This window comes from Peromyscus maniculatus, chromosome 11 (assembly GCF_049852395.1).
Source record: "Peromyscus maniculatus bairdii isolate BWxNUB_F1_BW_parent chromosome 11, HU_Pman_BW_mat_3.1, whole genome shotgun sequence".
NCBI lineage: Eukaryota > Metazoa > Chordata > Mammalia > Rodentia > Cricetidae > Peromyscus > Peromyscus maniculatus.
The window spans coordinates 102,249,269-102,320,705 of NC_134862.1; the positions used below are offsets into that span (position 1 = coordinate 102,249,269).

Sequence of the window (71,437 nt, forward strand, 5' to 3'; positions counted from 1 at the left end):
GCTGTCAGACTTTTGTAAATTTTATGTAAACTTTACCTTATATTTTACCTAAACATTTATGTCAATAATCTATGTGATGTTCACTGTAAAGTAATTGTCACCCACTTAAACTTTTATTAAAAGCAGATCAACATTTAAAAAACATTTTATTCTTATAGAGAATTATAGTCTTATATCACTGTAGTAATATTCAATTTTTAGAGTTTTTTTTATAATTTGCTCTAATTGTAGCAAAATTTATACATATTTCTTTCCCAAGACTCATCCTTTGTCAACTTCTGTGACTTGCTCAGAAGACACTTTGAAAAATGTCTCCAAAGTTAAAAGATCAGTGATTGTGTGTGTGTGTGTGTGTGTGCGCAAGGGATGCCTGGATGGGGCACAGGGATTTATGAATGAGTCTGCCCCCCCCCCCCCCCCCCGTGGTGATGGACACACATCACACATTTGTTGAGACCTACAGACTATACCACAGAAGAGTGAGTCCAAGTGTGAGTTCTGGCCCCTGGACCTGCTGCTGTAAGGTGACAGTTGCAGCAGGTGGACCACTCCGAGGGAGAACCTTCCTAGGGAAGGCTTGGGGGTTGGGGCATGTGGGGATGTGGGAGTTGTGCTATGAACCCCAAGCCTGAGCTAAAAACAAAGTTCATTCACAAAGGCACAGACTTCCTGGTGCTCTCTCATGTCCTTACAGGTTTCCCTCAACATTACTGTTTCAGGACCAACAGTTCCACAACCTGGAGCTCCCCTCACCTCTCCTAAGAACTGGGACTGCAGGAATGAGCACCACCATGCCGAACTCGAGGCAGGTTTAACAGTTGGGCTTGGGGAATACGCTCAAAGTGTGGCAGCTGTGCTCCGGGGGTCTAAGACAATGGTGGCCCGAAAGCTCTCGGGAGACGTCACTGTCCTGAGGAGTAGCTGCTTGTGAGAAGCAGGTGGGGAGCTGCAAGTTTCCTCCTCAGGACTCCCCTTCTACCCATGTGTAGGGCCTGTGATGAGCCAGTTTCCTGAAGGCAGTCTGAGACCTAGCATAGCCCCCAGCATGTGCTGACAGCTGGTGTGTGTCTAACATGTTAGGATCCTAAGCACTGTGTCCTGCTCTGGCTGTCTCTCTGTGTCTGTGGTTATTATGAAATCAGCCCAGGCTTGTTATGAGTTGAGTATGAATGTCCCCATAGGCTCTTGCTGACAGCCTGTTCTTCAGCTGCTGGTGCTTTTCTGGGAAGTGTTGGAATCTTGAGTAGGTGGGGCCTGGTTGGAGGAAGTAGGTCATTGTGGGTACACGAGACAGGGTCTCATGTAGCCCAAGCTGATTTGAACTTGCCATGTAGCCAAGCACGGCCTTGGATTCTTGATCTTCCAGCCTCACCTGCCCAAGTGTTGCAATGACAGGTGTGCCTGTCTCGAAGGGCACCTCCTGTCGCTGGTCTCTTCCTCTGTGTGTGCTTTCACAGAGAGTGGGCAGCTCTCCTTCCAATACTTGCCCCATGATGCTCCACTTCACCACAGCCCTACATGGAGGGCCAGATGCTATGGATATGAATCTCTGAAGCTGTGAGTCAGAAGAGCTCCTCCCACTCTGAGGGCCTCCTCGGTTTCCTTTCTCTTCCTCCCTCTGCTCCTCTTCCCTCTGCTCCTCCTCCCCCCCTCCTCCCTCCTTCCCCCCTTTTTTTTGAGACAAGGTCTCACATAGCCTGGGGTTGGGCTTGAACTCCCTATGTAGCTGAAGATTACCTAGGACTTCTGATCCTCTTCTCTCCCCCAAGTGCTAGGATTACAAACATGTGCTACTGTACCCGGTTTCTGGGGCTGTTTCTGTCATGTGTTGTATCACAGCGATGAAAGCTCACACCCAGGAAGGCTTGCAGCTGGCCAGCTGATCCTGGGAGCTAAGAGCAGATGAGAAGGAAGCGGGATCATTCAAAGGCCAGCGTGTGAAGAGGCCTCTAAGGGCCTGTTAACTTCTTAGCTCCTTCTCAAACTCAAGAGCACAAAGGTCTCCTTTTCAAAGAAAATGTTATCTTTGGTGAAACTGTTACTTTCTTAATAGTTAACACAATAATTCCTTTGTGCAAAGAAGCTATTTCTGTTAAAAGATATGGCTGGTAACCTCAAGGTATAATCAGTACTGGGTAATAACTGAGGGAGAAGGAGGGAGGCTGTACTCCGAGAGGTGGGACCAGAAGGGAGCCCTGTGGCCCTTGAGACGTCTTCCTATGTTTCTCACAGGCAGCGAATGAGGGCAGTCTCACCTTCCCCTTTCTCTGACATACTAGGAAGATGCTGCATTGCTCACTGATAGGTTCAGTGAGAACCAAATTACTTTCCGAACCCACAAAGTGAGGTTGAGTTTTTACGCCAGTGTAGGCGAGAGGTGAGTGATAAATGTGCCATGTGAGGTACACACATCCTCATACACTGGTCCCCGTGGTGACAAGGACTAGGAAGGACAGGTCTTTCGGGCTGGACCTGACTAATGGCGAGGGCTTTTGTGAGCTGGTACTGATGGAACTGTCACAGCCAGCCCCAAGAGATGGGGCTGATAGTTACAGGGCTGGGAAATGTATTAGGAACTGAGTGAGGACCCTTACATGTACAAGGGCATGAGTTTGATCCCAGCACCACACACACTGGCCATGGTGGAGGCAGGAGGATCAGAAGTTCAGTGTCATCTTCAGTTATATAGCTGGTTTGAGGCCATCATGGTCTAGAGAACCTGTCACAAGAAGGAGGAGGAGTAAGAGGAGACCAGCACTGATCCATGGGTGTAAATATAAATATTCAGAAGGAGGTCTGACGATGTGTCCATTTAACAAAACAACAGGAGTATATAGTGGTATTTGCTCTGCCCATGACCTTGGACTGTATGGCCCAAAGGAGGCTGTGCTTCCTGCCGTTGTACATGACCTCTTATAAGGAGTTGGAGAAGGGTCACATGCCCCTTTTCCCTGCTCCTGCCTGCAAGGTGGATTTGCTCCTGGTCAGATCAGAGGATGACTTCAGCTGTTCACTCCATTCTGTATTCGTGAATGTATTTCCTCAATTTATATCTTAATAAATTCTGTTATCCATTTAATAGACTGACTTGGATTGATCATAGTAGTAGTAGATTCCTCAATAGGGCCTATGATCTCCCCAGCCATAGGCTTTTGACCAGCATTACAGCACCAGGCATGAATTCCCACCTGTGGACCAGGCCTTAAATCCAACCAGAAAGTGGTTGGTTCCCTTCACAACAGTCAAGTCTCTATTGCAACAGTGAGCACATATTGCCTGGTGGGTTGGTGTTGTAACCTCCAGGGTCTGTACCTGGATGGGACCATTGATGATCCCCCTGTTCCTCACAGCTGTGTGCATTGCACTTCCTGGCACTATGAGAGCTAGCCAGCAGGGAAGAAGCCTCCAGATCAGTTGCAGCTTGATTTTTCTGTGTCCTGCTCACAAAAGTGTCTTATCTTCAGGGTAGAGTCTTCCCATGTAGTTCCAGTGGGCAGCATAAGCAACGGGGACCTCCTGTGCTGTTTGGGGAGTGTCTGGAGTTTCCCTGACCAACAGGTCGTAGGGGAGGATCCCACACCTACACTGAGGGTTCCAGCATCTTAGGGAGTGATAGTCATTCGGTGCTTCCCACTGAAAAGTTGAGCATTTACAAATGGGCTTACAACATTTAAAAATGGGCTTGCAACATTGATCTTTCTGGACAAGAGTGTCCTGGCATGAGAAAGTGTGCCAATAAAGATGGTGGGATTTTAATGGCATGCTAATGAATACATCAAGCCATGGGGTGTGGATGGTTTTGTTCTGGGATCTACTCTTTGAGCCCTTCCTTCTGGATTCTGGGGAAAAGCCTCATTAAGAAAGAGATTTCTTCTGTCAGGTGTGGCGAGCCCATCTGTCAGGGCTCAGGAGGCGAAGGTGGGAGGATGGACCATCTAGGTGACAGACAATCGTAAGACTGTATCCCAAACAAACATATAAACACAACAACAAAGTAAAACAAGGGGCTGAAGAGATGGCTCAGTGGTTAAGAGCATGTGTTACTCTCTCAGAGGGTCTGAGTTCGATTCCTAGCACCCATAGTGTCTTAAAACCATCTGTAACTCCAGTTCCAGGGCATCCAAGTACTTCTGACCTCTGCAGGCACCAGGCATGCATATGACACACTTACATACATCAGGAAAAATACTCATACACATACAATAAAAAATAAAATCTAAATAAAAAATTTTTAAATTAAGAAAGGTTTCAAGGGGCTGAAGAGCATGTGTTGCTCTTGCAGAGAATCTGGGTTTGATTCCCAACGCACACATGATGGATCACAACCATTCATTACTCTGATTTCAGGGGATCCACATGCACATGGTGCACACACATACAGGCAAAATACCCATATACATAAAATAAATACATCTAAAAATTAAAAGATAAAGAGTTTTTATCTGTCTCCAAGCAGATCCTCTCTCAGCGATCGTCTCTATCCTTCAGAGGAGTCTCCGTGCCTTGCCTCCTCACCGTGAATGGGAATCCTCATCTCTCCAGGAGGATCAGTAGGTTGGTCTGATTGATGTAAAGTGGCAGTGCTGTTATTGGAGTAAGCAATCACTTTCCGATTGGATCTGGAGCCCACACCACAGGGGGAATTCACCCCTGGTTCTGTAAACTTGGTCAAAAGCCCATGGCTGAGGAGGTCACAGGCCCTGGTGGGGAAGTGACAGCTGCTGTTTTGCTAAGTGGATGTGATGCACCTATCATTGCCTTCTAAATAATTATATTTACCCTCGTAGACCCGTACTGTTGCCTGCTTTGATCAAAGAACTTCTTTTGGTAATGGGCAGTGGTAACTGAAGAGACTTGAAACTGGTCAAAATACTGAGAACAAGAGACTCTGTCACCTGCTCCAGTGCTCAGAGAGCATCAGTGAAGAGAGGCCAGAAAGACACAAAAGCCAGAGGACTCTGCGGTGGTGTAGAGTGCTGTCTTTCATCCGTGAGATGGCCATGGTGTTCTTGAATTCATAGCAACTGTGATTTCCTGCACAAGACATGCATGAGACTGTGTCTGACAACATCAGACATGGAGGGGGGAAGGGCTCATGAGATCACCATTCCTTAGGATTTATACAAGAGAGGGAGAGACATTTTCTTCACTGGGATAGCTGAAATGGGGGTAACTGGTGAGATGTACATGATCCTGTAAATAACCTCTCACCCACAATTCTGTAGGCAAGTCTGATGAAACTAATTGGAGGGGGGGCGGGGGGAGAGAGAGAGAGAGAGAGAGAGAGAGAGAGAGAGAGAGAGAGAGAGAGAGAGAGAAGTATAAAGGAACAGTTAGGAAGAAGGGGTCTGTGTGGTGTGAGTGGGAGAGGGACAAGAGGGAATAATGGGGGTGAATATGATTAAAATCCACTATGCGCATGTACGGATGTCATAACCAACTGTATTACTGTGTTTGAAACGTGCTAATGCGGAACCATATGTGAGACCACAATGTGCTGGTGTGGGTGGTTTGTGCTTGTGGATTGGTATGTGATCTATCTATCTAGTCAGGTCCCAGACCTCACATTGGTCTAGTTATTCACACACAGGTGCAGTTGGAGCCCTCCTGCTGACTTACATAGGAAGGGCATCTCTGTATGAAGAGGGTAGCCATATACACATTCTCATCTCTCTGTCATTAGGGCTGGCAGCCACAGTTGACTGTGGGTTTTTCTTCTTTTCCTTTTTAAAAAAATCGAAACAAGTTCTTACTGTGTAGCTGAAGCTGGCTTCTAACTCACCATCCTCCGGTTTCCAACTCCTGGAGCTTAGATGACAGCCACACCTGGCTTCTTATATGTTCTGACATATCATTCTGCTTAGACATTGGGACTGAGGCAGGAGAATGAAATTTCCCCCAAGCTTTCAGGTTCCAGCATCGTTTGCCAGGGAAGCCCCACGCTTGGGAGAGCTGCGATTTTTCTGTTTTCTGATTCTATACGCCCGCTCACGCCCGCTCACTCCCTCAACACCTTCCATCTTGTCTTTCACCCCCCCCCCCCCCCCCCCCCCCCCCCCCCCCGCTCAGCCCCCAGGTCAGGAAGGCTGACCTGCACGTCCTACAGTGGTCTGCTCCTTTGTCTCCTCTGCAAATGGTCAGCACCAGCCAGGATGACAGGGAGAGGAAGGAGTGAAGTCATGCATTTGTGGCCCCCCCCCCCCCCCCCCCCCCCCCCCCCGCTGCTTCATGGACCTAAGGAGGGTGACTGCTTCCTCCAGGGACCGTCATAGATCCTGTCCTGTGACCTTCTCCAAATGGTCTTTCTGTCTCTGGGTCACAATTTTGTTCTCTGGGTGGAAGGAGCTGGAACTGACTGCAGATACTGCTCAGTTGTTTGTACTTCCACACTACTTGCTTTTGTTTTTCTAAGTCTCTAAGTCACCCCACCCCCACCCTTTAAAACTATTTATTTTTAAAACTCTTCTGTATGTGTATGTGTGTGTGTGTGTGTGTGTGTGTGTGTGTGTGTGTGTGTGTGTGTGTGTATGCATGTGCACACCATAGCATGTGTGTGGAGCTCTGAGAACAACTGTTTTTGATTTGTTTGTTTGTTTTGTGACAGGGTTTCTCTGTGTATCCCTGGCTGTCCTGGAACTCACTCTGTAGACTAGGCTGGCCTGGAACTCGGAGCTCCACCTGCCTCTGCCTCCTGAGACATGGGATTAAAGGCATGGGCCACCATCACCTGGCCTGAGAACCATTTTTGAGAGTCTTCCTTTTTCTGTTGTGCACTTAGGGTATTAGGCTAAGGGTGTAATGCTTGTGCGGTGAACACTTGTACCCACTGAGCCATCCCACGGGCCCAGTGGCCCCTGTTATTAGATGCCACTGAAATTATCCTCCATGAGGGGCCATCTCTTACCTGTTGTAGCCTGACCAGTTGAGGGCTTTGTGGAATCATTAATATGGCTGGTGTTTTGTCTCCCACTTCACTGTAGTCCCACAATGCTTGGCAAGTATTTGGTGAGTTTTTATTGAACGAATGACAGGACCCCTCCTCTCCACACTTCTGATACTCACCTGAGCATCCTCATGCTATGCATAGATGCCCAGTAAACTCTAGGAGCTGTTGGGTTAAGCAGCATAGAGCAGGCTAAGCTGAGACTCATATTTCCCATGAGCTCCAGCCCCGAGTCACCTCAGTGGTTCACGCCCAAATGAGCAATGTGTGAATGTATGAGAAACATCTGAAATACACAGAGACAGTAAAGATAGGATGCTTGCCAAACAAAGGATGATGTGATTTCTCTAACTCAGATTGAAAAGTCCAGACCACAAACCAGGAAATGAACATGGGAAAATTTCATTTGTTTAGATGTTGGTTTTAAAGGAAGCATGTTGAGCCGGGCGGTGGTGGTGCACACCTTTAATCCCAGCACTTGGGAGGCAGAGCCAGGTGGATCTCTGTGAGTTTGAGGCCAGCCTGGCCTACAGAGTGAGATCCAGGACTGGCACCAAAACTACACAGAGAAACCCTGTCTCAAAAACAAAACAAAACAACAAAAAAAAAAGGAAGCATGCTGAGAAAACTCAATTTATAGTTACCAGTTTTGCATTTATAAAGTTGACATTACCTTTATTATATCTAATGTTTTATTAGGCACCATTGTATTGTTCTATGTGAGGTAAAGTTGATATAACTACTTTGTATTTATATCCATGCTTACTATCAAGTTCACAACTTCAGGCTCCAGAGTGGTTCGTGACATTTATTATAATTATGTTTCCACTGTGCAAGTGTCAGAGGAACTTTTTCTCATGATGAGGGGTACCCCAAGATTTGTATATCTCTGGGAATGTGCTTTCATGGGTGGGGCTCACAGAAATATCAGGTAGAACTGTTCCAAGACTTCTGCTAGGCCTTAGAAGTTCCTAGTTGCTTACAAATCTAAGTTATAGTTCTTTATTGAAAAAAATTCCAGGATCTTCCTTCCTGGGTTACTAAGTAGGACAGAGCTCCATCTCCAGTTGCCATAGTACACCTCATCTTTCCGCAGAGCTGCGCCTTTGATGATCTCCAGGGCGCATTCCTCCTTGGGAGCAGCTTGGACAGTGAATATACCAGAGGTTGCCTTCATGGCCGTTTCTGTAGGACCACAGGAAAGACTCGAGTTATCCAGGGTTAGGAGAGCTTGTGTGGTGGAAAATCCCAGACCCCTAGCTCTCAGGTACACTGTGCCTATGTCTGAGCCCCACAGGCCCTCTGGGGACCCTTGGACAACAGGATATGTCCAGTGTGGACAAAGGAAAACTGGCTAGCAGACGTCTGACTCCCTGGATTGGGGATCTGTGTGGCAGTGGAGGTGACAGTTTGGGGGTCCAAATGATCTTCTCTGGGTACTTTGGTTGGGGTGACACATTACCATAGGGTGATGCAGAATGAGGACTAAGTAGCTGATGTAAAATGTAGAAGGCAAAGGAGAACATGATGAGGCTGTGATCCGCTGCTTTACAGACGGGAAGAGTAGAACCAGGCTTTGGCTCCCTCCCAGCACTGACCACTGCCACAGAGAAGGAGCTGGCAGGAATTATGGTCTGTCTTCCTCCATGGTCACGTCCTTCAGTCATGCCTTCCCTCTCTTCATCTCCATGCTGTTTGACTTCCAGTTTTGTTCTGTAATCACTACTTAATTACCTTTTTTTTGACAAGATTTCATGTAGCCCAGGCTGGCCTGTAACTCAATATATAGTTGAGAATGACACTGAACTTCTGATCTTCCTGTATCTACCTCTTGAGTGCTGGGATTACAAGTGTGTCCCACCATACACAGTTTAGGTGGGGCTAGGAATCAAACCCAGGGCCATATGAGTACCAGGCAAGTACTCTAGCGACTGAGCTACAGCCCCAGAGCATCAATCACTCCTTAAACAAGATTTTCTCACAGTCCTAGATGTATGCTTTAGATAAACGTGTAAACACTGTACTCACTGTTCCCACACACCCCTCACCTTTCCTGATTGTCACATCATGCATAACCCTGTGTAATGGCCAGACATGATGCATCACAATGTTGCTGGCTTTTTTTTTTTTAAACTAGTGTCCCCTTTATAGTTGGATTATGTCCAGGAGCACACTCGATACTAATTTCTCCTATTTTTTCTTAGTCTGTGAAGGTTCTTTTCTTTTTCTTTTCTAGTCTTTCATGGCCTTGATTCTTTGAAGAGTACTAGTCATTGTTTCTAAGGACAGTTTCTCAGTTGGATGCTGGATCCTCTTAGTGTGCCACATTGAGGGGCTCATGAAACCACCGTCTCCTTACTGTTCAGTCTAGTGAGAAAAGTACATAGGTGTTTAGTATCTTTTACTGAATAACAGTGGTCATGGGGAGTTCATGTGGACATAAGGAGCTCAGAGTAGAATCTACTGAGTGTGGTATTCAGAACAGAAAGGAGGGTCAAAGCTGACTAGGCTCCACCAGTGACAGAAGTGCCTTGCTAAATGACAGGGCTGATGCTTCCAGCTGCAGTCTCTAGTGTATTGCCCCTGAGGAGGAGAGAGCCTCCGGGAGACAGAGCCCCTCTTTTTCTACACCGTAAAGCTGACAGACCAACTTAAGGCCATTCATTCCAGGGTCTTTTCCTTACCTGTATTTATGAGGCCAAGAACACAGAGAGTGATGGACACGTTGACTTTAGTCATTATGTGTTCTTTTCTAACGGTAGAAAAGAACCCGTCTAGAGCAAACTTGCTTGCAGAGTAGGGAGCCAACATCGGCTGGGCCATTTTCCCTAAATGACAGGTGGAAGAAGTTTGTTAATGAGGACCCAGTTTGGCCTCAGACAGAGCAGGGCTTGACTTGGAGGGGGCTGGCAACCCCTGGGGGGTCTCCTTACCCACTGAGTCTCAGTTTCTCACTATTCCCTGAATTACCCTATGGCATTATGTTTCTGAAGGAATATAAATTAAGTTTGTGGAAGTGTGGTGGTTTGGATGAGAATGCCCCCACCTCACCATAGCTCAGACCCCAGTTGGTGAAATGCTCGAAAGTGTTAGGAGGTGTGGCCTTGTTGGAGTAGATGCTACAGGGGGTGGGCTTTGAGGTTTCAAAAGCCCATACCAGGCCCATTGTTTTCCCCTCCCCCCCCTCTCTCCCTCTTGCTCTCACTCTGCCTCAGGACCAAGATGTAAAGCTTCAACTACTTCTCCAGCACCACACCTGCCTGCTCCCACCATGATGATAATGGACTAACCATCTGAAACTGTAAGCAAAGCTCCCAATTAAATGCTTTCTTTTAGAAGAGTTGCATTAGTCATGGTGTCTCTTCACAGCAATACAGCAGTGACTAAGACAGGGGCAATAGTGTACGGGGTGAGCTGCAAGACAGGTTTCATTGGAGAGAGATGCCAAGCAGTAGTTAAGAAGTGAGCTGGGCTTCAGTACAGCCGTGTGTTCTCACAGCTGCTCTCTCCAGCTCTGATCCTGGAGGGCCAGCTCAGTGACCTGTCTTCTCTCTGCACGAAGGGGATAAAACACTTGTGTTTGAGTTTTACACAAAACTGGAACTTGCATCACATCAGTCAAGACAGGTTCCAGTCTGCCGAGGGGTATGTGGACACAGACATAATGGGATGAGCTCTTCACACGCTCTATGGATAGATAGAACAGAAGTGAACTGAGACCGTATGTGCTTCTAAACACTGATAGAAAGACTATACTATCTTGGTCTGCTAGCTCTGGAAGCTGAGCCAGTTTAGGGTCCATTTCTGAGGACAGCTTCCCTCTTAAATGTATAACACTTTTCTTTCCCTTCTATCCTGAAAACTGTGATCAGTGCATTATAGACTCTCTAGATTTTGTCTCATTCCTCCAAAGAGGGTTAACTGTTCTGTTAAAGTAAGCAGTTAACTTGGTTGAAATATATCTGGCCACTTGGTATCTGCACCACTGTCAACAATCAAAAATCCAGAGAAAGTAATATACTACAGAGACCTAGGATTTTGTGATGTTTCTCCAAAGAATACTCATTTTTTTTTCTTCAAAAATGTTAACAATTACAGACTTCTGACAAAATGTAAAATGCAGCCATTGAGAGCACTAGCAGAGACTAACAGCAGACAGACAGTTTGCTGATCTTCCTGTCTCATAGACCTTCTAATAAACGCACGTTTCTCCTGGTCATGGTGTGGCTGCTGTTCTCTCAGTATGCCTCTGCCTTTTCTAAGGCAGTGGAACCCCAATTCCTATCTGGGCACACATTATCCAGAGTGAGGTGGATGCCTCACACTCCTCTCAGCCAGTTATTGAGTGGCTAAGCTCTGTACAGTGGTAGGTAAGCAGAGGCAGAAGGAAGTCTCTCAATCTTCCACTCTTTCTTCTTAGGTGTCTGAAGGTGGCTGTGATAGCCACGGTTCCTTGAACCCTGAGGTAGAAAGGTGCACACTGAAGATGACAGTGTGGAGACTCAGAGGAGACGCGGTGGCCTGGAGCAGCCTCGCCAGCTCTGCTCCACCGTCAGACAGCCCTGACTTACTTCTCATCTGCTTAGCCCACCATCAGACAGCCCTGACTTACTTCTCATCTGCTTAGCCCACTGTTGTTTTTAACTTTCAACACCTGAGAGCTGGGCCCAAACCTTGTTATAGATAGACCATGTGAGAGAAGAAACCTGGCATCCCTGTGGCTCCATCCCTTGGCTCAGGTCTGCTACAGGAATGGGCATGTGACCCAGTTTGGACCTATGAGACAAGGAAATTTTTGTTGAGTGTCTCAGAAAGTTCTTTTCCCTCCTGGGGGTTTCCTGAGAGTAGCAGTCCTTTTTCTCTCCTGGTGGGCACTTGGTGCATTTATACGGGGCTAGAACTACTGCAGCTAGCTCATTGTCAGCTGAGTGGGAAACCACTCGGGGAGGGTGGGGACAGCTTGAACTGGATCAGCTGTGAAGCCTGCCCTACATCAGAACTCCAATTCTGTCAATAATTTCCATTAATGTTTAAGCCAAAAAGAGATCCAAAATATTTATAGGAATAGTATATGATTAAAATATGAGCTTTAGAGACAGGCGGCATGGGTATAAACCCCAAGCATGGCACTTCTTAGCTAAAATTTGTGGATAATGCCATTATCAAGCTGGAATAACCACATAATATGCTTAGCACAGACTGACTCCGAGAAGGCATTCAGAGAATGCTGTTGTTGTCAACAGAATTAGTATTCAAATCAGCAAGAAATGTATGAGCTATTCAAAAAGTCATGTTGGGACAAATAGCTAATTACTCAGGGGAGTGGAAAAATGCCACTCTAATAAATTAATTCAATCCACACTAGAAAATATGTGGAAAGTAAGATAAGACAGTAAGAGGAGGATGAGTTTACCATTTCAAGAAACACTTAATCCAGGAAAACAGGTGCACTTGGGGAAAGGAAGGGTGGGTGGATGGAATGCAAAACTTGAAAAGCTGCTTGGTGCTGGAGACACTCATCTTGCCCTTTTGTACATCTTTCAAAGACACCCCTCTTCTAGCCTTAGAGGGCTGTCCAGTCACAGATGTGTGCACACCAGCTTGAACACATGCCATGGCCTCTTTCAAGAAACTGCCACTCGGGAGGCAGAGGCAGGCGGATCTCTGTGAGTTCGAGGCCAGCCTGGGCTACCAAGTGAGCTCCAGGAGAGGCGCAAAGCTACACAGAGAAACCCTGTCTCGAAAAACCAAAAAAAAAAAAAAAAAAAAAAAAAAAAAAAGAAACTGCAATATACGACAGAAGGATTCTAGTTACTGCCATTTGGTTTTGAGCTAGAAGGTTATATAAGGCTAGGACTGAGAGATCCACTTCTAGGCATCATAAAGGGTAAGTCAGCAAAGATCACTCTTTCAGAGGGCAGAGATGTGGAGCAGAGGAACACAGAAGCTGAGCTTACATAGGTGCTAACTTTCTTTAAAGCTTGTATATCTCACTCTAAAGTTCAAAGGCTGAATAATTGTTCAAAGTTGAAGGATTGGTGAAAAAACCAAGATTCAGATCTGTTTCTAGTGGCTCACTCGTACACTTGTTTCCTCTCCAGTTGCCTCTATTTTCCTCCTTCTCCTCCTTCCCCTTCCCCTCCTCCTCCTCCTCCTCCTCCTCCTCATTATTATTATTATTGGTCATTGCTGGGCCCCCTGTTCTTTATATTCACATTCTCCAGGAATCATGTGTCAATCCAGTTCCAACCCCCCTGTGTAGGTGAAGTTTTCTTTGGTCTGATGTTCAAGCCCCAAATAGACAAGCTTCTTGACTACCAGTATTCTTTTTACTTTCAGACTGACAGGTGAAGGTGTCCACAGACAGGTTTATCACTCTTAGCCCTTTAGATTTGTATCCCAGGGCACCATAACAAATCAGTTACCACAATCATGATATGATCACAGTATAATCCAGTGGTTCTCAACCTTCCTAATGCTTTGACCTTTTAATACAGTTCCTCATGTTTTGGCGATTCCCTCCCAATCATAAAATTATTTTGTTGCTACTTCATAACTGTAATTTTGCTACTGTTATAAATCGTAACAGAAATATCTGATATGCTATCTCTATGAAAGGGTCACTCAACACCCTCAAGGGGGCGTGACCCACAACAGGTTGAGAACTGCTGGTATCATCCCTCCTCCTACAGCTCAGTGGGCCAAAGTCTAGGTGTGGTCCAGCCCCTCACATAGATGCTGTTGTTGGTGCTCCCGACTTGTAGATACCCTGATCCCATTCTGCTGTCTTCACATGCTTCCCTGTGTACCTCCTCTTGCTCTGCCTCTTTTACATTTCTACAAGTACTCTTGTTATTGGAGTTTGGCTCACTGAGAGAATCTGAGATGATTTCATCTGGATATCTGAGTTATGTCTTTGAGAGTCCTTGCTCAGGTAAGGTCCTGCTCATGGGTTTCAGGGGGACATTTCTTCTGGGGACATACTCTTGTCACCCACTACACCTTCCTTAGTGTAATGAGGATACACACTGTGGCATCTGATGTTTATTCTTGGATGGTAACAACTGAGCTATAGAAACAAGAAGCCATGTAGAGCTGTTTTTGTTTTGTTCATGATACTCCATCTCATGCACCATCTTTTAACAAGCTGTAGGTTATACTCACAGTACAAAGTTGCATCCCACATGAGGAGAAAAGGAGGGAGGTGAGAAAAAGAGGGGGAAGGGAGAAAGGATAATGGAGGGAAGGAGTCAGAAGAGGCCTGAGTTTTCCTGAAGGAGTCACAGCACCACATATGGTATCTTATTTTCTTTTTCTGTTGCTGAGATGAAACTGACAAAAGCTACCTGAGGAGAAGGGGCGTGTTCTGGCTCACAACACACTAGGAAGCGACGGGAACTCGAGGGAGCTGGTCACATTGCATCCGTAGTCAAGAACCACACACACACACACACACACACACACACACACACACACACACACACACACACACGCTGGTGCTCAGCTGGGTTTTCATTCTGAGCAGTTCAGAGCACACTGCTAGGGAGTCTTCCTACCCACAATTCATATCAGTATGATCATTCCCACACAGACTTGCTCATCTCCCGGGTAATTCTAGATTCCATCAAGATAACAATTAACATTGACCATCATGTGCGGTTTATAGCGTGCCTTTAAATGTTAAAAAAAAATACAAAATTATTAAGCAAGGGTCAAGATGAGGTGAAAACTGCGGAACATTTATTAGCCATTATGACAAAATGAGGTTCCCCTGTGCTGTGGCCACTGTGGCTGCACCTGTCACTGACATCTACTATCACCACATTTTGCCTTTTGGGTTTCACAGCTCACCTTTGATCTGTTAAAATAAACAATTCTCAAACTCAGTGTATGCTCACATGGATCAGGTTGGAGGCAGTTAACCCCAGGATTCTGGCCTGCAGCCTGGAGGGAGGGTGGTGTTGGACAGTTCTGTAGGAAGTGATGTGTGTTTATGAAAGTTGTGGTGGGTTTTGAGGGTGGAGATGGGAGCAGGAAAGCCACGTGGCACAAGTTTGTGGAACCTGGTCTAGGGACCATGAAAGAAATCGTGAGGGGAGGCCAGGGTGGGGGTGGGGTTGCAGTGCCAGCTGAGAGAGTTCCCAGTCATTAAGTTGCTCTCAAGCTCAGACAGGTTTGTCAGGAGCCAGTGTGCTCTAAATCTAAAGGACTCTTCAGGGCTAGACTGCCGGGAAACTCAACCTGGAGGAGGCAACTTCCAAGTCTTTGGTGAAATGAAGAGAACAAAATACACAGGAGGAGGGAGCAGGGCAGCTGTGAGCACAAGAAACAGCAGCAAACCTTAGGCATCCTCCACACCAAAGACCAAGTACGCACCGAAAATGCTCAGAGAGACCAAGCACACACCTAGAATGTTAGGACAATCGAAAAAAGTGTCTGGATTTGAGAAGGTGACGTGGGTGCATACTGAGTGCTATTACCCCCCCCCCCCACACACACACTGTTCCTGCCCTGGAGGAGCTGGAGATACCTGGGAAACCAGTGTTATTATTGCTGCACTTAGACACAGATACAGAGGTCTCACTTCAGGTCAGCTTAATTACAGAGAGGAAACCCTTGATTTCCAGAGTTTCAATTCTTTTCCCCAAGAGGCTCATAAAAGAAAAGCTGGGGCAGAGCACAAAAGCAGGAAAAAGAGAAGACAACCGCCCCACCCCCAGCACATCCATCACAACCTTGGGCATTTAATTAAAGTTCGTTTCTTATCCCAGGAACTATCTGACATATTTTCCCATGTAATTCACCACATAAACCATATATGGTGGTATACATGCAACCCCAGCACTCAGGAGGCCAGGGGTTCAAGGTGCTCCTTAGCTACATAGCAAGTGTGAGGCTACCCTTGGTTACACAGGACTCTGTCTCAAAAGAAAATGAAAGAATCTACATTTTTCAAAGGAATTTTGCCCTTTCTAGCTTTTGGAAATGTCTTAATGTATCTTACTACATGGAAATGTGGACGTTTCCTCACACAAACTGATTAGCATCCTGTGGGAAAGGCATTTGCTAAAGTTAAGTTACACATGTCTTGACATTTTAACTAGCCAAGTGAGACCATTCTTGAGACACGAAGCAGCCAGAGAAAGGGCTTTATCATGTCAGAGTCATCAGGTCATGCGTGTTCTGGGAAGGACAGGTTCCCACTGAACAGGGTTGGGTGGGTAGTAGAGCGAAGGGTCACATTGTTCCCAATGGCACCCTGTAGGAGCTTCTTGTCTAACTTCCAGTCAATTAGAACCTCATTAGAAGAGGTAATATGTGAAGAGTTCATTCTAAGAAGCTCAGAGCATTTTAACAGTGAGGATCTGAGGAGCCTGTGAGTGCTCTGCTCAAGGTCAAGTTTTAGTTGACACAACAGCAGTATAAGCCAGGCAGTGGTGGCGCAGGCCTTTGATCTCAGCACTCAGGAAGCAGAGGCAGGCAGATCTCTGTGAGTTTGAGGCCAGCCTGGTCTACAGAGCGAGTTCTAGGACAGCCAGAGCTGTTATGTAGAGGAACCCTGTCTTGAAAAACACAACACAACAAAACAAAAATGACATAAAAACCCAGACAAAAACAGAACCCCCCCCCAAAACCTCAGCAGAATGTGCGTGCACGCACACACGCACGCACCAACACACCCACATACCCACGCACGCATGCACACATAGTTGATTCTCTTCCAGGAAGGTCTAGGCACAAAGAGAGCTATGGTGACCATATTGTCTGAAGCAAACTATGGGACAAGGAGTCTGATGTCTGAGTGCAATGGGTAAATGGGACAGAATGTCTGTGATTAGATCTATCCTCCAAACACTGGGATTCAGCCACTGCAGAGCAGCTAGAGTGGGCGAGCTGGCAGACAGGCTGTGCACACGGGCTTTTTAGTTGAAACCAGAAGTCAAAGGGAGGCTTGGAGCGCAGGGTCTAGGAGGATTCCTAGCTCGGGCCATGGAAATGCTGTAGACTCCAAGAAGGAACTTGCTCAATTGGCGACTGAGCAAAGATTCTGGATCATTTGCCTGGACCCCTCTAAAAGTCTGAAGAAGGGCAGGAATGAAGCTTTTTGATGTATTTATTTTTCTTTCTGAGCATTCAATTACAGCAGTAAAAAATTTGCCCTTGAAATGGAAATCATTTGAAAATCCAGCCAGGCAGTTGGTGATGGAAGACTAGAGAGGTCAGACCAAGCACACCTGGGAACCACTGGGACTGATGGAGTGTTTCCCACAGGGATCACCAAACAGCCCAAAAGAAAACTCCCAAAGAATTCACCCCTCCACTTCCTCCACTTCAGTAGGTTTCTAGGATGGAGAATACTTTTGTCTTTTGAAATAATTTCAAACTTTAAGAAATTGTTTTTTCCCTGAGCCTCCCTTTAGACAGGGTCTCATATAGTTCAGACTGACCTCAAACTATTGTGCATTGAGGGTAACCTCTTGAACTCCTGATCCCCCTTCCTTACACCCAAGTGCTGGGATGACAAGTGTGCACCACCACATAAGGCTTCCACAAGCCTTTTAAAGAAATTCCTACAACTGAGGTCAGGGCTGACCCCATGTCCCACCACCTTGAACACTCCAGTGTCCATTTCTCCCACAGAGGGACACTGCCCTACTTGGTCACAATACGAGCATGACAGCAAAGGAAGTCATCCTCCAGTTCTTAGGGCTTCTGTAACAACTAGTGACAAAATGGGTAGCTTAAGATAGCAGAGATTTATTGTCACATTTGTGGATTGGAGATGTGTGAAATCAACAAGTTGAGAGGACCATGTTCCTGGATGTCAGCATTGCTGATGGAACCTCTGCTCAAGTCTCTGACAGAAGATATTCACTCGGCCTCTTACCTCCATCTTTGTTCTCTGTCTCTTATAGGGTGCTTATTGTTGGATTAAGTGCTCATGTGGGTGTGGTGATGTTTTATTTGTGCTGAAATGTGGTGATATTTTATTTGTGTGTTAATAAAATAAAGCTTGCTTGGAGATCAAAGGAAAGCCAGCCACTATAGTAAATACAAAAGTCAGGCGGCACATGCCCTTAATCCCTTAGCGGCAGGTCTCTGTGTGTTCAAGGCCACACTAGGGAACAGAGCCAAGCATGGTGACACACGCCTTTAATCCCAGTACCAACCATAGAGACCTGGCAGTCTGTACAGACAGACAGAAAGTGACAGAGCTATGTAGGGAGAGGAAGTGAAGTAGCTGGGCTAAGAGAGCCAATGAGAGGGCAGAACAGCAAGGCAATAAAGGTGTGGGTAGACAGGAAGTAACTTGCACTTGGAAGCTGCAGAGTTGGTGAGGTGAGGTTAGCTTGTGGCTTTCCCCATTTCCCTAAGGCTTTCACCTCTATATTTGGCTCCGTGTTTTTTTTATTTAATAAGACCATTTAGAAATTCATCTACATTTGGGTAATCCAGGGTGATTCTAGCTTAGAGCCTTTATTCAGTCAAACCTGCAAAGACCCTTCTAAATGAGGTCATATCCATAGGTTCATAGGGTTGAGATGTGGATGTCTTTCTGGGAGCCACCATCCAGCCCATGTCAGGAATGCTAATGGATTCTTGCTATATCATTCACAGACCCCCACGGAGAGCCAATGCTTGTCTCTACCATACCTTTTATAGCAAAAGCATCCCAAAGACCACAAGTTGCATTGCATGTTGGGACTTGTCAGTCCATTTGTATTTGAGACAATTCCTCAGTGTCACTGGAGTCCATGGCTTTGACACTGTTGGGAGATCAAGTACTTATCCTGTACAATATGCTGTGGCTGGCTTTTGCCAGATACCAAGAACTGATGGCTCAATGCTTACAAATTTTACAAGCAGGTTGATGTCAGGCTGTGGCAATCATGGGACTATTTACAGTATAGAAATGCTACCAATCAGATTTTAAAATTTTTTCCCTTCTGGGAAACTGGCCACTGAATATACACTAGCACACTTCTGACACCTGTCCTGCCATTTGGATTTGTCTGATATTCTGGCATGATTTTATTTGAACTATGCAGTTCTGGTAGTCTCAGGAGTAAATCTATGCTCTTCACATCCAATCCCACCAGACTGATATGTGGTTCCAGTTCGTTCTGTGGCTGGTGATGTGAATCAGGAGTCAATGGGCTCAAGAGGAACACTGAGGTTTCTCTGGCATAGAACTGTTCTTTCTCCTTGTGTCAGTAATTATGTTAAGTGGATTTTTTTCAAATGTGTACTAACCATCCTTAAACACACTGTTCGGTGGCATCAGGCACATTTCTGTTGTGCAATAGCTTCTACTCACGTCTTCAGAACTGTTTATGTTGCAAACTGAACTCTACACTATTGAACAATAACTCCCATTTTCTCCCTCCCCTAGACCCAGCTGCCACGAGTCTACTTTCAGTCCGCGGCTTCTCATTTAGTTGCTGCCTGTGTATGTCAGGATTTCCTCCAGGTTAGGACCACACACCATCCTACTGTTTTGTCATGCTCTCATCTCTCTGTGGAGGCTTGGGATGCTCTTGCATTTTAGCTGTTTTCAAATCTCTAAGACTGATTCTAACCCTGAGTATCTACCCACAAGGAGAGCTGCGGGTTATGTGCCAATGGTATTTTTAAATGTTTTGGGGAGTGATTGTGTCCCCCCCCCCCCACGTAGCTGTACCATTTTACATTCCCACTATTATACAGGGCCTCCAAGTTTTCTGTATTTCTCCCCCTCCATCTTTCTCTCCTCCTTTCCCTCCTCCTTTTTCTTTCTGTCTTCCTTCCTTTCTCCTTGCCTGTCATGGTAGCAACATGCCAATGTGTATGAGTTGATGCCTCCTTACACTTGGGGTTTCCCTAGTGATTAGAGATGTTGGACATCTTTGCATGTTTCTGTTGGGTGTTTGAATATCTTCTTTAGGGAAGTATCTTTTCAAGTTCTTTGGCCAATTGAATTCATTGTTTGCTTTTTTGTTGTTGAGTAGGTAGCACTTTGAGATTAATGCATATTTTCTGTTTGTTATTTAAACCTTCATCCTCTGGTTTTTAACTTTAATTAATGTGTCCTGGATAAATGATTACCATGATGGTTGCTAACTGGTGATTCTTCAGTGTCCTTGTTCCCTTTGTGTTTATCATTTGGCCTTCCACTATGTGGGGGAAATGCCTCCTCTCTCTATTTGTTTAGTCATGTGATTATGTAATAGTGAACTCATTGTTTTCTGTGGCTTGTAATAGATTATAATTCATTTTTGTTATTGTTCGTAGTTAGGCTTTATTTTTTTCTATTTTAAATGTCCAGTCTTCTGTCATTCTAAAGCAGTTTGATAATGCATATAAATGACCTTAAAATGTTCCCATTGTTCCACTCATCCCATATTCCACTCAGATGAGTGCTACAAATCTATTAAAAACTATCAGTTTAGGCTCAGGTTCAGGAAACTTTATTCTTCTCTCTCTCTCTCTCTCTCTCTCTCTCTCTCTCTCTCTCTCTCTCTCTCTCTCTCTCTCTGGGTCTCTAGTCTAGTCTAGGTGGGTGTGATACTCCCTGTGTAGCAGAGAGTAGCTTTAAACTTCTCATCCTCCAGTTAAGATTACAGGCATGCAGCCCACACCTACTTTGTACAGATCTGGGGATCAAACCTAGGGCTTCTTGACTAGAAGACAAGTACTCTGCTGAGTTACAAGTACTCTAGACATATTTTTTGGTTTTCTGATTTTTTTTTTTCTGAGACAAGGTCAACTTGACACACAAATACATCTCTATTAAACCATAACCTTTCCTTTCTTGTTCATTCCCAAGATCCCATGTTAACAGCAGTATGAAACACTTAAAAGTCCCATAGTCTTTTCCAAAGTCTCAAACTCACAGTCCTCCTGTGTCAGCCTTCTATTTTTAATCTTTATGAGGAATTCATTTCAGAATTCCCTTGTTTCTCTCTCTGCTCCCTTTTTGAGGACAGTCTTATTTCACAGCATACGTTTTGTTGAAAAATTCAGGTTTTAAGCCTAAATATGCATCTGTGTTGAGTTTACTTTGGGCACATGCATCTTCTATTTGTGTACCTCCAATAAGATGTATTTGCTGGTAGCATTCTCACACTCCTCACCCCTGAGGAGGAGGTTGATGTCACCTAGAAGTGACTTTGAATAAAGCCTTGGCCAGCAGTGAGGCAGCTTGGAGGGTTTCAGCTCCACCATACTTTTGTTTGTTTTGACTTTGAAACTTGCAATGTTTCAGACCAGAGTCCACACCCTGCCTCTACCTCCTAAGGTCTGAGATTGCAGGAATGTGTCACCATGCCAGGCCACCCAGCCTTGTAAAGAGAAAACTTGAAGCAGTCATGATGGATAACATGTTGTCCTTAACCTACAAAAATTGTTACTATTTTCACCAGAGAGACTTTCTGATTTCAAATCTCCCTGTCTCATTTTAGGGGCAGATAGGACATGATTCATAATTCAGTGGGTACTGCCTTAATCCTTCAGGTCTCACCCAAGTGCAGCACCTTAAAGTCTATCTACAGTGACTCTTGGAGGTGTTAGGTCCTCAGTGAGTCTCACTCTGACCTCCTTGGCATTCTTTCAAGCCCTGTAGATGACCCAGCTACTAATACACATGCTTTTTCACCTTATATTTCTAGCTCCCACAATACTCCAATTCCAGAATACACCATAAGAGCTTCCACTCACCTTGACAATTATTTCTGGGTTAATTGGATTGAAAAGTAAATGGGAACATTTTCTTAGAGCAATCAGAACAGGTTGGGTGAGGGGGGGACATGACTTCCTACTCTGGTACCCACACCCTTTTACATCCTCCCTTGGATCCCTGCTACCTTCCCAAGCTAGAGCTACAGCAGCACATTGAGGAGCTGGCTTACTTTCTGGAAGCCATAGTAACAGGACTGTATGAGATTCACATCTGTACATTCTCGTCTTTATGCAAAACATTATGGAGATGCTGAATCCTGCTAGGTGATCTGTGCAGTTGAGAAACCTGTTTTTTCCTTCCCTCCCTATAATGTTAAATTCTTGAGCTTGCTTTAGACCACACAGGCAGCCCTCAGCTGACACAAATGTTACAGTCCAACAAGTGACCTCATTCTTACTAATGTACTGACCTGGGGAATATTTAACCTTGACAGTGTGCCTGAAGTACTTCACAACTGCAGTTAAACATTGCTAAAATCTCTGTAGATAGTTGAATAAGCCAGAGAACAAATGTATTTGGATAGGATGGAAGAGTAGATTTGTCTCTCCACCCATCCATCAATCCATCCACCCATAGGTATATTAAAAGTTGATTTTTTTAAAAAAAATTAACAGTTAGGAAGCTTTGAAGAAGGATCTGAGTGTTTAGAGGCCATTGACAAGGTCAAGTGTTCTTTCAGTGCATTTTCATTTTGATCTAAGAAATCCAGTCCTTTATTATCATGTCTGGTTTCAGTTTAAGCTCTTCTTTTGTTTTCCTTGATATGAAGAACTCATATCTGTTTGCTTATATCTACTCAGGTGCTTATTTGTTTTATGGTTAGTGGTAATGGGACATTGGGGAGGGAGAAAGATGGACACACACACACACACACACACACACACACACACACACACACACACACACACGGGGGGGGGGGAGAGAGAGAGAGAGAGAGAGAGAGAGAGAGAGAGAGAGAGAGAGAGAGAGAGAGAGAGAGAGAGAGAGAGAGAATTTCTGAAGGTAACCTTTCAGAATGCAATGAAGACAGGATTTGTTTAAATTTCTCTGGTGCTGCCTGAAAAGACTCCCTGAGACACAGGTGTAGACAGACTTAGGGAGGAGAGGGAGAGTTGGAGGGAGGAATGATAGGCCTGTCCCTGACTCCTCCTCCGAGGGACCACACATTGAGGAGGGGTAGGAAAGCCACCCAGTTCCCGTGCCATGCAAGTGACTGGCACAATGGGTCATGGTTATGGAGCCCATTGAACCAGGGCACTCAAAAGTGGAATCAGCTTTAACTTCTAGAGCAAAACAAAGAAAGGACAATTTAACCAAGGGCAGATAGGCTTTTCCCAACTATCTTCTAGTGTTTTCTTCAAACCCAGTGATTTTTTTTTTTTTTGTTTTTCGAGACAGGGTTTCTCTGTGTAGCTTTGCGCCTTTCCTGGAGCTCACTTGGTAGCCCAGGCTGGCCTCGAACTCACAGAGATCCGCCTGGCTCTGCCTCCCGAGTGCTGGGATTAAAGGCGTGCGCCACCAACGCCCGGCTGATTTTTTTTTTAAAGTAAAATTCAGGCACTAGTATCTCAGTTTCAGAAATACCAGCTGGGCATGCTTTTTCTCCTGTGTGCCTGTCCTCTGCACTGTGTTTTGTGGCAAGGATTTATTCATGTGGAAGTCTTGAATACAATAGAGTGGGTGTGGGAGACATTTTTTTTGTAGGCTAATTTTTTTCTTTTCTTTTTCTTCTTTCTTTCTTTCTCCCTCCCTCCCCCCTCTTTCTTTCTTTCTTTCTTTCTTTCTTTCTTTCTTTCTTTCTTTCTTTCTTTCTTTCTTTCTTTCTTTCTTTCTTTCTTTCTTTCTTTCTTTCCTTTCTTTTTTCTTTTCTCTTTTCTTTCTTTCTTTCTTTCTTTCTTTCTTTCTTTCTTTCTTTCTTTCTTTCTTTCTTTCTTTCTTTCTTTCTTTCTTTTTTTGAGACCAAGTGTCAGTTTGTAACCCAGAATGGCCTGGAACTCATGTCAATCCTCTTGCCTCAGTGTCCTGAGTGCTGGGATTTACAGGCATGCTTGGATCGTTTTCTTCTCCTCTTATGTGTTTCTTGGCATGGATGGTGTGGGAGGGAGTGATTCAGCAATGTTTCTGCTCTTTTGTAGAAGGAGAAGCCCTGATTTTTAGTTAAATATTATTCAAATCCCATCTGCAGCCTGCTGTGGTTGACAGTTACAGGTTTCAGAATGTGTCCTTCATTTTCTATAGCTAGAATTCAGACATAACAGCAAGCCTTCTTAGACATGCTGATGATTGTAACACCACAGGCCTGGTAGTTTTGACCCAGTTGGTTCTTGGACAGCTTCATGGGGTAGGGACTATCCTATCAGCCTTGGCTTCTTACCCTGGGCTAATCACAGGAGAAAATGAATTTAGATTTGCTTAAGGCATGATAAATATGGGCCTTAGTTATAGGAGCTGAAATTATGTTCTAGGAGCCCATGGTGGGAGGAGGGAAGACTGATAATGTAACAGCATGTGATAAAGACAAGAACTTGTTCAGTGGGGCCAGAAAAGGTGCTGGGCTGTGCGTGCAAACATCAGCACCATCTCAGAGGACTAAGGAGGTAGCCAAGCTTGAAGAAAGAATACAAGCCCTCTGTGAAGTATGATACCCAGAAATGCATCAGGAAAAAGACAATTGCTCTGCGTTGTAACTCAGCAAAACATCAAAGGCAGTGGAAGTGAGAACAGTTCTGACTCAGTGTATTTTTTCTGACCTCAGGATCAGTTTGATATTTAGTGAGATGTTTGTGAGATTCGGATTTTTAGAAGTAAAGATTACTGAACATACTTCCTGATTGCTTTAAAGAAGACACCAGGGTTAGGGAGACAGTTCCATCAGTTCTCATGCTTGTCACTCAAGCATGAGACCCTGAGTGCAGGCCCCCAACACTACATTAAAGGGGAAAAAAAGCTGGGCATACATTTGTAACCCTGATACTGTGGAGGGGAAGGCTTGCTGGCCAGCTAGCCAGTCAGTGAGCTCCAGGTTCTGGTGAGAGACCCACCTCCAAAAAGAAGGTGCAGAGTGATTAGAGAAGGTGCCTAGTGTCAGCCTCTGGCATGCATACACTTGTTCATGTACTTAAACATTACACACATGTGCAAAATGGAAACATATATAAAACAATACACCATGGAACATAATACTCTTCTTAGGATGAAAAATTAATTTGTAAATTCAGAGATATGTTTTAAAGCAAGAAGGCTGAACTCTAGGCTACACAAATGACAGACACAGGAAGAGTTACATACACAACTCTATTTCTACCTCCCGGACCCCATGGAAATTACTAAGTGTCATTCTGTAGATGTCCATGATGTACAGAAACATAAGTTTTCAGAATTCCATCAGACCCTTAGGGTCTGTAGTAATCCTTGCTCCTTCCAAGCACATCTGGATTATATATATTATATAAATTAAATTCTTTAGGCAAAGGTGAAAAAGCTTTTGCTTGGACCGCATATTTCCATTCATCAACAGAATCAGGAATCGTTAGAGCCACCCACACCATAACCAGTGTGTGTGTGTGTGTGTGGGGGGGGCTGGCCAGTGCAGAGGATTCACTGGGTATGTGCCCAGCACCCTCCCACTCAGTATGCATCTGGAAACTCTCCTTTGCTTTCAGCCCAGCATGTCTGTGGGCGAGGAGGGGCCAGAGTCTGTGCTGGCTGGAAGCACAGGGGTGCATATCAATCACCGTGCTCCAGGGTAGCACAGACACACTGTCCCTTTATCCAGTCACCATGCAGGCCTTTCCTGGGCCAGAAAGGAGAGAGCTTTACTACATCGATGGCCTTATTCATCCCAAGGAGAACTGGCATCTCTGAAGTATTTAACAGTCCATGGTCTCCTAGGTCACTTGTTTTGTTTTGAGACAGGGTTTCTCTGTGTAGTTTTGGTGCCTTTCCTGGATCTCACTCTGTAGACCAGGCTGGCCTCAAACTCACTGAGATCCACCTGGCTCTGCCTCCTGAGTGCTGGGATTAAAGGCCTGCAGCACTACCACTCGGCTTCTATCCTAAGAACTACACTTATAAGGCTGGTTTATATCTCTGTTCTGACCTTTCAACCACATCTTTTACTAATCAGCAAACACGTGTAGGACTTCTGCCCTAAATCCAGGAGGAATCATCACCTCTGGAGACTCTCAGTGATGTTGTTGGATGCTGCCACCATGCAAAACATTGGGGACCCCCTCCATGGCATAGAGCTATATCTATGAGATTGTTTCTTTGCATATATTTCCTACCTGTTTAAATATCACCTTTTTTTTGAGACAGGATCTTTCTTACTATATAGACTAGTGTGGCCTGGAATTTGTTTTGTAGACCAGGCTATCCTTGAGTTCATAGAGACCCACCTGTCTTTGCCTCACAAATGGTGGGATTAAAGGCATATGTTACCACACCCAGCCTAAATTTCATTTTTTAATGCTACAAATTGAGGTTAGGAAAACATCCTCAGTATACATTGATATCCCTGCCCCTCCCCACAGTACTGGGGATTGACACCAGGGGATTGACAGAACTCCAAGTGCTGTGCCAACCCTAGAGCGGCAGTTCTCAGCCTGTGGGTCACCACAACTTTGGGAGCATGGGGTCACATATCAGACATCCTGCATGTCAGATATTTACATTGCTATTCATAACAGTAGCAAAATTACAGTTATGGTGTAGCAAAGAAATACTTTTATGGTTGGGGTCACCACAACACGAGGAACTGTATTAAAGGGTCATAGCGTTAGGAAGGTTGAGAACCATGGTCTGGAGCAGTCTTCCTCTATTATTCTTCAGTTCATTTTCCCTAGCTAACCATCTTACTGTGTGTCCTTAAGGTGTTCTATTCTTACTCCTGTTTTTTACCCACTGACCTCACCACCCTGTGGCTTTTGGTTATGATGGAAGCAAAGTCTTTTCTATCCAATAGGACCAGGTTTCTTTTATGAAGAGACTAGACTAGCAGTGCCCCAGCAGCTCTTCCTGTCCCTGTCCTCTCCCAGGTGTGGCTCACACATCAAGTTTCCCATGGGCATCCTGGACTGTTGCGTTTGTCTGTTCCTTTCTAGGATTTTGTAGTCCTACTTTGACTGATCCTTACTTTGGGGGCCACTAGTTCCTCAGTGTATCTTTTCTTCAATATATATGTCCCTACGTTGATACCCCAAGTCCCTCATGAGTGAATCTGTCTGTGTATAATATTACTGTAAACTTTCAAGTTCATGCAGTGTGACTTCCCTGCATGGAAATGGACACCAACCTGTGCCCACCACAGAGCCTAGCATAATCCCAGCATTACTTTGTCCTGGACTTCCACCCTGGCCCCTGGCCAACTCACCGGCTACGGAGGAGATGACGACAATGCTGCCATTGCTCTGCTTCAGCATGGGCAAGGCAGCGACGCTCAGGACCACGTAGCTGATGAAGTTGACCTCCATGATTTTTCGCAAAGAGTGGATATCATTGTGGAAGAAAGTCATAGGGGTGTAAGTGATGTGGTTGAGAATGAGCATGTCCAGTCCACCTGCAAAGAGAAGGCTGGTTTGAGAGAGACCACTTGGAGGCAATCCTGTTCCCTCCCTGCTCCCGAACTCTCTAAGACCAGAGGAGGAAAAGGGAGGGGAGCCTTACCCATGAGCTTTCCTGCTTTGAGAACAAATTGCTCTGCAAACATCATGTCTTCCATGGTGCCAGCAATGTAGTGAGCAGAGGCTGCTCCAAGTTCAAGGCAGCGAGACACCACCTAGAGAGACACAGCAGAAATGGTGGCCATCTTGGCTGTGGGCTTTCATGTGTAGTTTTGGAGTAACTGGGGCTTAAATGAGAGTTTGTTCACAGAGCTGCTTAGAAGAAATTGTGTGTGTGTGTGTGTGTGTGTGTGTGTGCGCGCGCGCGCACAAGCATGCATTTGGAGGGGTGCTTAAATATTCTTAGATGATCATTGTTCTCTGACATATCTTAAATGGATAAATCATTGTTGTGTTAGAGTTTAAGTCCATGATTCATCTCTGCATTATGGGCGCGGTTGCAGGTTTCTATGGGATAGATTAGGGTTTGTGAGTGTTGGTATGACCTAGAACTTTCGAGTTTGTGAGTCTATGGAGCATGACAACATAAATGCATGAGCAGGTACAGGAATTCTAGTTCCCAGATATGTGCATCTATACAGGTCCGTGTGTGTGAACAGGTATGACTATGAACATATACAACCAAAGATCTCTGTGGCTAACATAGTGCACATGTGAGTGTGTGTGTGTGTGTGTGTGTGTGTGTGTGTGTGTGTGTGTATGCTTAAAAGCAGCAGTTTTATACTCCTGGGAATATTTGTACCTATATATGGGCATGCAGGCCATAGGGGAGGGGGGCAAGCCTTTGTGTATATGTGTGAGGCCATAAGCTGGGCACAGGAAGGCACACTTATTTGTGGGACAGACAGAATGCTCACCTTCTGGAGACCTTCCTCAGACCTCGCAGTCAATACCACATGGGCTCCCATCGTTGACAGATGATATGCCATTTCTCTCCCGATCCCTTTGCTGGCCCCCGTGACAATCACTTTCTTCCCTTGGAGCATTTCTGGGAACCACAAAGGCTGTGAGTACCCCAAAGCCTTGTTTCACTGTCCAGATCAGTTTGCCTCATGTTGTAAATCACTGAAGCAACACTCAGGGTTGTTCATAGACCGGCTCTTAAGATGGCTTTGGCCTGGATGTCCAGAGCCGAGCCTTCCTGCTATTATTCTTAAAAACCTCCATGTGCAAGAATGTAGAGGCAAGGCCAGAAAGATCAGAGTTTGGCTAAACTGCCAGAGTTCGACACTTTTGACATGATCTCATTTTGCTATATTGAAAGGAAATTTTAAAAGCATCACAAAATGTGTTCAGAGAGATTTCAACTGTTCTACTTAGTCATCAACTTCATAGCCCTTTTTATTTATTTATTTATTTATTTATTTATTTATTTATTTATTTATTTATTTATTTATTTTTGCCTCTCAGCTATCAGTATCTCCATGGAGCACAGTATTTCCATGGAGCTATCTGGTTGAGCTGCAGATCTGGGTATTCCTTCACTTCTGTGGATCTGAAACTGCTTTCCATCCTGGGTGCCAAGTGAAGCTTGGCCTACTTGGCTATGTGGCTTGCCCCTCTCTGCCCCTTCCTTCCCAATACTTGTAGCTGGAGGATACAGACTTACAGATCCACAGTAGGGTTCACTCTTTCTCAGTGATGTAGGGACCAAGAACATAGCTAGGTCTTTAGGAACATTCCAGAACCCCCTGTGTTTTAAGCCTGTTCCTCCGAAAGAGACACATTGGTACTCACCTGGTCTGAACTCTTCTTTTGTAGAATAGTAGTAGCCCAAGAAGAGCACCAGAATGGGGAGGAGGTATTTTTTCATAAACGCCATCAGACAGGGACCTGGCTCAGGGAGCCCTGTAGACACACAGAGAAAATCTGCAGAGCTTTCTACAACTTCCCAGGCAGGCAGCAGCCTCTGAATTGTGACATCAGGGACGGGGGAGGCTGGAGTAGTCTCAGGCAGCACTAGCCAACTTCCCTGTCAGAGCAGCGATTGGCTTTGGGTGGGATCCCATTCGTCCCTGGCAGCCTGTGTGGTGGATTTCATAATGGACAATGTTTACTCCATTTCATTGAGTAAGAGGCGACTTCCAGATGGCCAGGCTCATGACTGCGCAGGGCAGAGTTCCTGAGCATCTCCTACTGACGTCTTCTGCACATGGCATCAGTGGCCTTGCAAGAGTGGTTTGTCAGAGAGAAGGGGGGGGGGGTCGGAGAAGGGAGAGAGGAGGAGAGAGAGAGAGAGAGAGAGAGAGAGAGAGAGAGAGAGAGAGAGCATGTACCTAAGAGCTCCTAAGAATGTGGGACTTTGGAGGGGGGGAATGTGAGTAATACCAAACAGAGGCAAACTAAAGCCAAATCTCACCCTCAGCCCCACCCCCCGACGGAAGCAATTAAAAATAACAGCACAAAACAGCAAAATAAGCTCAAGAAAAAAAATGTGTTTGTCTTAGAAAAAAAAAATAAAGCAAACAAGCCATGTAAGTGCCACACTCAAGTTCAATGAAAAAGCCTTACAACATCAAAGAGAAGTTGCAACCCAGCCAGACCCAGATGGCGGGAAACCCAGGCTCAGTTCAAGACTCTCAGGCAAGTGCAATGGAACATATCCTTATTACTTTAACAGAGAATAAAGAAGGGACAGTGGGTGCCAAATCAGGGAGAAAGGCAGCAGGTTGTTAAACTGGGTTATGTAAATGCTCTGGAGGAGCAGGGACCACAAGAGGATGCTGGGAAAAGGAGGCCAGACCAGAAGATCTAGACTACCCGAGTGCTGGGTTTAAAGGTCTGCACCACCACCGCCTGGCTCTCAGCCTTCTTTTTAACCACTACTCTGAGACTGGGTTTCAGTAAGTTGCCCAGGTTGGCCTTGAACTTGCTCTGTAGCCTCAGACTTGTGATCCTCCTGCCTCAGTGCCTAAACAGCTGGGATTTCAGGACTGTTACCATAAGGTCCTGAGGAACCCAGTGTATTTGAGGCAAAACTAGCATAGAACATCCAGGTCCCAGGTAAAAATGATCCAAAAGAAGGACCAAGAGGGGAGACTCCAGCAAATAAGAATGGATTGTCATGACGAGACAGAAATAACCACCTTTGCATATCTGTAGCAAGATTTTATTTAAGACTTGTCATTGTTAAGTTTTTCAACATAAAACCAGTCATCCATATTATGAAAGTCACCCCAGTACAGAGCAAGTCCTGAACTCCAAAAGTTACAATAGGTCTAGGGTGTAGGAGAGGTGGGGGTCGAGGGTGGGAGAGACTGGAACCACTCAGAGTTTGGAGAAACCAAATTATGACCCTAAAACAGTCTCTGGAAATATCTAGTGACTTTTCACTTCAGAGAAAATAATTTAAGGCCCAGAGGAGATGAAACAATTTGTCAACAAAAGCCACAGCTGTGAGGGTTGCTTCCAGAAGACAATAATGGTTTGAGAACAGCACAGAGCTGGAGCCAAGGGCGCAGCAGACAAAAATAGAAAGGCTGAAATGTAAGTGGGAGCGGTGTTCAGGAGCCAGGCATCTGAGTGCCTTCAGGAAAAGAAGCTTTATGCTACCAAGACTCATGACGCACAGGCCTCCTTTTTCTTCCCTACAGGAGAAAATAAGGCCGATTTCTTAGCCTTATATGATTAACAGTGAAATCATTGAGTTGGAGGTAGAAAATAAGATAATATATTTAAAAATATTTTAAAAGTGAAATTATAGGGAACAAGAAAGAGTTGTTTTAACGCATCATTATGCTGATACAAAAGGAAGGCAGGGCTTTTGAAAAAACCAGAAAAACAAGAAGGAAAAGAAAAAAGAGAAAGAGAAAGGGAGAGAAGAGAAGGAGGTGAGAGAGCAAGGGGAGAGGGCATAGTTTAATGTGTAAAACACAAACAAAGGCGTGAGTGCGGCAGGCTGAGGGCAGCAAAAGTCCAGGTTTGCAGCAGGGCTGGCTGATCAGTGGCTTGAGTCAGTGAAAGTCCAACACGGTTGTTTAGAAGACACGTTAAAACCCCACACCACAATCGGATCATCAGAGAACTTAGTAGCTACCTTGAACACAGGAAAACACCCGCTGCTCTGGTTTCTATGACTTAGAGAATTATCATATAAGATACATTAAATAGAAAGGTATGTGACAACAGAGATACACCTGCCCTGAGCCGTTCTCAAACACCTGAGTCACAGAACCTCTTTGCACGCCCCCCTAAAAATTATCAAAGAAAGTTTTTTTATTCTGTGTGTTTGTGTGTGTTATCTGGTACTTTGAGACAAGGTCTTGCTGTGCAACCCAGGCTGACCTTGAATTAGTGATCCTTCTGCCTCAGCTTCCTAAGTGCTGGGACTACAGTTGGACGCTACCACATCTGGTGCCAAAAAAGTGTGTGTGTGTGTGTGTGTGCATACAAGAGCCTGGGTGCAGATGCACATAGAGGCTGGAGATCCTTCTTCAGGAGCTGTCCACTTTGCTTTTTGAGACAGGATCTTGCTCTGAGCCTGGAGCTCACCCGTTTGGCCAGGCTGTCTGACCAGAGAGCCCCTGGGATCCTCCTGATTCTGCCTTCCTAACACTGGGATTTCAAGCACAGGCAACCACACCGAGATTTTTATATGGATTCTGGGGATCAAACTTGGGTCCTATGCTTGCAAGTCAAGCACTTCACCAGCTAAGCTGTTTCACAAGTCCCCAGTGTCAAAGAACTTTCACATGTGATTTTCCTATTTGTATTGATGCAGAAATTCAGTAAGTGTTGTTTAAAAATAAGAAGGCTGGCTTCCACTCACAGTCAGGGCAATAATGTTACAGTTCTTGCAGTCTTGGGAAAAGTTTAAAGTCTCAGCATTGTAACAGGTCCCCAGACCCTTGCATAACAGACTCCATGATGGAGGTACCATTCAGGCCATAAAACTTAGCACATAGACAGTACCACCTGCCAAAATGAAAACAAAGACCTAATCCATCAAAGTCCATAGTTCTGGGAAAATCTTTAAATGTGTTAATCCTGCCTTTTGGCTTCTGTAGTTCTGCTTCTGACTAACTGTTCTTGTTAACTGAAGTATGTCAACCCAAGATACAGTTTTTGTGCTTAAAGGCTCACCTTGAGAAAGGCTCAGTGCTACACTGGGATCCCAAACACCCAGTGTAGTCACCGGATGGCTAATAAAGACTTTCTGTTGGCTTAAATTTAGGTTTGAGCAGTATTCTTTGGTGGATACCCCACAACATTTCTGGAAGTCCTACCAAGGTGCCCAGATATCAGAATTTGTGTTGTGGAATATTATTTTAACCATGTAAAGATGTGTTACATTTGTTTATGTTGTAGAATATTTAACTATGTAAGGTGTGTTGATTTGTTTATGTTTCATTTGTTTAACCAGGCAAAGATGTGTTACATTTGCTTATGCTGCATTTGTTTAATTGTGTAAAGATGTGTTGCTGTTTTACCTTGCCTGCCTAAAGCACCTGATTGGTCTAATAAAATGCTGAGCAGCCAATAGCTAGGCAGTAGAGGGATAGGCAGGGCTGGCAGACAGAGAGAATATATAGGAGGAGGAATTTAGGCTCAATGAGAAAAGAGAATGAGAGAGAGGGAGATACCCAGGACCAGCCAGCCAGGCAGCCACCAACCAGCCAGACACAAAGTAGGACATACAGAATGAAAGAAAGGTAAAAAGCCCTCAGGCAAAACGTAGATGAAGAGAAACAGGTTAGATTAAGTTATAAGAGCTTATGGGACAAGCATAAGATAAGGCCAAGCATTCATAACTAATAATAAGTCTCTGTGTCATGATTTGGGGGCTGGCAGTCCAAGAAAGCCTGCTACAACCTTGAGACATTGGGGGTCACAGAGTTCCCAGAGTGAGGGAGAGTGCGGTGGTCAGGGAACTCCTAGGGGGTGTGCAACCTGGTATTTGATACATGATTAATAGAGACAGACAGATGATAGGTAGATAGATAGATAGAGACAGACAGACAGACAGATATCATTGTCCTCTGCTTCCTGACTACATAGCTGCCTCAAGCTCCTGCTATCAGTGCTTGCTCACCATGACGGACTACCCTGGAGCTGTGAACTGAATAAACCCTGACTTAAGTTGCTTCTGTCAGGGTGTTTTATCTCAGCCAGAAAAGTCACTAAGACAGAGTTTTGGAAACACTGAGAAATTATGCCTTAGATGTGGGCAAAAAACATTATGGGCCATGGCTTCTAAGAGTATCTCAGCTACCTTTGCCATACTAGAGCCCAACAGTGTGGCCACAGACAGGACCTCAATAGGAAAAGAGGAAGTAGGTACTTTGCCCATGGAGGCTGACGTTTATTAAGACGTTTATCATGTGTGGTGGTTTGAATGAAAACGGCCCCCATAGGCCCATAGAGGGTGGCATTATTAGGAGATGTGGCCTTATTGGGGTAGGTGTGGCTTTGTTGGAGGAAGTGTGTCATTGTGGGGTAGGCTTTGAGATTTTGGAAGCTCCAGCCAGGCCTAGGGGCTCACTCTGTCTTCCTGCTGCCTGCAGATTCAGATGTAGAACTCTCAGTTACCTCTCCAGCACCATGTCTGCCTGCATGCTGCCGTGTCCCACCATGGTGATAATGGACTCAATTTGTGAACTGTAAGCCAGCCACAATGAAATGCTTTCCTTTATAAGAGTTGTCATGGTCATGCTGTCTCTTCACAGCAATAAAAATCCTAACTAAGACAGAAGTTGGTATGAAGGACTTGGGTATTGCTGTGATATGCCATACCATGTGTTTGTTTGGAGGAATGTGGACTTTGGGACTTTGGGTTAGGGAAGCAGTGGAATGCTTTAAGTGTGGCATAATAGGCCATACTCATAGGAACATGGAAGACAGTGGTGCTGAGGGTGATCTGAACCTATCTCAAGAGATTTCAGAGAAGAATTTTAATATGTGGCTTAGAGATAGTTCTTGTGATATTTTGGTGAAGAATGTGACTGTTTTCTGCCCTTGTCTAAAATCATCTACCTGAGGGTAAATTGAAATGTTATGTATTAACAGCTTTGGCAGAGAACATTTCCAAAGAACCTATCATTGGCTGTGTTGTGTGGCTATTGTCTTATGTAGATATAAAATGAAAATATATTTGAACGAGGGGGTGGTATTTCAGCCCCACCAAGCAGCAGAACTTGACAGCTTCAGTCACATGGTTCTGGCTTTAGAGTCAAGGATACAGGAAGGGGCTATGGAATCTCCCTCTGTGACTAAGGAAAGCTGCTGATGCCAGGCATATGTCAGGGCTGTCCCTGCATGTAGGCCTAGAGAGGCCACTTTGTGCAGCTGTGACAGTGAAGCCTGGATTGCCTTGATGTTGGAGATGCCAGAGTCATAGGATATCTGCTGAGGAGAGCTGCTAACAGAGAGTGGATCCAGTCCACTAGAAAGAAGTGTTTTACAGTCAACAAAGCTGAAAGGAGTTGGAGATCTGAAGAGTATTTGACATCAGACATGGAGATGCAAAGTTTGGAGTTTTCCTAGCTGTTTTTGGGTCTTGCTTTGGTCTAGAATTTCCTCACTATGCCCACTTTCCTCCTTTTTGGAATGGTAATGTATATCCTGTGCCATTGTATGTTGGAAGTATGTGATTTGCTTTTTTCATTTTGATTTTACAGAGAGTTACAGGTAAGAGATTGCCATGAGTACCAAAGACTTTGAACTGTGAATTTTTAAACACTGTTGAGACTGTGATAGACTATGGGGACTTTTGCATTATGATATGGCTACAAGCCTATGGGGGCCACAGAGTGGAATATGGTGGTTTGAATGAAAATTGCCCCCATAAGTCCATGGAGAGTAGCGCTATTAGGAGGTGTGGCCTTATTGGGGTAGGTGTGGCTTTGTTGGAGGAAGTGTGCCACTCAGAGTGGGCTTTGGAGTTTCAGAAGCTCCAGCCAGTACTAGTGGCTCACTCTTTCTTCCTGCTGCCTGCTGATTCAGATGTGGAACTCTTAGTTACCTCTCCAGCACCATGTCTGCCTGCATGCTGCCATGCTTCCCACTGTGGCGATCATGGACTCAATCTGTGAGCTGTAAGCCAGCCCTGATTAAATGCTTTCCTTTATGAGTTGCCATGGTCATGTTGTCTCTTCACAGCAATAGAAATATGAATGAAAAGACCAGGCCTTACAAGAAGCCAGTGCAGAAGTCAATCATATACATGCACTGTGGGAAGTCTACAGTGCAATGGGCTGTCAAGAAGGAAGCAGATCATCCATGTGTGGGGTTGGCAAGCAGGAAAAGCTTAGAAAGAACTCATCCTTGATCCACATTGAATAGTGTGTATGCAAAGGAAGAAGGGTGAATATGAACACTGAGTTGGTGCCTAGAAACATGTGGGGTAGAGGGGAGGCTTGTTTTGGGAACACTCTATGTAAAGGAAGCTGTGGGAGCAAACAGAGGGAAGTGTGAAAGAGAATGGCATGTTTGGAGAACTGCAAACAGCACCATATGTTGGACCATTACATTTTGCATGGTGGTTCCAAGGTGAGAAGCATGACTGGAAAGGAAAGCGGTGGCCAGACCTTTGAGGGTCTTAAGTAGTGACCCCTGGAATGCATAGTTCTGGCCATTTCTTTTCAGTTACGTAGATGTATTTTCTTCATCTCCACCCCAGGATGCTGCTGGTCCCCTGTCCCTTTGTAACTCCTCATTGTTCTTCAGGCTCATCCATCCCTTCCCTGCCCTCTGGAGTTTCACTCTGCCCACCATGCCATCCCTGTGTGGCCGTGTCCCTGGGGTATGCAGCCTCCTGGAGCTATGTCCAATCGCTCCTCAGAATCCTCAGGGCCCACCAGATTCTGCTGGCACACCTTGCTCTGTTGCCTGACTCTTGGTGACCCTTCTTATCTCTTTCTTTCCTCTTTTCTCCCTTTTCCTTCCTTTGGCCTAGGTCAGTTTTTCTGCTGGTTTATCTTCCCGTCTCTCTGACCCCCAGCTTGCCCTATAGACTTTCTTCTCCGATTTCTTAAAAGTCAGACTCAGCCTTGACTCTATTCTTTCTTTCCTTCTCTGTTCAGCTCCCTTCATTCTGATGGCTTTGTTTGCTGTCATTTTTCTCTTGTGCACTTTCTCAGCTGTAGGGAGCTTTGCCCCTATTCACACAGCATCTGTTTTAGAATGCCTCATCAACACCTCAAATCCAACATGCTGAAACTGACCTGTTTTTAATTTTTTACTATTTATTTATTTATTTATTTATTTATTTATTTATTTATTTATTTATTTATTTATTTATTTATTTTTGTGTGTGTATGTGTGTGCATGCGTATGTAGGTGTGTGCATGCCACAGTGCACATGTGAAGGTCAGAGGACAGCTTATGGGAATCAGTTCTCTATCATGAGTCTTGGGAATTGAACTCAGGTTGTCAAGCTTGGCAGCAAATGCTTTCACTCACTGAGCCATCCTGACAGCCCAGACTATTTTTTAACAATTCTACTGTTGAAGTACAATATTTATCAGAAAACTACCTCATTTTATGTATATGAATATATAATTTTTAATAATCTGTTGAGTTAAGAAACTATCATTTTGTGAGGCATGGTGGCACATGCCTTTAATCCCAGCACTCGAGAGGCAGAGGCAGGAGGATCTCTGTGAGTTTGAGATCAGCATGGTCTACAGAGTGAGATCCAGGACAACCAGGACTATACAGAGAAATCCTGTCTTGAAAAACAAAACAAAACAAACAAAACAAAACAAAACTAAAGAAAGAATGACTATCATTGCAACAATCCAACTTTAGAACATTACTATTACCTGACAGACCTTCTTCTGCCACTCACCTTAATTGATAGTCCACAGCTTGGCCTGGGTGACCATGGCCCCAGCAGTGGCAGCAGGGCCACCAGACAGGTCCTTTCTGTGTTTGACTTCTTTCACCTTGTGTGATATTCTGAGGGTCAGGGCTCAGCACCTTGTCCCTTTGTGCTGTGGTGACTCCTGCTTTTGCTCGCACTCAAGAGAGTATAGGCCGATATTTCTTTCCCACCCACCAATTCCCAAATAACCACTCAGAGGCTTAAGATTACTTGTAAATGCTCCTCTGCCTATAGCTCAGGCTTGTTGCTAGCTAAATCTTACCCTTAAATTAACCCATATTTCTAGTTATGCTTTGCCACATGGCTCATGGCTTATTGCTTCATTTTCTACACATTTTGCTTGCTGGGTGGCTGGCTGGTGTCTCTCCTGACACTGTTCTTCCTCCTCCCAGAGTCTTCTGTGTCTGGCTGTCCCACCTAAACTTCCTGCCTGGCTACCAGCCTGTCAGCTTTTTATTAACCCATGAGAGCAATACATATTCACAGTGTACAGAATGATTATTCCATACCAAGAGAGTACAAGTAGTTGGAGCTATCCACTTTCTGCCTGCCAGGAGCAGCCCAACAGGGAATTGGCATGAACATGTGTGGCCATTTGGTTTTATGTCCTGGCCTGTGGAGTGATGTTGCCTGCATGGCCAACTTATGTCTAATGCTTTAAGGACAGAAGCCTGATCTCCATCACCTTGTAGTTCTCTGGTTCCTAGTGATGTCTGTTTTGATGGATGGCCCTACCATACATACAGTTAATTATCTAGATCTCCACCAGTCCTTTTTATACCCTCCTCTTCATAGTCCCACATTTCTTCCTGTCAACTCTGCCTCCCAAGTATCTCTAGAACTTGTTAATCCTAATTAGAACTCTCTAATCCTGCTTCATGGGGATTGCTCTAACTCAGACTACCACTCTCTCTGCTTATGCAAACTATTCTATACTCTGATATGTCATCCTCTCCAAATTCAGACCACTCTCTTATTTAAAAGATGATTGCAAAATACTTAGTATGTGCCCCCAAATACATAAAAATATAACTTATGAAGTCTAAGAATACAAAGGAATCCTATGGACCTATCAGCTTGTGACATAAGCATCATCAATTCCCTGATGTTCCACCCAGTTCACACTGACCCATCAGTGTGTTTCTTGGTGTGAAAGGATCCAGTGGTTCCTTGTGGTTATTAAGATAAAGTTCAGAAGACTCCATCTTCTCCCCAGGAGCTTCTTTTCCACTTAGTCAGTCTTGTCCCTCATACACTACCCTTCAAAGTCCCACGAGGAAGCTTGCCTCACCTTTCCTGGGCCCAGACAAACTACCCAGAACTGGCCACTTCTCTTCCCAGCCAAATCTCCTTTCATTCCTAGATCTCCTTCATATTGATAGCTGAATTTCTGGGAGGGCCAAGAGCCAATGCCCAGTCCACCTCGCCGGCACTCATCTCTAGTGTTAGTGCCTTGCTTAGGCTTGTCTTTGGTGTACTGATGTGTGACATGGCTCAGATGCCAGGTGTCTGGTAGATATTTTGAGTTTAGCAAAGGTTCAGTCTACAGATATGAATTTGGGAGAATTAACAGGCTGAAGTTTAAACTACAGGCATACCCAAGACAAACAGGAAGAGAGAGAAGGCTGAAGGGTTTATTATATGAACATTTAAAGTCATGAGAAGACGAGAGCCAGCGAAGGAAAAAAGGGAGAGCCAGGAGCAGGAGGACTTGAGGGTATACAGACTGCAACGGTGACGAATCTCAAGGAGTCACAGAGTTCAGGCAGAGCGGGGCAAGACAAGATCACAGTGGCCATGGTCCACAGAAATCACTGAGCATCTGTGAGGGGAAGTCTGAAGGTACTAACGGGGGAATGCCAAGCTGAGGAGTAAAGGGGTGTGAGGAGATATGATAGTGTCTGAGTTTGTGTGTGAGCCTTGTGTTTGTGTCTATGTGTATGACTGTATGAGTGTTTGTGTATTGTTTATATTAGGAACATGTGTTTTTGTGTGTATGTGTATTAGCATGTATTTGTGTGCATTGTGTATATGTGCATTGTGTATGTGCGTATGTGTGTGTGTGCCCTTTAAGGGACCTTCAGAAGCAAGAGGCACTAAGAGTTAAGCGTTCATGCGACTATTTCTGAGCCCCATGCTGAGCATCTTCTAAGCTGAGAGAAAGATCCTATGGAGCATGAAGTCAGAACCCATGGTAATGATTAATGGGTCTGATTCCAGCCGACATGGTACATGGCGCTGGCAAAGAAGCCCACTTCTAAGTGTCGAGGAAAACAAGTGTGGACATTGAACCTCCACTTCTGCTTCCAAGTCTAGGGAGCTTCTTGGCTTAACTCGTTTGCTTCCTCCTCTTTTTGGAAAACAGATGAATGCAGCTTCCCCAGACACCCATAAATCCTGCGGAGGGTGAAGAAAGGAGGGAGGGAAATTCTTCCGTGTTGCCTCCTTCGCCCTGACCACCCCGTGGATCTTTCAATCCTGTTTCTGCTGTGTCCCTTGCCTTCCCAACCTTAATGTGCTTTATCTGGAAAGAAAGTCTTTCCCATGTTTAATTTTCCATTTTATGTCTGACAGGAAGGTCGGTGAAGTTTGAGAGCCTGGCAGCAACCCTGAGAAATGACCTAACAGGGAGAGAAGTGGGGGCCGTTTCTGGGCTAAGGACGCTGGAGATTTAAGGATTTTTTTGGGGGGGAGTAGCGTACACAGAAATGGGTTTCACTGGGTAATTTTAATATGTCATCTTATACATGTCATTATAGTTTATTCTTATTCCACTCCCTCCGATGCCCCTTCCGCACTTGCTGACCCTTTCATTCCCCCAATGCCCCCTTCCGTTTTCATGACACATATTCCATTACCTTCTCCTTTCAACCTCTCCTTCCCTTTAGACCTCCTTGTCTCTTCTCACAGCCCCTTTCTACCTTCATGTCACACACACACACACACACACACACACACACACACACACACACACACACACACACATCTCTCTCCCCTCCCCTTTCTCTTTAGCTTTCTATTCCACATATAAGGTTTTGAAAACCTGTTGTCTCTCTGATGGTTTATTTTATTTAACACAATGCTCTTCAGTTCCATCCATTTTCTGCAGATGCCATAATTTCATTTTCTTTTTGGATAAACAAAATTCCACTGTGTCTTTACCTGTTCATCACTGACAGACATCTAGGCTGGCTCAGGATATTGTGAATAGCACAGCAATGGACATGGGTATGCAAGTGTCTTCCTGGTATGCTGACTTAGAGTCCTTGGATAAATACCCAGAAGCAGGATAGCTGAAGAACTACTGCTGTTACTTTTTGAGGAACCCCCATACTAATTTCCACAGTGGCTACACTAATTTACATTTCCACTTTCCCCTACAACCTCACCCAGCATTTGTGGTATTTGTTTTCTTTACAATAGCCATTCTGATTGGAGTGAGATGGACCTCAAAGCTGTTTTAATTTGTATTTTCCTCACACCAAAGGAGATTGAGGAATTTTTAAAGTACTGACTCGTCATTTGTATTTCTTCTTTTGAGAATTGTCCATCCAGTTCACCATCCCATGTATTGACTAGATGACTTGTTTTTTGCATGTTTATTTTTGTAGTTCTTTATACATCCTAGATGTTAAGCCCTTGCCCAGCAGATTCTCTCTCATTCTGTAGGCGCTCTTCATTCTTCTGATTATTTCCTTTGCTATACAGAAGCTTTGAAATTTCATGCAACCTCACCTGTCAATCTTGGAATTATTTCTTGAGCTATTAGAGTTATTTTTAGAATGTTCTTTCTTGTGCCTACATCACGAAGTGTTTTGTTTATGCTTTACTTGAACATTCTTGTAGTCTCAGGTCTCTCATCCATCATTACGTTTGCACACGGTGAAGGAGAAATCTATTTAATTTTATTCTTCTGTGTGAGCCACCCAGTTTCCCCAGCACTGTTTGTGGAAGAGCTGTCCCCAGCATATGCTTTTTGCATCTTTGTTAAAAACCAGGCGGCTGTGGCTGTGTGGGTTTGTACACGAGCCCACTGGGCCACCTCTGCATTGGTGCCAGCTCTGTCGCTCTGACCGTGATGTGATTTGAGATCAGGTGTTATGGTGCCTCCTGCTTTGTTCTTTCTGCCTGGGTTTGCTTTGGCTCGCCTGGAATCTTTTGTGGTTCTGTATGAATTTGGGTTTTGGGTTTTTTTTCTAGTTCTGTGAGAATGTCATCAGGATTTTGATGGGGATTGCATTGAACCTGTAGATTTCTTTTGGTAATAGCCATTTCACAATATTAATCCTGCCAGTCTATTTCTAAGGGTCTCCTTCAATGATTTCTACAGTGTTTTGAAGTCCACATCTTGTTTATAGGTTTGCTCTTAGGTGTTTAATGTTTTGGAACTATTGTGAACGTGTATTTTGTTTTTCCTGTGTTTTTTTTAAAGCAAGTTCATTATTGGTGTATTGAAAATGGTTGTTTTTTATAGGCTGGTTTTGGATCCTGAAGGTTTTAACAGACTTCTGGCAGGAGAGGGCGCCCAAGGGCTGGAAGAAGAAAAAGACTACGGCGGTTTAAAGCTAGAGACAGACACAGGGACTTAATTTCTGGAGATAGTTCTGTAATCCAGAGGGACTTATGGGTTAAGTCAGGACAAAAGAGGATGAAAGAGAAGGGAGGAGAAAGACTCACAAACACTGACACATGCTCAGAAAGAGCCATGTGCAGGGAACCAGTATCTCTGATGCCCTCCCTACACACACACACACACACACACACACACACACACACACACACACACACACACACACCACAAAGCCCACATCACACCACACCTGGTCTTTTGGAAAGTGGAGGATAGATTCTCAGACCTTAGCAGGCCCGCTGAATTATATTGGTCAAGGGTGGGACCCAGGAATGTGCATTTTCCAAGGTTCCTGACAAAGAGGCTCCTGTTAGGCTCAGCAGGCTCCTGGGCCTTCTGCAGGGCCCTTTTGTGCACGCTTCTTTGCAAAATCCAGCTTTAGCAAGATCCTGCTAATTCACTTGGCAAGAACCTGCCCTCCCCCAATATCTATTCAGCCTCGATATCTGATCAGTCTTCTCGTCTTCCTCCAACCCCAGGTGATGGCAGTCACCTTGGCCAGCCTGCAGCGAGATTTCTGCCAGGTCAGTTCCATTGGAACCATCTTTCTTCCCTCACTCTGATGTTTCCCCGTAGTACTTTTCCATCTACCAATCTTCATCATGCAGTTTGGCTGCAAACCCTCACTTGTCTGGTCTGTATTTGGAACTGAGCCCAGTTCTGTGCAGAGTTCTTCTTTCACTGATGGCAACAGTCCTGCATGGGATCTGACCTCTTTAATTAGGTTCTAGTTCCAGCTTCCTGTAATATTGTCCAAAGATGTCCAAACCTGCTCAACAAACTGAACTCTGCATTAACTAATTAGGCAGTGCCTTAGTTATATAGCTAGTTTGAGGCTTAACTTAGTGACTCCCGGTACCAACATGTGGCTGATAGAACACAACTGAGCCACTTTTAAATTTAATTCTTGATGCTGACAAGTTGATTCAGTTGGTAAAGAGCCTCTTGTGTAAGCATGGGAGCTGAGTTCAGTCCCCAGCACACATATAAAAAGCTGGGTGTGGTGGTGTGTGTCTGCAATCCCAGCTCTAGGGAGGTGGACACAGGCAGATCCCAGGGGCTTGCTGGCTAACAGCCTAGCCTAACCATCAAGCCCCAGGTCCCAGTGAGAGACCTTGTCTCAAACAATAAGATGGACAGCTCCTGAGGAACCACACTGGAGACTGTCTTCTGGCCTTTACACAAGCATGGACACAGAATGATACACACACACACACACACACACACACACACACACGTATAATACACTAAATAAATTTGTATACCTGTCAATATAATGCATTGATATCTTTAAAAGGTCTCATGGTTTCTGAAGACTCTTGAAGCCTCCAGGCCATAGTCCTATTCACAGGCAATAGCTTTTAAAACTTATCATAGTCCCTGTCCTCCAGGATGATTCAACTGTATATTTTTAAACAATATTCTTTTTAAGTTTTTTTTTTTTTGATTTTGCAAATTTAGAAGTTATTTACTGGGGCTGGAGAAATGGCTCAGAGGTTTAAGAGCCCTGGCTGCTCTCCCAGATGTTCCGAGTTCAATTCCCACCAACCACATGGCTGCTCACAACCATCTAAAATGAGATCTGATGCCCTCTTCTGGCGTGCAGGCAAACGTGCAGGCAGAATGCTGTACATAATAAATCAATCAATTTTTTTTTTTTTAAAAAGAAGTTATTTACTGATTTCTCATAAGGAAAGTCTGGTTTTTTTCTTTCTAATAGCACATTCATTTGGTGTCTTCCAGGCCCTAATACTGTAGCTTCACATTCTCCATGGGATTGTCAATCAGCATTCTTGTTCCTAGGCCACGTCAAGGCCATGCCAGTGCTGCGGCTGCATTTCTTTTCTTGTGTCCTTTGCCATCCCTTAGGAGTTAATAAACATCTCCATCTTTATTTCTCTACTTTCTTATTTGCTCACGTTCTCCAGACTCTCGGATAAGAAATACAAAGCAAGTAGACAGGTAGTATGTAGTAAGTCCGATTTTCTTGTCTTCCAGCCTGGACAGAGCTTTACAGCTTGGCAATGTGGTGACCTCCCTTTGCAGATACCTGGGGATCCCTGTTTTTCTCTTTCTTGGTGTACCTCCCAAGGATGCCAAAGGGTTTTTATGTAAAAAGGACTCTGAGTGGGGGGTAGTAATTTACATTTGTTTACATTCTAACATTGCTATGTGGCATGAATCTTCCTCCTCAGCTGGTGTAGCAGTTCCCATATGCGAGCGCGTCCTAACTCCCCTTCATTGTATTTGGCTGAGCAAGGAACTCTAGGTTGGACTGATTCTCTCCCCCATTTGGAGGACACTACTGTGCGTCTCTCTAGCCTCAGCGTCAACAGTGAGCAGTGTTAGATCCAGTCATGGGCTGTCTCTCTAGGACTTCTCAGTTTTGTTCATTCCTGGGGTCTTGCATTCCCAGTGTTGTATTTGGTAGGGATTTGTTTTCACTTTTGTAGGGTGTGTTGAGAACGCTCCTGGCTGCTCAGATGGAATCTCAAGTACTTTGCCTTAGGAAGCTTTGGAGGAAGTATTTCCTCTTCCACTTTCTCTGCTTTCTCTCTCTCTCTAGTTCTTATTAAAAGGTGTCAGAGATTCTAGGCTGATCTTTTTATATTTATCTCCCACCTCCATTTCCCCTCTTTCTGGGAGAATTATCTTATCTTCTGATGTTTCATCATAATTGTGTGTGCATTTGTGGAAGTGTGTACATAATGTGGGTAGGTGTATATACATGTGGGTGTGTGTACATAATGTGTGTAGGTGTATATACATGTGGGTATGTATACATATATGTTGTTGGGCATAGATATATACACATATATGTGTGCATATATGTGGATGGATGTATATACATGTAGGTGGGTGCAAATGCACGCACATGTGGAATTAGGAGAGCGACTCCAAGTGGCTTCCTCTATCACTCGATCTCCACTCTGGTATTTGAGGCAGCTTCTCTCACTGAACATGGAGCTCTCCAACTCAGCTAGGCTGGCCAGCCGGAGGCTCTGGGGACCGGGATTTGGGCACATGCCACAGTGCCTAGCTCTTAGTGTTGGGCTGGGAACTGACCTCGGGCTCTTGAGCTTGCTCAGCAAGCTTCCCACTGGCCCGTCTCCCCAGCCCCATCACAGACATTTAAAATTTTCAAATTTTTTTTTTTTTGCTTCAAGAAGGTTTTTTCTTGTTCTGTGTGGTTATAAAATGTGTCCTTTTGGTCCTCATCTGTGGATAGTCTGTTGTCCCTAATGTCAGAGGACACTGATGCTACTAGGGTGATCTCCATGGGGGTCTGCTGCATCCGGAGCTTTCATCCTACCCTGGCGACGGTCACCATCATCAAAGTCTCTTGCATCTTTCTCTTTCACTGTTTTTCCTGTGGGGTTGGCTTCATTCATTACCTGCTGTGGGGTGGGGTATGTAGGTAAAAGCACACAGGCCAGAGCCAAGAAAGGGGCTGGTGACCTCATCTTTCATGTCGATGTTATCGAATCCCCCTGTTTCTAGCTCTGGCTGGTGTCTCAGAGTCTGTTCCTCCTGTGCGTGTCTCCCAGGGGTGGGGTAGCATCTCTCTACGTCTCTCCTGAAGCTTTGTGCCACTTTTGCTTCATGAGCATCTGGGCTTCCCAGGCTCAGGCCATCTTTGGAAAGGGTGTTGACATTTCTCAACTGCTATTATCTCTGTCTCCACTTTTTCTCTCTCTCCCTTGTGGTGCAGCAGGGGCACTCTTCTATAACCAGATAACTTTGTAAGGAGGTAGAAATATTTGTTCAAGTTGTCATGTTTAATCCTGAGTGGTCTTTTCTGAATGTCCCTTCAGGCCCAGAGGGAGGCAAACGTGTGTGAGGGGCCCATAAATCAAAAGCATGAGAAGGAGACTTTGATACAACAGCATTGATAGAAGAAAAGCGCCTGCGTCTCTGGTCCAGGCCGACCTGGGATTTGTTATGTAGCCAAGGATGGCTTTGAACTTCTGACCCTCCTGCCTCTACTTCTCAAGCGGTGGAATTACAGATATACATATGCACTTTTTATGCTGTGATGGGGATCAAACACAGGGCTTTATGCACACCAGGCAAGTACCCTAACAATCGAGCATGCCCCCTGCTACAGGCTTCATCCATATATTTTTTGTTGTTGTTGTTGTTGTTGTTGAAACATTTTTGAGCCCTAAGATCTTTCTGAAACTGCTTGGTAATAGGAATATAAAGATTGTAATGTATAGTGCCCACTCCAAAGTACATTGTAGTCCAGTATCACGGAAGTGTGTGAGTGGATCCAAGCTCACAGGAGTGAGATGACAGCCTGTAACAGGAGTCCTCACAGAGGGCACAGTGGCTCATGCCAGCCCAGGATGGCAGGAGGTCCTTCTGGGAGGAGGTGTCGCCAAAGCTAAGGTGTGAAGGTTGTGACTTCTGGATGTGGAACTGGGGGAAAGGCATTCCAAGCAGAGAGACCTGTGGGTGCAGAGCAGGGGTCTAGAGACTGAGGAGAAGACTGAGGCAGCCAGAGCAACAGAGAAGTGGGGAAACCACTTGGTTATCACTGTCCATGCTAGGGCAGCGTGTGAAATCGGCCATCCCAACAGAAACAACAGCGTCTTATTCCCCCTGAAAAGCCGAGCCAACTCAAAATATTATAAAAAAGGACAATTTGAAGATTGCAGAGAGACAAGACGTATTAAATGCCGGCTCAATGATAAGAATGGGACTGTTCCAGTTCCCAAGTGACAGCAGCTTCCTGTCCACTTCTGTCCTCTAGTGTCCAAACAGTTATGAAACAGGCCTTAGAAAAGCTCACAGTGAAATCTTGCTCTGCTCTTCCTGCCAGCCAAGATTATTTACATATTATAACTGGGTCTCTTACCCCCCACCGGCAGACACAGTGTTCACGAGCTCTGGAGATGTGTGAATTTGGGGCAGTGTTTGGACAGATCTCAGTAAGAACCACTGAGGCCCAGTCTCCCTTCTGCCCCAGGCACAGATGTGGCCTTCAGGAAGGCCCTGCCCTGTCTTGGCTCCCGGTGCCTCACTTGGCAAACAGGAGGAGCTGAATTAGATTACCTTCAAGGTTTGTTCCCGGACAGAAACTGGAGGCAGGCAGCCTCAGCTTCACAAAGGTGAGTGTTAAGAAAGAGGTAAGGTTTTATTTGATTTTGTTTTTAAATCACGCTTTAAACTCTTGATGAGTGAGCAGAAGGGAGACTGCTCCATCTCTCCTTACCTCTCCCATGGACTGCACAGCTTTGGATTCACAAACTCCAGAGAGAAATATGTCACTGAAGGCATACACATGCCACAGACACCCACCATGCATATATGTCACACAACACACACACCAACATACAACATGTAGACCCCACACACTAACATATCACACGTACATCATATATGACACACACTACATACAATAGCATAATACAGCACACACACACACACACACACACACACACACACACACACACACGAGTTATAAAATGTATCAGATCTCTCACACTACTGAAAAAGTTGAGAGAACAGCCCTTTTAAGAAGCCAACTGCTGTGAAAACAACGATGCCCTGTCTAGATGTTTTCCAAAGCTCTTGGTATTTTGAACCCCTCCCCCGCCCCCGCCCCCCCACCAAGTGACTGGAGCAGTAACCTAAGCCCTCTGGACTGGCTGGCAAGTGACAGCTAGGGAGTCTGGGTAACTGTGAGGTGAAAATGGCATTTCTTTGTCCTGCTAGGGGTTCTCTGACTCCCTGAAGTGAAAGAAGTACCTTGGGATGCTCAGTTGTGTGAAGCCTTGGGCGAGCAGAGGCTGGACTGGCGCTTCAGGAGAAGCTTTGGGAGCCTCGGGCCTCCCATGGCTATGGAACCTCACTTCTCACAGCTCGGATCTCAGACCACTGGCCCAGAGGCCCAGTGGATTGGCTGCAGCGGGAGGAGATGTGGCATTGAGCTTGTGTCTGTCATCAGCTCAGAAGTCCGTATGTCCCGCTAGCCTTGTGTGACTCCAGAAGAACACGCGGAGGCTTTGATTCCCCACTGCCGTAGCAACTTTTTATTCCAACTAACGGTCTGTTCCCAAGTGATCACGCTGCTCATGGTGCCAGCACCAGATGTCTTGTTCCATCTGCATTTTATCTCGTCCCTCCCACGCCCGAAAACTCCCCCAGTGTTTTTTACAGCATTTTTTGACCAGCAATTGAATTTGACATTGAAGTTGGTTTCTTTTCAGACTTGCTATCCTGTTTCAATAGACCCACTGTTTTTTGGAGTGTGTGTGTGTGTGTGTGTGTGTGTGTGTCCCTACTATGTATGAAGAACTGAATGGTGATAGTACCACATACAACACACAATTTCATGAAGTCTTACCTTGAGGCTTCAGATCAATGCGGCTCCTTTTTATTGGCTGCCTGTTTCCTGTTGTCTTCTCTCCTCCTCTCTATCCTTCTGTCTCATCTCTCTTCCTCTGTGGTTTCCCACTCTTTGGGGAGGGGCAGGATTTCCGGCTCGCAAGTTGGTTGGTTTCTGGGAGGAGTCAAAAGACCTGGTTCTAGACTGGAACCAGCTGGTCTGCCACAGGGTACAACGTGTTTGAGACCCGTGGGTGAGACCCGGGCCGGGAAGAGGACAGCCCAGCCCAGGCTGGGCGACACCTGCAGGAGGGAGCCAATCAGGCAGAAGCATCAGGCTCCCAAAGGACGGGGACCCCAGGCAGCGTGGCATGGAGATGTTGGAAGTGGTCCTGGTTGCCCTGGAAACTTTCCCGTTACTATTGTTAGCTCCAAACTCGGTGAAAACAGCCCCAGCAGAGCCACGTTCCACCCAAGCAGGTGCACACTTGAGTCTCGGCTTTGCCTCAGAGGAAGTTACTGAACAAGAACTGCATTTGGGCAGATTTCTCTTCTGCCAGGAGAGACTAGTGACCCAAGGCCTTTCATAAGTGTGTGCTACCCACACTTGAGGTGAGTTTCAGACCGTCAGTATAACAACAGCCGCTAGGGGGTAGAGGAGATGAAGAAGACCCAGAGGAACAGGGGCTCCATTAGCAGAGACAAATGACCCCAGTCTCTCTCTCTCTCTCTCTCTCTCTCTCTCTCTCTCTCTCTCTCTCTCTCTCTCTCTCTCTCCCCCTCCCCCTCTCTCTCCGTCTCCCTCCCTCCCCCCCTCACACACACACACACACACACACACACACACACACACACACACGCAGACACACACAAACACACATGCAGACACATACATTTAGACATACTTGGATACACACATACATACAGACACACAGGTACAGACACATGAAGACACACATATATAGACACACAGACACAGACACTCACATACATGTAGACACAGACAGGCAGACACACAGAGACAGACACACACATGCAGACACACACATAGACACAGACACACCTGCAGACATACACACAAATGTCCACTTTCTTACTATTTATTTATTCACATATTCAGCAGATATTTGGAGTACACCTACTTGGTCCCAGCACTAAGCCATGTGAAGATCAGCTCTTTTCTTCAGGGTGACTTAGCACAGTGACAGGCTGAGCACAGGAGTTAATCAGCGTGGCGGCACACACTGGACGCTGAGGTGTGGGGTCCTGACCTCACTGAGGGGATGATGCCTCCTGTGGGGAAGGGTCCTTTGGGACAACCCACCTTCTCTTTCTCAGCCAACATGGGTAGGCATTGGCTTTTCTCACTGACACTTCCTACAAGAGCACGGGACCTTTGCCCTGTTTTCATTTCTGGGGCCACTTATTTTCTCCAGAGTTTCTACTGAGTTTTACCTTATTCTATGCAGCACTCCAAAAACTTCTGACCACATATTGGACACTTTCCATCAGGTCCACATCTCAATTTTTTTTATTAAATTCCCTAATTGATATTTGAGTGAATTAAAAGAAAATGGGTTGGGATGGGGGCAAACAAGATCTCCTTTACTTCAGCTGTTAGGTCCACTCCAGTGTAATTTTGGAAAGTTTCTTAAGGACTAGTTTTGTTTTTATTTGGGTTTTTGGCTCCTATTCTTTTTTTTTTTTTTTTCTGGTGGGTCTCCTATTGTCTCAAGGTAAGGTGGCAAGTGGGCATGTTTCAGAGAGACACTCAGGGTGGGGCATCCTCATCGTGAAATCGCCCACTTCAAGTCCCGAGTGAACATCAGTACAATGCCAACCAGGTTTTTGACATGTGATTTGAAGGGCCAAACCATGTTCACACCACCGCTGTCCTTCCTTCTGCGCTGGGGATGGAGTCCAGGGAGTTGTGCATGGTGTCGCAGCAGTAGGGCTTCTAGTCTCTGCTACGATTTGGGGGCCATCGTGGCACATGCGGCTTTGCTGGCTGGAATGCTGTTCTGCTGCACACGATCAGAGCAGCACATTTCTGCCTGTCCTCCGGAGGTTTAGGAAAAACCTGCAGTTACAACCCTACCAAGGTTTAAATCCTGTTTCCTTAGGGCCGCTTCCTGGTGTAATAGCCGCTCATTTCCAGGGCAGTCTCTGAAGAAAGGGGTGACTTGTGTGGAAGGTTTGGTAAAGCCGCCTGGGACAAACATGGAAGCAGGGTGGCGCCTGTGGTCAAGACCTCCTCAAGTCAGAAGTGCACTGACCGCTACGCCAGCCAGCCAGCCAGACCACTAGCCAGGTGTAATGCTGCTCACCCACAGCCCCAGTGCACAGGCTGGAAGCTTACAGCTTGAGAGCGAGGCCAGCCAGAGCTCACAAGACCTTGTCTCTAGATAGGGGCTAATTATTGACTCAGATTTTAGTCTCTGCATTATTCTGAAGTTCCACTTCTCTTTTTGTTCTTTTTTCTTCTTTCATCCACCCTTTCTTTCTTTGAGATGAAGTCCCATGTAGATCAGGCTGGACTCAAACTCAATAATAAATACTGGCCTTGAACTCTTGACCCACCCGCCCTCATCCCCAAATCACCATGATTAAATGTATACACCACCATGCCCCCTTTCAGATTTTCTTAAATGAATAGTAATTTATTGATTCTTTTTAAACAGATCAAAAGTTCTATATCAGTGTTTTCAACTTTCCTAATTCTGCAACCTTTTAATACAATTTCTCATGTTGTGGTGACTCCAAACCATAAAATTATTTCACTGCTACTTTGTAACTGTAATTTTGTTACTGTTATAAATTGTAATGTAAGGGTTTGATATGTAGGATATCTGATATGTGGCTTCGAGGGGGTCACAGCAACATGTGGAAGAGGTGTCATCCATCCAGTGCCCCTGGAACACAGATGAACACGACCTTCCACATGTGGATACAGCAGCTTCTCATAGCTCAGCATGACTAATAGCCTGCCAAGGAACTGGTCATCAGTCAGGGTAGACTGTGTCCTTGAGGATCAGTTTGGATCAGATTGGTGATTTATTTGTCCTTATCTCTACCCATTCCTATCAAACACTCATATATCAGATTTAAAACAGCCAAGAATAGATTAAAAAAAACATAAAACAAGACTTAATAATGCAGACAAAAAGCAAAGTGAGCAGGAGGAAAACGAGCAGTTGGATGGTTAATCAAGTGGAGAACTTCTAGCTAGGTGTGAGGATACACACCTTCAATCCTCATCCTTGAAAAGCTGAGGCAGAGGAACCTTGAGTTCAAGGTCAACCTGGCCACATAACTAATTTGATGCCTGTATTAGGTACCTTTCTGTTGCTGTGAGAACACAGCATGGCCAGGGCAGTTTGTAGAAGGAAGGGTGTGTTAGGCTCAGGATTCCATGATGGCAACAGACAGCAGGCCTGGGGGCAGGAACAGAAGCTGAGAGCAAGCATCTTCAAACACAAGCAGGAAGCAGAGATCAAACTGTTCTCAAAGCCCACCTCCAGTGACAGACTTCCTCCAGCAAGGCTCCACCTCCAAAAGCTCCCCAAACAGCACCTCTCACTGTGTCCAGACACCTGAGACTATCATTTAGACCACTACAAAGCCACACTGAGTTACCATCTCAAACAGGCAGTGAACCTCTTCAGGGAAAGGTGCAGTGGACTATGTATACCAAGACACATGCTGAATTAGCTAATGATAACATGCTTACCACACAAAGTGCCAAATGCATTTATGCAGAGATCTCTGTCTGGTTACTCAGTGGGATATCCCCTAAACAAAAGGCCTAAGGACCTTCCGTGAAGGTCTAGGTGTAGTTATCAGAAAGTGCACCCCTAAACGGACCAGTCAAGCTCAGATTACTCATTGAGATTTAATAGCCCAGGTGTAGATATGAAGACAAATGTAATTTAGGCACAAGGAACCCAGAGAATATGCCAGGTGGTCCAAGGGGGCCTCTGAAACACTCTCAAATGGGTAGACCCTCCAGAATTGTCGAAGAATGTGAAACCATCATTTAACATATGAAATAAAGTTTAAAAGGTGAGTTACCGGCTGTTTACAGCGAGGGTGAGCTTTATTGAGCAGATTGTTGGATTTAACACTAGAGCACTTTGGGAAACAAGAAGGTTGGGCACTGGTGTACCTTCCCAGGCACAAGTGGGTCTGCTGGGTGTTGGTCACTTGTTTTGTTGCGGTACTAAGATACTTGACAAAAGCAAGGGAAGAAAGGGCTGGCTTTGGCTCGTGGTTGGACGATGCAATCCATCTTGGCGGGGAAGTCATTGGAGCATGAGGCTGCTTATCTACAGCCAGGAAGCAGAGGCGAATGCCAGTGTCCTGCTGGCTGCCTTCTTTCTCTTTTATACAGCCCTGGACCGCAGTCCACCTCAGTTAACCCAATCTCAAGCCTCCCTCAGAGCCAAGTCTGGGATGTGTCTCCTGCTCTGTGGTTATAGAACTGATCTGTGGGGCTTGAGCTCTCATTAACTCTCTGCCATTCAGTTTCAGTTTGCTTCAGTTCCTGGCTCTGGAGTAGGCCTTTCTTGTCAGACTTTCTTCGGACCACCAACCCCCAAATAATGACATGAAAACTTATTACTATTATAAAAACTCGGCCTTTAGCTTAGGCTTGTTTCCAACTAGCTCTTATAACTTGAATTAACCTGTTTCTATTCATCTATGTTATGCCACGTGGCTCTCTACCTCTCGTCCATTCTGTACATCTGACTCCCTGCATGTCTCACTGGCAAAATCCCCTATGCTAGATTCTAACCCAGATTTCCTATCTCTGCCCTGAAGTCCTGCCTAACCACTCCTGCCCAGCTATTGGACATTCAGCGCTTTATTAAACCAATCAGGTATTTTAGTCAGGCAAGGTAAAACAGCAATATATCCTCACACAGTGTGATAAAATATCCTGCAACATTTCCCCCTTTTTTTGTCTAAATAAAAAGGAAAGGTTTTGTAACTCTAACAATAAAATTATATACAATAAAAACAATTATCAGGTAAGAATTGCATTTACAATGTCCAGTCCATTTGTATTTGGCAAATTTAGAGAAATTACTCTATTATCTATCCTATCTTGATGAGTCCAAAGTTTTATATCTAAACCACTTTCTATTATAACTTGTATTACCATCCTAAAAATATTTTTTTAGACTTAAAACATTTTCTTAGATAACAACTTAATCTTCTTTGCTTCTCAACCTTATAAACTTTACATCTCTTTTGTAAGTTTCCTTTTTAAATTTGGTAACAAAAAAAAATGGTATAACTATCTAATCTTATCAGAGACCAGAGAAGGATATTTTACTTGAGTAAACAGGAACTGCAGAGCAACGAACTTCCAAAACTATAGGAATGACAGAAACAGCTGGATGCCTAGATAGTCACCCAAGGGTTCCTCTGCAATATTGGGGCATCCATTTTTAGCCTACAGGCCCAGAATATCTGACAGACTTTTCTGTGAAGCAGGAATTATGAAGGACTGTCCCACCTTGTTTTGGCAAAGTTCAGCAGTCGCTTTCTTTTGTGTCCTGCTTGTCCAATTTGGACAACATACTGTCAGCAGTAGAGGCAAGGGCACTTTCCTACTCAGTGGCTAACTTTTGCCACAAAGAAAGTAAACTCCATATTGAGGTTTTTTTTTGTTTTTTTGTTTTTTTGTTTTTTTTTTTTTTGATGTCCATTATCTCTGAAGTAGATTGGTGCTGCCAGGAGCAGACATGTCTCACTGTCATAAAAAACCTTATGTTACTAAATCATCTTAAATGCCATAATCTGTGGATCTGTGAAGGGTGTGAAGACCACTTATCTATCTAAAATATATCTGTTTAGTCCTGAAAACATGCCTAACATGACTACAGGTTTGATTACTAACTACTAACCTGTATTTCTTAATTATCCTAAATAGTTTATAATAATAGTTTTCAAGGAATAGGACTTCACATTACATTTTAAATGATCTGCATACCTTAGATACAATACCTTAAACAAGAGTAGAAACACACACACACACACACACACACACACACACACACACACACATACACAGTATGTTAAAATAAAAAACCTTAAATTTGTATCAATATACAAAAATCCATACCAATGTAAAATATTTAAGACTAGGAGTTGCTTTTTAGTTTAAAAGTAAATTTAATAATCTATCCTTTTATCCTATCATTCCTATACCCACCTTTTGTCTTTTCAGAAAGAGATCCCTGAATATAAGCTCCTTTGCTTAATTTCCTCCTTGATTATGACCAATAACAACTTACAGCTACCCCTTCCCCCAAAAAAAACCCCAAACATCCATAACCACCCACCCTACCTCTTGGGAATGTGGGCGTTGTGCTGTCTAGACTGCTTCCTGTTGTATTTGGGTGATGGCATCTTTGGGGACCCTGAGACAACTGGGATAATGTTCAGTCCTGGGAGAGCTAGCCGTATCATTTGTTGTCCAGTTTCTATGTAATGGGAAAGTACAGGGCTTATTTGAAGTCCTGGTTAGAGTAGTCAGTGAGATTGGACCATCTCAGCTAGTGGTTTTGAAGTTGTTCTGGATGCAAATTTTTGAGAAAACTGCAACAGATGCATTCTGAGAAGACCTGGACTACTTGTCTACATTGGTGTCTGGTCCTTTTGTCCTGAAAACACATAAACTTTTAAGTGTGACATATATATCTGCATTAACACAAATAGGGAATGTGTGGTGTGCACAAATCAGCTGAAGATGATTTTCTGTTTTCTGTTTGAGCTTCTGTGAACTTCATAAGTCTGTTTGGACTGCATAACGAAACTATAATATAAATCTCCATCCATGCCACATGAAAGGATGATATGTAATAATAATTAATAGGACTCTGTAGCCAACAAGATTTATCATGTCTCACCCAGTCTCATAACTGTTCCTATAGTAGAGGGGTCAGCTTATGCATCACCTATCTTGTAGTTTTTTTCTTGGTTTCTTCCTTCATGTCTGCAGCCAAGATTTTCAGGAAGTTTCCTCCAATTAAATCTGGTCTTTATTAATTTTGAAGAAATCCATAGCTTTTTGTTTCTGGTGGAAACAAAGGCATAACCTCTTCCCCAATGCAACACATTTTCTAACTTCCATTCTAAAGTTAAGACATCCTTAAAATATATAGGCTGGTTTAATTTAGTAGGTTCTCCCCCCCCCCCCCGCCCACACACAATCCAATATTTCTCAACAGCTGCTTTTTTTTTTTTTGTTCATTAGCCTTAAAAAAATTCAAAGTCAACAAAGCACCATACAGGATCCAGACACCCTGTGTATTTCCCATCTTTATGTGGCTTACTGCTGTGGATATCACTCTATATAAATAAAACACTGATGGCCAGTGACCAGGCAGGAAGTATAGGTGGGACAAAAAGAGAGGAGAATTGGGGAAACAGGAAGAAGGAGGGAGAGACACTGGAGCCGGGGCCAGGAGAAGCAGCATGTAAAGACTCTGGTAAGCCACCAGCCACGTGGCAAGGTATAGATTTATAAAAATGGGTTAATTTAAGATATAAGAACAGTTAGCAAGAAGCCTGCCACAGCCACACAGTTTGTATGCAATATAAGTCTCTGTGTTTACTTGGTTGGGTCTGAGCAGCTGTGGGACTGGCGGGTGACAAAGATTTGTCCTGACTGTGGGCAAGGCAGGAAAACTCTAGCTACAGCTTACTCTTCCTATATTACTTTACTCTTTCTTTAAAGAGTTTGTTGTTTTTAAACTATTTATTTTTTTCTATGACTGTCTATATTCATTTTCTTTTTTTCTTTAGCACCTAAGCATATTTTTAAGCATACTGTACCTGTTTAGAGGTTTTCTTGGCCTGGATCTGGCTTTTTTCTTTTTCTTTCTTTTTCTTTTTTTTTTTTTCCGTGTCGGCAGCATTTCTCTGACCACATGAGCCAAACCTTAAACTACTAGGCTACCTGCCACACAGCTCCACTTAGCACATGGAACTGTCAGCTGGCACTGGTAGCTGGCTCTGCCGCCTCTTGGGTCCCTCAGGTCCTGGCTGGGAGCCACATTTACCAGCCCCAGCTCTGGGAACTTACTGGGTTTGCTGTGGCAGGCGTTTATTTCTAAAATACCATTCTATCTAGTACTTGCCATTTGAGTGCTCAGCTTCATAGCAGGGCCTCTTAGAGGATTCTGCCTCTGTACTCCACAAGTAGTGGGTTCTGTGTCCAGGATGTTTCTCAGCTTTCTCAGACCCTATGTTTGGATATATGGGCTGGGCCTCCACATTGGATGCCTTTACCTTAGGCTTGTTTCCAACTAGCTCTTATAACATGAATTAACCTGTTTCTATTCATCTACATTCTGCCACATAGAGAGAGCTCTACCTCTCCTCTATTCTGTACTCCCAACTCCTTCCATGTCTTGCTGGCAAAATCATCCATGCCAGATTCTAACCCAAAGTTCCTATCTCTGCCCATAGGTCCCGCCTAGTCTCTCCTACCTAGCTATTGGCCATTCAGCTCTTTATTAAACCAATCAGGTGTCTTGGCAGGCAAAGTAAAAGTGATGTATCTTCACACAGTGTGATAAAATAGCCAACAACTCTTTCCTATTTAGTTTCAGTTTGCTTCAGTGCCTGGCTCCAGTCTGGCAAAATATTATTATTAGTTATTAATCTTGACTTTGCTGTGTCAGCCCTGTGTTGTCAACAGAACCAACAAGCATCCCTCTGTCACCTTCCCTAGGTGGGTGCTAACACCGTCAAATAAGACCAAGAATAGTTTCTGTGTCTATGTGGGATGAGGGGCTTGTTCTGTTTGACCATGACCGAATGTCTTGTGAGACCACTGCAAAACTGGATTCTGTTGTGATCAGACAATACCCTTTCCTTGTTTCCCTCTGGAGCATCCTTATGGGACAAATATGCTTCCCCCCGTGAGTCCAGTTGAGACACTAAATTAAACATCTATGAAAAAGTCATGATTTTCCAGACCTTGATGATTTGTGTGAAAATGAAGAAGATATGATCCTTTCTCTCGGGAAGGTCAGGCTAGGAGGTGTATGACTTGCCCACAGTGAAGCTGAGAGTAAAGTCTGCTAGCATGGGCCAGCATGAGACCTAGACTTCACAAGTGTAAATTCTGAGAGGTGAAAAGACTCCAGCAGCTCAGGCTGACAGGCTGGGCAGTGTGAAGGAGAATCTGCAAGAGATGTTACACCAGAACCTGAGTAAGTTAGAGTTATCTGTATGCTTGGGCACTTGTGTTTTCAGATATAGCTAAACTCTCTGAATAGAGATATAACATAACCTTCACACCAAAAACAAAACAACAAAAAACAAAAACAAAAACAAACCAACCAACCTAACAAACAAAAAACCTAGAGTACACAGTTTGATACATAGTTTACTGATGGGCAGAAAATTTGAAATCCTTGGAGCATTGAGGTATATCATCCTCAGAGATATAGAGACTGTGGGTATGAGGAGATAATATCGAAGAGAGTACTGTTATCAAAGGATAGAAAAGGAACCTGAGGGTACCAGTGTCCATGCTGGGCAGCCTACAAAGGCAGACAAAAAGTAGACAGAAGCAGGTCACAGAGACATTGGAATCACTCAGGAGTTTAGTGTCTGACACTTTTGACGGAGGAACAGCAAGGTTCTGAGAGGTACTGAAGGGGACCAACTTGTGAGGCAGGCAATGTAGGAGAAGAGCTGGACCAGTTGTTGAATGGGCAGAGGAGCAAGCAGCCTGTGGAATAGGCATCTGGAAGAGGGACTGAGGATTGGCTGAGCTCCCGGGAGCTTTGGGTCTATTAAGGCAGGACTCTGCCTTCACACAGGGTCAAGTGTCTGGATTTGGAGACAGGAAGAACACGGGTGTCACTGACATGCTTTTCTGCTGAAGCTTCCAACATGTTCCTTTCATTCATTAACCATACCACATTCCCACCGCTCTTTCCTTGGGGATGATAAAGATAGATTTTAGAGAGAGCTGACAGTTGATCAGAGGCAGAAGTGCTGGGGAGTTTGGGTTTGCGGGCCTAACTGTAATGGAGGTATCTGTGTGTCAGGGTAGCTTGGGAGGACAGAGAATCAGGGTAACATGCCCACATCTGGTCAGAGTGGGTGACACTAAAGACCCTGAGTGAGTGCCATCAGGCTGCCCTCTTGGCCCTGCGGGGGTGGGGAGGGGTTCCCTCTGGGGAGTCCCACCTTGTTACTAAATCAGCTGTTGGCATACTGTCAGCCTTGACAATGGGCTTTTCTCTTTCTAACCTGTGACTTCTCACTGTGGTCAGAGCCTGCCTGGCGGTCGGGCAGTCTCTGCTCCCACCCTGCCTCTCCCTCCTCTCCCCCTCTTCTGTACTCTTTCTCCCGTCTCTCTCATTCTCTCTTTCCTTCCAGCTTCCTCCCCTCTCCTCCTTCAGTCTCCTTTCCCTCCCCCACCGCCCATCTCCCCTCCTCCCTCCTCTCCAATAGTTAAGCAGATATCAGCCACAGGAATCGCCAGCACAAGGGGATAAAAGACAAATCACGTTTTCTTTGCCCTAGAAATTCAGTGGTTATCTCTCTCTCATTTATTCTAGCTCAGAAATTCGTTTATCTTGTGATCCAAAAATGCTAACACCTGTAGGATTTTTGACAATTTCACTCTTCGGTGAGTAGACCTGTGCCAGGACTGTCCACAGTGCTGGGTGAGAGGGTCACCACACCTCCCAGGAATTAAATAATGAGATAGAGTATAAAATGTTTTTATTTAAAAATGAAAAACGGTAGTCACTGTAATAATAATAACAACAATAAAAACAACAGTATAAAAAGCATGTCTCCCTCCCTACTGCAAAGTGATAGCTCCTTGATCGCTCGCACAGCCTCGGACAAATCACAGTGCATGCTGCATAGCAGCAAAAGTCAACCCCAGACCCCTTGGGTGATCTGTGCAGGGTCAGTTCTGGATTCGGTGGCTTCTCGGAACAGCGTGCGACTCTGCGCTCTCCCACCGGCGTCATGGTCTCTCTCTGCTTCTCTTTGTCTAGCTCCCTCCTCCCCGCCTTAGGAGGCGTGCTGCCTGAGGGACAGGGCCCGGCTGCTCAGGGTCGCCTCCTGTGCCTTGCCTCCGCCCAGCAGGGCCTGCTTGTGGAGGGACTGTTGCTCGCAAGCGTCCCGAAGCTCGGCCACTGCAGCTTCCTGGTCGCGCACGCGGCTGGCGGCTATGAAAGGGCTGCACACGGTCTCCATCAGGCCGAGCACCACACTGAAGAGCGCCAGCACGCTGCCCAGCACGTACAGCTTCACCAGCTTCCCCCGAGGCCGCTGCGCCATCACCTCCTTGGCCAGAGGGATCAGCTCCTGCACACTTTCCATCTGGGCTCTGGGTGGCGGGGCCTGCAGAGGTAGCAGAGAAGAGGAGGTTGAGCCTTCGGGTAGGGGAACAGCAGCAGAGCGGGGGTAGGCCGCAGAGGGGAGAAGGCTGCTGGTGAGGGGCCTGTGGTCTCCCGCCCTCCCTCGGCTCCCGGCCCGGAGGCTTACCTAGGGTGCAGTGGGAACAGAGACAGCTCTTTCTGGCCGTGGTCAGGAGTAGGTGCGTCAGGCTGGCCTTGGCGTCCTTCTTCCCGCAGCTGCCGCTCTTTGAGATGGACACTCCGCAGCTGCAGCGCTCAGCGTCCAAAGCCCTTATATCTTTTGCCTGGGATCCGCCTCCTGGCTCACTGACCTGGGCTCTGTCTGCACCAGCCAGGAAAAGAGGGGGGAGGAGGAAGAACGGTAGCGCAGCAGGGGACTCGGGGGAGGTGGCCACGAGCGGTGCACGCCCCTGCCATGTGGGGCCCGGGGGTCCCTGGACCGCAGATGCTGCAGAGGCTGAGAGCCCAAGGCACCGCTTCAGTGTGCAGCCGAGGGGGAGGACCCACACCAGGAGCTGATGGCAGGCTTTCCTGACAGGACACACTTTTTTCTTGTCTGTAGGGGCCCAACTCCTGTAGTCCCAGAGGAACCCGAGAAAGACCCTAGTGAGGAAATCCGGGGTTCCGTATAATTTAAAGTTTTCATTTTCATTCAGAAAGATCCCCTTCTTTCCTGTCAGGGAAGGTATGAGTGGGAGGGAAGGGAAGGGACTCCTGCAGTGAGCAGGCAAAAACAAACAAACAAACAAACAAACAAACAACAACAACAACAAAACACAAAAAATGCATCTCCAGGGAGTAGATAAGGCAGAATGTTCTTCCAGAGTGCGCCTTTCATGGCTGACTGATGGGTTTTACTAAAATATGGGAATGTTACTAGTTACCTAATAGAAAGCTTTTCATTGAGGAGCCCTTCTAACGCAGAGGTGTGTGTAGAGAGAGAGGAGAGAGAGAGAGAGAGAATTAGTCTCTGTGTAAAGTGCTTCCATAGGTATTTCTGTGTAACAGGACAGCCATTAAATCCAAAGCACAGGCCTGTAATCCCAGCTACTGAGGCTGGAGGATGGCAAGTCCAAGCATATCCTGGGTAACTTACTGAGACCCTGTGTCAAAAATAAAATTAAAAAGAGGATTATAGATATGGTTCAGTGGTAGAGTGCTTGTCTAGCATGTGTTAGGCTGTGTGGGTCATATATATTTGTATAACACACACATTATCCTCTCTTCTACATTCATTTAAGAAGTGACATTGGGGGCAAGTCGTGAAGAAGGCCTGTGGTAAAAATTGGTCTGCAGTGAAAGTGTCCTTGCAATGCTTCCACACCACCCTGCCCAGGTTTGGGAGAGTGTGCTGTAGACCCCAGAGTGAGGGGCCAGGGTGGAGAGCACTCTTTGAAGCTGGTTAGATTAAGATTAAGCAGGATCCCCTGGGTGGCTCTAATTTAGCTTTGGCTGTTGGTGTACCTGAGTTAGCAAAGCAGGGGAAAGGAGAGGCAGGTAGGCCAAAGGGCTTGAAGCAGGGGGTGGGGTGGGAGGAAGGGGAACCAGCTGGCCAGAAAATTGCAAAGGTCACTGACGCAATCTTTCAACAGCCGACTCAGCCTTCCCTGTTAGAGCCCAGAGCCAGAGGGGAAACGGTGCCACTCTCAGGGGCCCAAGGTCATTGTCCAGACTCAGAAGGCAGCATTAATGGCCATCCCTGGGTCTGCTATGAGTCCTTCAGGTAAGGACTTGTAAAGGTGGGGATTGGCCAAGGCCACGAAAGTTTGGAATTTAAAGTTTATGCTTTAGCTGATACATAAGTGATCAAGGTAACCACAGGCCAAGTGAGGATTATTCTTGGAGGAGCCTGGCTTGGCTTATTATCCTTTTAACCTTGTCGAGCCAGAAAGTTCTGTAAGGAGGGTCTGAGCCAAGTTTAACTGCAGTCTTGGCGCTCTTCCTAAGTCTTCCAGATAATTTTGGAGCACTCTTAGCAGTTGGCAGCAGTAACCATGGAGCTTCCCTAACAACCACCATGAGGGTTCCAGACACAGTGGCTCCTGGGAAAGAATATGATGTATACCTTGATAGGAGAGCACTCACTTGGTTTCCCCTCAGAAGGTGAGTCAGCCTAGTTTCTTACCCAAAACTCTAAAACTGACTGGGCAACAAGTGTTTCCTGTGTTTCTGTAATTTAGACCTCAGACACAATCTTCCTCTGCCATAAAGACGTAAATCAGCTGGGGTTCCCCTTTCCCATGGCTGTGTCAGATGAACATCTCTCTTCCCTCTAAAATAACCTGACCTTGACCCCTGACCCTAATAGCTTGCTGTTGGAGGCTAGGCAACAAGTCGTGCGGATTGGGGTCACTGGTGGGTTTGGTGGTGTCTGTTGAGGGAGAAGCAGTTCTCAAGGGTAGAAAGGAAGGGTGTCTAGAGTAGGCCATGTCCAGAGTCTTTTCAGCACAACTGTCTGCTGGAGAAAGACCCCTTGGCTTTTGGATGGGCGGTGAAGAAGTTAGGGAGAGCTTGGGAATGAAACATACACTTTGACTTGGCTGATACTAGTTTTAGAAGGACAGGTCTCTGCTGCATTTGGGTCAGACACAGGTTTCCGTTAAGAAGATCAAACCAAGCCCCAAGGTGACCAGCCTTCTATTTGGCTGAGGACTGATGAGGACTTCCCATGTAAAGCTGAGATAGTCCTGAGCAGGAGGGATAACTATCCCTCTTTCTGAGTTGGTTCATTTTCTGTTACTAATATGTAGTACCCCAGAGTGGGTAAATTTAGCTCACAGTTCTGGAGCTCCAAGGTCAAGGGCCTCATCTGGTCTTTTTTGTGTGTGTGTGGTAGATTACAAATAATATAAAAGGTGTGAATGTGTATGTGTGTCCGTTTGTAAACCTTGTCTAATCCTAATCACTTATTTAAATGCTATATTCCTTTAATTTCTCAAATGTGGGTTACATTTCAACACCTAGAGTCCTGGTGTATCAAACCTCACGATCTACCCTGATATTCTTATCCTTTCTAGGGATGCTAGGAGAGGCAGTTTAAATTTTATCTCATTTATTTTCTGAACCCCTTCCTCAATGGACACATTGAGATATCAGTAGCATCTGGTGAGGGAAAAACCACCAAGGGCAGCATGTCATCCAGGGGCGAGCCGAAGAGCAGGAGCTGTCCGCACAGCTGCGCCGCCACTGCTGAGGCAGGGGATAAGTCTCCTAGACGGACTATTGTGTTATGATTGCTGTTGTTATCCTTGTCACTATTTCCCACCTGCTGGCCACCTGCACAAAATCACTGTCTGCCCCTGGGATTCCAGGACCTGGAGGAAATGGACCATCCATGGACATAGTACTGAACTATTTTTGTATTTTACACCCAGTTTAAAAAACCTTTGTAGTCCTTGAGTCTCAACGCCATCCACTCCTCTCTCTCTCTCTCTCTCTCTCTCTCTCTCTCTCTCTCTCTCTCTCTCTCTCTCTCTGTGTGTAGGTCAGAGGTCAACCTTGGGTGTCATTTTTTTGGGAGCTATCCACCTTGTTTCTTTGAGACAGGGTCTCTTATTAGCCTGGAATTCACGAATTCTACCAGACAGACTGGTCAGTGAGTGCCAGAGAGTCACTTATCTCTGCCTCCCTAATGCTGAGATTATGTGAGCATACTGCTACACTTGGTGTCTCCTTCTTCTCCTCTTTTTCCTCCTCTCCTTCTCTTTTTCCTCTTCTTCCTTCTTCTCTTTTTCCTCCTCCTGTTTCTCCTCCTTTTTTTTTTTTTAAAGAAGCTTCTAGAGTCCATTTCAAGTCCTCACTTACATATCTAGCATCTTACCAACAGCTGAACTGTCTCTCCAGCCTCCTTGAGTCACCGTCATTTCATATCAGTTTTAGAGGCAGGGATTCCTGGCACTCAAGCCTCAATGGATAACTTAGGACTTGGTTTGCAGTAATGGGATTGAACCCAGGTTCCTGTGTGGGGTGAATATATGCCTTGTTAACTAGCCCACAGGGCAGTTTTTAAATGTATACTTCTGACCTTTATCTCCTCTGGGTTTGCAGGTTAGAGCTGTGCAGTTCAGGCGTTTCCATGTGGATCCCTGCAGCCATTACTTGGGATGCTCGATCGGACACACTCACCTTCCTTCACTCTTCCAAACCCAGCCATTCTCAGAATCCACATTCCCAGCAGATGTACTTCCATGTATTGCTTCTTGGCTTTAAACACTATGCCACTTCCTTGGTGAGGCCTTCCTCAAGCTCTCCACCTCATGAGACCCATTCAGTGCCTTTGCTTGTTGGGTCGATAGAATTGTCATCTTGGTTTTGTATTGTCTTTTACTCCCATTGGAGGACACATGTCATGAGGGCGGGAGCTTTGTTCTGCTGCTCTCAGTAAATCCTCAGTGCCTAGCACAACCTTTGGCACACAGTAGGTCCTTAGTAGGTAAATGTGGGTTTAATGAATTGTTTCTTCCATGACTATGGTGCTCAGCAGGGAGGGCCTTATGTTTATTAAGTTCACACACAGTCAGACATTTGGTCAATACTCACAAAAAGCATTTGGGTTTGGGGAGAGATAGCTTTGGGTATTAGTTCCATCTAGTCCATCCCAGACAGGCTCACCAAATGAATGATTTCCCCAAATGCTCATTTCTTATTTTTAGTTTCCTGATTGGAGAGTGAGCTAGTGAACTCCTGGATTCTGCATGCTGACTTGGCGTGTCCTGATATTCTGGTATTCGGGACTTCTTGGATGTGGTCGCTCTGCTGGTCCGACTTCCCCTCTTGTTCTCCTCCCATAAGACCCCTGTGCTCCCCAGGGGGAGCCGAGAGAGGTTTCTCCTCAGGCCGGACACAGTCTGTTCTAGGTGTGCTGCTCAAGTCAGTGCCTGCCAATCCTCTCTGTCATTTTTCTCAGGCGGCCCTCTGCTTTCTGCTTTCTTCTTGAATCAAAGCTGGGGCCCGTCTATTCTGCCTCCCTCTTGAGCTCCCAGAAGCTGCTCATTCCCTTGCCAGCACACTGTGCTCCATCCTTTCTGTGAATCTCAGTTGCCTGCATGGCTCCAACTGCATAGCTTGGCACTAGAACACACACTGGTCTATACAGTGCTCTCATTGTTTTCTCTGTCATTTTGCCTCCTGTCTGTATATAGGACAAAACTTTTGTATTTTTCATGGTACGAACCTATAACAGGGGCCCAATCAATATTAATTACATTGACCTAAAAGCCAGTGCTGGAATAAATTACAAAATGACCTGTTAGACCCTCTTGGGAGGTTATTTTAGGCTCAGTGGCCCGTCCTTGGCTCACAGCCTTGGGTTGAAATTGCCCAAGAGCTGGCAGTTTGCCTTAGCTCCCTCAACTCTGGCCTCCTCACCTTTCACTTTTATCCCCAGCCTACTGTCTGGCATCCAATTCACTGGATTGCTCTGGGGCACCCCTCCAGCCCGCCTCTGGGGCTGTTCACTGGGGGAATACAAGGCCCTGAGCTTCAGTTCCTCATGGTTTGAGTCAAACAGAGCCACCAGCTGCTAGAGCAGGAGGCTGTTCTGGGCCCCCAGACTGCGTAGGCTAGCCTGGCCTCTGCGGCCAGCATGGTTTGAATGGCAATAAGGAGGCTTTACAAGTATGAATCAGCTCCAGTAACTCCCCTAAGCTTCAGTAGGAGTGAGATGTAAGAGTGTGGGGATCTGGGGTTGAGCAGCCTTGGGTTCATTCAAGTCCTGCCTTTTCCACTCACTGGAGTCTGACCTTGGACAAGTGACTAACCAAGCTTCACCAGCGTCTGTGTTCTTGTCTGTAAAGTGAGAGTGGAGATGAAGCCTGTGATGTGGGGCACGGTGAGGGCTTGCTGCCAGAGGTCTGAAGCAGTCTGGACACTATACTATCTAGCAGTCTTTGCCTCCTGATGCAGATTTGCAGGTCCCACAATCCCATAGCCAAGCCCAGCACACTTTCACTTCTTGGGTGACATTTAGGTAGCTTCCAGAAACATTTGCTGAAGTCACTCACAGATTGAACACTGCCTTATGCATAGTTACAGGAAGCAAGAAACAGACTGCTCTTGCTCTCCAGAAGCTCACAGTCCAGCAGAGGACAAGGACATGCACACAAGCACTGCAGTGCACTGGACAGCACAATGCAGCAATGCGTGTCCGGGAGACAGACAGACGGAGAATAGATTACCTCAGCAACAGTCAAAGAAGCATAGGAATGAATGATCTCTGAGCAGCTTAGGTCGTCAAAGGTCGGGCAGGGACTTATCAGGTAATTTTGAGGGAGGAGGTAGAATTTGAGGCTGGGGCATACCTTGAAAGGACTACACATGACGCGGGGAAGGGTAGGGAAGTCTTGTGTAGTCAATGATCAGTCAAGAGCAGTCAGGCAAGAGGAGGACAGCAAAGAGGAGGTTTGGAAATTCCAGGAAATGAAGCAGAAATCATGGGCAGTAACCAGATAAAGGACAAGTCACGTACAGAGTTACCTGTGTGTGTCATGTGTCACACACAGGAAACAGCTTCTGTGCTACACAGTCTCCTAGCTTTTCTCCAAGCCTGCAGCTCCAGGTTCCTTTCCATCCACTGTATCATCGTCTGAATTTCTTAGGACTTGGCCTGGAGCCTCTCTTGATTTATTCATTTTTATTTTGTGTGTATGCTTATTTTGTCTGCATTTATGCTTGTGTGCCATGTGCATACAGTGTCCACAGAGGCCAGAAGAAGGCATCAGCACCCCCTCCCCCTGAACTAGAGTCACAGATGGTTGTGGGCCACCAAGTGGGTGCTGGGAATCAAACGGGTTCTCTGCAAGAGCAGTAAGTGCTCTTAACGACTGAAATGTCGCTCAAAAATCAGAATGTTATCTGACACAACTGATTTCAGGAAAAGGAAGTCACCCAGATGGACCAAATTTGTCAGGTGTGTCCCTCAGTGGGGCCTGGTCTTTCTGAAGAAGAGAATCAAAGGCCAAAAAGGATCCCAAGTGACATGGCTTCTTCCCTCTAGCTCTGGAGATGGAGGGGCAGTATGGTCCCATCTAGCAGCTAGTAAGGAAATTGGTGTCTATCTGTAGCCACATGAGCACAACAGAAGACCGTCCATTCCAGATGAGACTCAGACCTGGTGTCGTCTCTGTGAGACCTGGACTGCTGTGGCCAGACTTCTGTCCTACAGGAGTGGGAGCCATGAACACTTCAGAGTTTGAAACCGCTGAATCTGTGGCCATTTGCTGTGTGACAATAGAACAGATTCCAAGCAGCAAGACGGAGGGAAAATCAATTCTAAGCCTGATGAGGATTGACCAGGAAAATGATCAGATGGGAGAGCCTGGCTCAGACTGCTCAGTCCTCATTCTAAGCACTTCCTTGTGCCTAACATTCACTTGCGGGTGCTTCCTGTAGATCCACCTTGGGGGATGTAGACACAGCTGGAATCCGATACACACACTGTGTAAACTTGCTCCTGAGCAGTTCACCCCCCCCACCACCTGATCAATTCACACCCATCTCCCAACCAGGTTGCCTTCTTATTAAACTTAAGACCACATTTTTTTTTTTTTTAAAAGACAGTGTCTCCTGTAGCTCAGACTGGTCTTGAACTTTCTACACAGCTGAGGATAATCATGAACTCCTGATCCTTTGCCTTCCAAATGCTGGGATTATACATGTATTTGGGTGGCCAGAAAACTACATATTAACTAGGTGTTTAGTCATAATTTATTATGTCTCAAAGTCAGTCAGTTTTACTATTCTCTAAAAAGCACTTTGCCCATGCTTTCTCCCCTCTTCCCCAAATGACTGCATCCTTTTCTTTCCCATTATGTGATGAATTTGTAAAATTCTGAGAATCTGACAGAAGCTTCTTTATCTCCTGGCCATGAAATCAGTGCACCAGGGTCTGGGAGTCCAGCCTGCTGTCCTGCTGATGTAGCGGAAGTCTCTATGCTATAGAGCTCAGCCCTCCTTTTCAGCTTTGCCCATTTGCTTGAGGTTTTGGGAGTCCATGAACGAGTTAGGGTGCTTTGAGCCACAGTTAGGAAAACCCAATTAAAGTTGGGTTAAACAGAAGAATAGCTTGGCCATCTCAAGACCTTAGGCTCCTCTTTGTATTTGTACCATCAGCTTGCCACAGCCCAGCTCTCAACACCCCAACACAGTGCAATACTTTCAAGCATCACATTCAGGATGACAATATACAATAAAAGAAGAGAGATCATTCTGTATCAACAAGGAAGCCCTTCCTACATGGGCTAAAAGTTGGAGGATGAAGCTCCCACGCTGGGCATCAATAGACCAGGTTAAAAAACAAAATGGTTTCTTACCTCACCTCACCAGTGGTCTCTCTGTTAGAATATGATGTCACCTACTTTCTCTCTGTTAGAATATGATGTCACTGCACCAGCACATAGACACTCTAATATTTAAAGAAAAATCATCCATGTGGCTGGGGTGTATCTGAGTGGTGTGTGCTTGTGTGTTTATCATGAATGAAGCTCTGGACCCGAGCTCCAGCATTGAAAAATAAGGAACAAATAACCCCCTCAAAATCCAAACTTCATCTATGACTGTATACTATGATCCTTTAGTAACTGGAAGAGTATATTAGTGGAGGGCCCTGCAACCACTGTACCTACTACATCCAACTTCCATCCCTTCCACTCTACCAACACCGAGTGACACCTCATTCCTTTTCAGCTCTTCTTCTTCTTCTTCTTCTTCTTCTTCTTCTTCTTCTTCTTCTTCTTCTTCTTCTTCTTCTTCTTCTTCTTCTTTTCTTCTTCTTCTTCTTCTTCTCTTCTTCTTTTCTTCTTCTTCTTCTTCCTTCTTCTCCTCCTCCTCCTTCCTCCTCCTCCTCCTTCCTCCTCCTCCTCTTCCTTCCTCCTCCTCCTCCTCCTCCTCCTCCTCTTTTGTTTTTTTTCAAGACAGGGTTTCTCTGTGTAGCTTTGCGCCTTTCCTGGATCTCACTCTGTAGACCAGACTGGCCTCACAAAGATCTGCCTGGCTCTGCCTCCCAAGTGCTGGGATTAAAGGCCTGCACCACCACCACCCGGCTTCAGCTGTTCTTCTATTAATTTCTTCTGTGGTACGTTGTTCTATTTTGTCTTACTGAGTTCGTTCCTCATTTCCTGATCTTGTTTTTTTTTTTCCTTGTCAGTCACTGGTTATCAACCTTGTAAGCACATTAGAACCACTTGGGGGAGCTTTGTAAAAACTATTTTAAAAATTTAAAATTGTGTGCATGTGTCCCTGTGTGGGTATGCGCATGCGAGTGAGGTGCCTGAAGGGGCCAGAAGAAAGTGTGGATCCCCTTGAGCTATAGTTACAAGTGGCTGTGAAACTTCTCTGCCTGTTATAAGTGCTGGGAGCTAAACTCAGGTCCTCTGCAAGAGCTGTGAGGGTTTGGATCTGCTGAACTATCTTCAGGCTCTAACATTTTTTAAAACTGAATTTTAATAAATTTTTTTAGTGTGCAAAAAGTAGGCTTTGTTATGACATTTTTCATACATACATATCACTGACTTTGTTCACACTCATCCTTGACACTGCTCTCTTCCTTCCCTCTCCCATCTCTTGTTGGCCCTTCTTCTCCCCGATAGCCCCTCTTTCAAGTCATATATATTTATACATGTGTGTTTGTACAATTAAATATAGATTCTCTAGATGAGAGGGAATTTTTAATGTCTAGCCTTTCTTCCTCCTCCCATTGCCTCCCAGTCTCCCTCCCTTCAGATCCCTTTCTCCTACTCTACCACCCTGAGGAGCTTCTAAGACTCCTGAAGCTGGACCTAAACCCATTAATTCAGAAACCTCTCTGGGAGGAGAATCTCGGACAATTTTTAAAGTTTTGCTGGTGATTTTAGAATGTGGCCAAGGGAAACTCCCCAAGATAGGGTTGGGGAGGGTTTTGTTTTTGTCTTTCCAGGAAAATAAAAACAACCATCTTGAGGTATTTAAAAACCTTTGGACAAGTAAGCATCCAAAGAAGAAGGGAGAACTAACTGGAACAAATTATGAAGAAAAGGAATAATCTGACCTAATTCGATCTCTGAAGTCTCCAAAAAGATGATGGGGTCCCACAATGACAATTCTACCTGGACTATAGTAATGCCTCTAAGCTGACAAATACCATCTAAAGACCTTTGGCTTTGGACTACAAACTAACTGCTCAGGACAATCTCGAGGTGGCTAGCTGAGATTGTCCAGCCTCACAGACTACTAAGCCCCTGCACTTTCCCATTATGCAGAGACTGGACAACAAATGATACAGCTACCTCTCCTAGGACTTGACAATTAATCCACAATTTTCAGGACCCCCTAAAGATGCCATCACCCCCAGACAGCAGGAAGAAAATTTAAGAACATGATGTCCACATTCCTAAGAGGCGGGGTGGGTAGTTTTTGATCTTTCAATGGGTTATGGATATTTGTCGTTGTTTAGGGGGGTTGGTTACAAGTTGTTATTGGTAATGGTCAGGAAAAAAGCTGAACAAAGGAGTTTAGACTCACAGGGATCTTGTTTTGAAGAGAAAAAAGGGGGGATATAGAAATGATAAGATAAAGGGTAGAATATTGAATCTACTCTGAAAGGAAAAAAGAAGGATATTGATATGATAGGATAAAAGGTAGATTATTGAATCTACTTTTAAAAAGCAACTACTTGTTTTAAATATTTTACATTGATATAGATCTTTGTATGTTGATACAAAGTCAAAATTATTTTTGTTAGAACATACTGTACATACACTTCTAATCTTGTTCAAGGTATTGTACCCATACAATTCATTTAACAATGTAATGCAAATTTTTAGCCCTTGAAAGTTATTATTTATCAACTATTATCCTACATACCAACTATTTAGGATAATAAAGAATTACAGGTTAGTAGTTAGTAATTATAATTAAACTTGTAGTCATATTAGGTATGTTTTCAAGGTTAAACAGAGATATATTTTAGACAGGTTATCTTCAAACACTTCAGAGATCTGCAGAATATGGCTTTTTTTTTATGACAATGAGACATGTCTGCTCCTGGCAGTACCAATCTACTTCATTGAAGATGGTGGGCATTGAAGAAACTCCATATAGAGTTTACTTTCTTTGTGGCAAAAGTTAGCCACTGGGCAAAAAATTGCCTGTATCTCAAATGCTGACAGTATGTTGTCCAAATGGGACAATTAGGACACAAAAGAAAGTGACTGCTGAACTTTGCCAAGACAAAGTAGGACAGCCCTTCAGAATATCCTGCTTCACAGAAAAGTCTGTCAGGTATGCTAGGCCTGTGGGCGGAAGATGGATGCTCCAACATCGCAGAGGAACCTTGGGTGACTGTCCAAAAGTCACAGCTGTCTCTGTCATTTCTCACATTGTTTGGAAGCCACTTGCTTGCACTTCCTGCTTACTCAGGTAATATTGTTTCCTTCTGCGGTCTCTGATGGAGCTGAAGACTTTATAGTTATAGTTTTTCTTGTTACCAGATTCAGAAAAGAAATTCTCTAAAGAGGTGTAAAGTGTATAGGGTTGAGAGACATCAAAAGATAGTTTAGAGGTTAAGAGCACTGGATGCTCTCCCAGGAACCTGAGTTCTATTCCCAGCACTGTCGTGGTGGCTTACAACCTTCGGGGGGGCCAATGCCCACTTCTGGCCTCTGCAGGCACGAGAGACACAAATGATACATAGAGCAATCATGCAAGGAAAAATAAAATCTATGCACATAAGAAATTGGGTGTGTATGTAATTTTAAAATATGTATATAGAGACCTACAGCTCCCTAATTTTTTAAAAAGATATCAACTTACTGTGTGTTTTAAAATAATGGAAAGAAAATATTTCAAATGGGATGTGGGTGTTTCTCTTTTTTTGCATCTAACTAAAATACATATTTATCTGGCCCAGAGAATCCAGCCCCAAGGTTTGCCTCCTCCTATCTCCATCCTTTCTGAAGTGGCCCCTCTATCTTCCTGAGAACTCCTAC

At 45.1% G+C, this 71,437-nt stretch overlaps 2 protein-coding genes across 3 annotated transcripts; both read right to left on the reverse strand.

The window, feature by feature from the left end:
• Positions 1–7,731: 7,731 nt before the first annotated feature.
• Hsd11b1 (hydroxysteroid 11-beta dehydrogenase 1) lies at positions 7,732–48,207 on the reverse strand. Of its 2 annotated transcripts, XM_076548243.1 has the most exons (7): positions 48,089–48,207; positions 29,021–29,131; positions 28,141–28,271; positions 27,327–27,438; positions 27,034–27,219; positions 9,628–9,771; positions 7,732–8,128 (listed from the first exon to the last, which is right to left on the reverse strand). In XM_076548243.1, exons 2-7 carry the CDS (start codon positions 29,103–29,105, stop codon positions 7,923–7,925), a joined length of 864 nt encoding a protein of 287 aa, XP_076404358.1. In that variant the 5' UTR covers positions 29,106–29,131; positions 48,089–48,207; the 3' UTR covers positions 7,732–7,922. The 2 variants fall into 2 exon arrangements, with proteins under 2 accessions (XP_076404358.1, XP_015862098.1); XM_016006612.3 differs by lacking the exon at positions 48,089–48,207 and having other exon boundaries at positions 29,021–29,449.
• A 10,603-nt stretch (positions 48,208–58,810) lies between these two features.
• On the reverse strand, positions 58,811–59,743 carry G0s2 (G0/G1 switch 2). Its single transcript, XM_006988132.4, has 2 exons — positions 59,605–59,743; positions 58,811–59,460 (listed from the first exon to the last, which is right to left on the reverse strand). Exon 2 carries the CDS (start codon positions 59,437–59,439, stop codon positions 59,128–59,130), a length of 312 nt encoding a protein of 103 aa, XP_006988194.1. The 5' UTR covers positions 59,440–59,460; positions 59,605–59,743; the 3' UTR covers positions 58,811–59,127.
• Positions 59,744–71,437: the final 11,694 nt, after the last annotated feature.

Excerpts from the sequence above, each read along its gene's own strand:
- Hsd11b1 (XM_076548243.1), bottom strand. The coding sequence starts at position 29,105 with ATGGCGTTTATGAAAAAATACCTCCTCCCCATTCTGGTGCTCTTCTTG. Across the intron at positions 27,439-28,140 it reads CTGAGGAAGGTCTCCAGAAG|GTGGTGTCTCGCTGCCTTGA; the intron begins GTGAGCATTCTG and ends GTGTCTCTCTAG. Across the intron at positions 8,129-9,627 it reads TCTTGGCCTCATAAATACAG|AAACGGCCATGAAGGCAACC; the intron begins GTAAGGAAAAGA and ends GTGGTCCTACAG.
- G0s2 (XM_006988132.4), bottom strand. The coding sequence starts at position 59,439 with ATGGAAAGTGTGCAGGAGCTGATCCCTCTGGCCAAGGAGGTGATGGCG.